At 39.7% G+C, this 72089-nt stretch overlaps 4 protein-coding genes and 2 long non-coding RNA genes across 7 annotated transcripts in view; 2 read left to right on the plus strand and 4 right to left on the minus strand.

The window, feature by feature from the left end:
- Positions 1–5191: 5191 nt before the first annotated feature.
- On the minus strand, positions 5192–11197 carry LOC124260246. The gene is made up of 7 exons (XM_046694504.1): positions 11021–11197; positions 10227–10337; positions 9353–9437; positions 8069–8224; positions 7039–7133; positions 6125–6417; positions 5192–6043 (listed from the first exon to the last, which is right to left on the minus strand). Exons 1-6 carry the CDS (start codon positions 11171–11173, stop codon positions 6367–6369), a joined length of 651 nt encoding a protein of 216 aa, XP_046550460.1. The 5' UTR covers positions 11174–11197; the 3' UTR covers positions 5192–6043; positions 6125–6366.
- Positions 11198–15609: 4412 nt separating this feature from the next.
- On the minus strand, positions 15610–16315 carry LOC124260251. Its single transcript, XR_006894036.1, has 2 exons — positions 16151–16315; positions 15610–16096 (listed from the first exon to the last, which is right to left on the minus strand). It is a non-coding gene; the product is annotated as an uncharacterized LOC124260251 (long non-coding RNA).
- Positions 16316–16761: 446 nt separating this feature from the next.
- LOC124260250 lies at positions 16762–22438 on the minus strand. Its single transcript, XM_046694509.1, has 5 exons — positions 22290–22438; positions 21005–21115; positions 19591–19675; positions 18366–18541; positions 16762–16839 (listed from the first exon to the last, which is right to left on the minus strand). Exons 1-5 carry the CDS (start codon positions 22428–22430, stop codon positions 16762–16764), a joined length of 591 nt encoding a protein of 196 aa, XP_046550465.1. The 5' UTR covers positions 22431–22438.
- Positions 22439–24883: 2445 nt separating this feature from the next.
- LOC124260248 lies at positions 24884–28125 on the plus strand. 2 transcript variants are annotated; one of them, XM_046694505.1, is made up of 5 exons: positions 24884–25267; positions 25817–25907; positions 26087–26227; positions 26672–26740; positions 26860–28125. In XM_046694505.1, the coding sequence occupies exons 1-5, from the start codon at positions 25040–25042 to the stop codon at positions 27000–27002; spliced, it is 672 nt and encodes a 223-aa protein (XP_046550461.1). In that variant the 5' UTR covers positions 24884–25039; the 3' UTR covers positions 27003–28125. The 2 variants fall into 2 exon arrangements, with proteins under 2 accessions (XP_046550461.1, XP_046550462.1); XM_046694506.1 differs by lacking the exon at positions 26087–26227 and having other exon boundaries at positions 24886–25267.
- A 5097-nt stretch (positions 28126–33222) lies between these two features.
- LOC124260249 lies at positions 33223–42211 on the minus strand. Its single transcript, XM_046694507.1, has 2 exons — positions 41981–42211; positions 33223–33305 (listed from the first exon to the last, which is right to left on the minus strand). The coding sequence occupies exons 1-2, from the start codon at positions 42209–42211 to the stop codon at positions 33234–33236; spliced, it is 303 nt and encodes a 100-aa protein (XP_046550463.1). The 3' UTR covers positions 33223–33233.
- A 22798-nt stretch (positions 42212–65009) lies between these two features.
- Positions 65010–72089, plus strand: part of LOC124260252 — a 19434-nt gene continuing 12354 nt past the window's right edge. The window contains exons 1-2 of the long non-coding RNA XR_006894037.1: positions 65010–65117; positions 68006–68009. This is a non-coding gene — a long non-coding RNA (uncharacterized LOC124260252). The remainder of the gene's footprint in view (positions 65118–68005; positions 68010–72089) is intronic.

Genomic DNA, 72089 nt, shown 5'->3' on the forward strand with positions numbered 1-72089 from the left:
TACACTTCGTCTTAAGTTCGAGCTATTTCCCCAGTCGACGCATATCCACGCAATGACACTAGCAACACATTTTGGTATGTTTGGGACATGTGAAGTTTCTGTTTTGTCCAGTGTATATAGTATATACCCAGTAGTGGAATGTAAAATGTATGATAATACTTCAATCGATTCAGAAACCGGAGTCATATACATGCACGCTGTTTATAACTTATGCATTGTGTCAACGTTCAAGTACCAATCCTTCAGACTTGTAGGACATCTTTCATCACAAACGATAAACATGAAACGAAGTGTGTGACGTTGTGCAGAATACCTCAAGTTTGTCTTTGCTTCAGCTTCGAAGATATCGTACAGGGTTATACGTACCAAATCCACTTAGATGTTACGAATGCCTAAGATTTGGACATGGCGCTAGTCTCGTCATGGAAAGAATGCTCTTTGCTACCACTGAGATGGCACTCATGAGAGTTCTGAGTGTACAAATGAATCTCTCATATGTCAGCTGTCGCCGGGTGCATACAGCCTCTACCAAATCATGTCCTTTCATCTTTGAACGAGAATATGCCATGCTGAAAATTAAATATACTAACAATCTTTCATATCATGAAGCAAAAATGTTAGTTTCTGTTTTAATTTCTTACACAGCTGCAGTTTCCTCTCCTCCTATACGGGACGGTGGGGTAGCCTAATGGATAAAGCGTTGGCTTCTCACGCTGAAGACCCGGGTTCGAATCCCCACATGGGTACAATGTGTGAAGCCCATTTCTGGTGTCCCCCTCCGTGATGTTGCTGGAATATTGCTAAAAGCGGCGTAAAGCCAAACTCAGTCAGTCAGTCTCCTCCTATACTTGCTGTTCAACCTAACAGTTTCTATGCATTGCCAAACGTCAATCAGTTGGGTGAATGATGATCAGGTAATTCTAGAACAGGCTTTTTCTGTACCGGATACATCAGTATCCGAAGCGCAAACAAATGTCCAACTTACACAAGATTCAGAACAAGAAAATCAGTGCACTTGACGTAAAGAGAAAAGAAACAAATGAGCAGGGACAGGGCCCTCCGACACTTTAGTTTACTAAAATATCTGTATATTTGGAAGATCAACATCAACATTCGAGGAGATGTCTGGACTGACTGACTGAGTTTAGTTTTACGCCGCTTTTAGCAATATTCCAGCAATATCATGGCGGGGGACACCAGAACTGGGCTTCACACATTGTGCGCATGTTGGGAATCGGATCCGGGTCGTCGGCATGACGAGCCAACGCTTTAACAACTAGGCTACCCCACCGCCCCTGGGAAATGTCTGGAAATAGTGGACATTTCACTGTGCACTGTCCTTGTACGAAAAAAGATGAAATAAAACAAAATATAAGAAAAAGTGAGAAGGGCCAGTTCCCTCCGACACTTTGATGTGCCTTCATCTCCCTCCCTCCCTTCAAGAATGCCATTCGTTCATCACGTTCATTATCACCAGTTGAACCACCATGAACGATATGTAATTATTATCACAAGACTGGAAGCTATCAGCATTTTGCTTAGAGGAAACATACTTGAAGAAAACAGATCAACTGAGAATCAGACAATATGATTCTTATCATTTCTTTTTACATCTAGGGGCTAAGGGCTGAAATCTTCAATATCGGTGAAACAGGGCCTTATTCACAGTCTTGTCTCTCTTGAAGCTAATGTTCCCATACCAAGCCAGTTCGGGATCATACTAACCCTTCAAAGCATAGATCTATATCCTTAACAAACTGCGTTTGCAGAACCATGGAACAAATAGTCAATAATAGACTAACATGCTACTTGGAATCTAATAATTTAACAACTAATATTCAGTGTGTTTTTTCAAAGAAAAGATCGGAGTACCATTGACCATTTAGTTCGTATATAGTCATTTGTTAAAAAAGCAGTGTTTGACGTAGAAAAGGCATACGACACTCCATGGAAACGTGGCATTTTAAAAGATTCACATGATCTTTGATTACAAGTCCGTTTGCCTCAATTTATATCCAGCCATAACTGAATTTAATAATTTGAAAAATAATTATAATACATACAAATGCTTATTTACAGATGGATCCAACACTGGCGGCCATGTTGCTTGTGCTACTGGCATTGAATCCAGAACAATATCTTCTAGATTACTGGATAACACCTCTATTTTAACAGCAGTAGCAAACACAATACCAACAGCTCTTAAATATATTAATAGGCACCCAAAATTTAAACAATATATCATCTTTTCAGACTCTCGTTCGTTCCTCGGGGCTATAAACATGTATCTTGTAAACATCCACTCTTAAGTGAAATTATTGATTTATATAATGATCTCATATAATGAATTATATAATGACACATTGGCATTTCTGGCAACACAATGACCGATTATGCAGCTAATGCAACATTCAACAAGTCTGTGACACCACTTCTCATTCCATACTCTGATTACAAAGATATGATTAGATTTCTAGTGTCAGTTATGAGAGTACAGATGTTGCCGTTTCAACACAATGTGAGAAGGAAGGATAACAATATATGGATGAACAACTTCTTTATTGCTGTGAGAGCGACGTTTCGGTGAACCTACACTGAAACGTGGCTCCCACAGCAATGAAGAGGAACCTAAACTGAAACGTCGCTCTCACAGCAATGAAGAGGAACCTACACCAAAACGTAGCTCCCACAGCAATGAAGCGAAACCTACACAGAAACGTCGCTCCCACAGCAATGAAGAGGAACCTACACCGAAACGTCGCTCTCACAGCAATGAAGAGAAACCTACACTGAAACGTCGCTCTCACAGCAATGAAGAGGAACCTACACCGAAACGTAGCTCCCACAGCAATGAAGAGGAACCTACAGTGAAACGTCGCTCTCACAGCAATGAAGAGGAACCTACACCGAAACGTCGCTCTCACAGCAATGAAGAGGAACTTACACTGAAACGTCGCTTCCACAGCAATGAAGAGGAACCTACACCGAAACGTCACTCTCACAGCAATGAAGAGGAACTTACAGTGAAACGTCGCTTCCACAGCAATGAAGAGGAACCTACACCGAAACGTCGCTCTCACAGCAATGAAGAGGAACTTACACTGAAACGTCGCTTCCACAGCAATCAAGAGGAACCTAAACTGAAACGTCGCTCTCACAGCAATGAAGAGGAACTTACACTGAAACGTCGCTCTCACAGCAATGAAGAGGAACCTAAACTGAAACGTCGCTCTCACAGCAATGAAGAGGAACCTACACTGAAACGTCGCTCCCACAGCAATGAAGAGGAACCTACACCGAAACGTTGCTCTCACAGCAATGAAGAGGAACCTACACTGAAACGTCGCTCTCACAGCAATGAAGAGGAACCTACACTGAAAACGTCGCCTCACAGCAATGAAGAGGAACCTACACTGAAACGTCGCTCTCACAGCAATGAAGAGGAACCTACACTGAAACGTCGCTCCCACAGCAATGAAGAGGAACCTACACTGAAACGTCGCTCTCACAGCAATGAAGAGGAACCTACACCGAAACGTCGCTCCCACAGCAATGAAGAGGAACCTACACCGAAACGTCGCTCTCACAGCAATGAAGAGGAACCTACACCGAAACGTCGCTCTCACAGCAATGAAGAGGAACCTACACCGAAACGTCGCTCTCACAGCCATGAAGAGAAACCTACACTGAAACGTCGCTCCCACAGCAATGAAGAGGAACCTACACTGAAACGTCGCTCTCACAGCAATGAAGAGGAACCTACACTGAAACGTGTTATCCTTCCTTACTGCTCCAACTTCTAAATGCCTCTCGATGAAGAAGAATGTGAGAAAACTTATGTTATATTGACTCTGTATTGAGAGTAATTAAATACCTAATTTACCTAATAAAATATACCCTCATATCATCCTGTGTGTACTGACAGAGCTGGTAGGAAGACATGGGTGGATTATGTTAAACATATTTTATGTAATTATGAATTTGTTTGTGTAACAACACACCAACCAACCTACACTACCCCTATGTATAGCAAATGGGTCTGTGTCTTGTTAACAGGTATGGTACTTCTTATTGAAATTGTTTAGATTAAAATAAGACAAAATGAATGGCCTACTATTTTAATATTCTCAAGAGCATCTTTAAAATAAGTCATTTGAGCCGCAAATTAAGTCTCTGAGTTCCGCTTATAAGTTGTTTTGTATACTGTATCAGTGCCATTTTGAGTCGGTTTAGATATATATATATTTGGTCTTCAGTAACCCATGCTTGTCGTAAAAGGCGACTAACGGGATCGGTTGGTCAGGCTCGATGACTTGGTTGACACCATGTTATCGTTACCCAGTTGCGTAGATCGATGCTCATGCTGTTGATCAATGGATTGTCTGGTCCTGACTCGATGATTTACAAACCGCCGCCATATGAATAAGTGGGAATGTCCCTGAGTGTGCCGTTTAACAACAACCCAAATCTAAAGCACACACCTTGCCTTTTAGTCGTTACCTTGTTTCCTGACTTGAGTACAATTGCCACAAGGTATTGAACCCGTGTTACATGGAACGTCGAAGCTGAGCAGTATCTTCACCTCTACTTTCACAGTTTAACCTAATGCTAGACGGCAAGGATTTCTGGAAGGTAATAGATGTTTTATATGTATCGAGCATGTTCTATTGTTTTGTTTTAATAATAAACCTCTGCCTTGTCACATGTAACGTCGAAGCCTTTATTTTTGTTTCATAGGCCTTTTGGCTGGATATCTGTATGGTATAATATCAAACTATATCTTTCCATTACCTGTATACACAGTACCCGTGACATCTAATGAAGTTAATCGTGTTCATTTTCTTCGTTATTCTATAAAATAAATAAGACTGATTTTGTTGGAATCGGGTACTGGTAAGCTGAGAATGGATTGTGTTTGTACAACGCCGCACCCAGCAATATCATAACTGTATGGTCGAGTCTTGGCCAGACAATCCAGTCATCAACAGCATGAACATCCATCTAAGTGATGAGGATACGATGACATGCTGTCAATCAAGTCAGCAAACCTGACCAGCTAGTCCTGTCATTGACATCTTACGACAAGCATGTGTTGTTGAAGGCTAATTCTAAGACAGACCTTCACTGGTGACCTAGGAGTGGATTAATATCACACTGGAGGATGCGGAATAACAACTCAAATACACACGTGTCCATGCTGAAAACAAAATATTTATTTCGGCTTTGACATGCATCACATACTACAGCGAGGGGCGTATACAAGGATCATAATATACGATATATGATTATACGACCGTATCCACAGTCTCGAATGTTCAGCGTTTCTTCGAGTAATTATACCACAGAAAGTCTGCTGGTTTAGGATGTATTTTTATTTATTGTTTACATTTTAGAATTTGATGCAGTATCGATGTTTGTCTTAGATACGAAACTTTCACACTGAAAGGAGGCGTATGTGCTGTTTGATCTGACCCATATATTATCACGCACTAGTTTTACAACCTGTGACAATCAGTAATGTTACTGTCCTTGATGGGAACATTGTTTTATAAATGGTGTTTTTTTTATTACCTTAAACTCACTCACTCACTCGAGACAGCCATGTTACCACTGTGTCACGCTTCCTGGTCACTGTTTAGTTGCACAAGAGTGAGTGACTGAGTTTGCCTTTACGTCGCTTTTAGCAACATTGCAGCAACATCACGGCGAGGGACACTAAGAATTGGCTTCACACTGTACCCATATTGGGAATCGAACCAGGGTCTTCGGCGTGACAAGCGGGCGCTTTAACCGCTAGGCCACCCCACCAACCCTCTCTGCACAAGCACTAATGCATTTGTGGTAACCGATTAGGGATAATATACGAGATCGGAATAATACCTGTTGATCTGCGTTGCACCTCGACCATTATAACAAGACCAAACAACCCAGGTCCTGCGTCACTTCCAGTAGGGTCTGTATGGTGGCCTAGTGGTTAAAGCGTTCGCTCGTCACGCCGAAGATGTTCGATTCAATACATGGGTACAATGTGTGATGCCTATTTCTGGTGTCCCTAGCCGTGATATTGCTGGAATATTGCTAAAAGCATCGTAAAACTAATATCACTCTTTGTGAAGTGATCAACGTAAGGATATAGATATTTCTTTCAACCTAAGATTTACAGCGATTCATACGTTTAAAGGATTCCCTGTACGCAATCAGGAAGAAAGTATTACAGCAGATATTGTGAGCTGACACGCTTTTTTTGGTCTTCCTTGAATTCTCATTTCATGAGGTAACGCTGAGCATTCACTTCTGTGGTGGCACCCGGGGATAGGGTGGGTGGGGTTTGGGTGTGTGTTCGGGTTACAGTCGGACAAGTCCTCTCTACGGCAGAGGAATCTCTTGAAAAGAGAGAGTCTCATGTTTTTCCGTGGCCTGAAAAGAACAAACAGTAGCATTATAGACCCATCAGGGCTGGAATGGTTGGTTGGTTGTTGTTTAACCCTTATTCAGCAGTATTTCAGCTATATGTCGGCGGTTTGAAAATAATCTAGTCTGGACCAGACAAACCAGTGACAGCAGTGGCATCGATCTGGGCAATTTGCAGACGATGGCATGTGTCAACCAAGTCAGCGGGCCTGACCACCCGATCACGTTAGTCGCCTCTTACGACAAGCAAGGGTTGCTGAAAACCAATTCTAACCCGGATCACCAAGGGTCATCTGAGCAGGATTGGGTTAGTGAGTTGAAAGTTGAATACATTGCTGCTGTTAGTTTGTTTTCCAAGAACATTTCTGTAGTGAGTGAGTTAAAGATTAACGTCATATCTGCTTTATTTCAGTCGTAAAGCGACCGGGTGGGATGTAATGATTTGACATTATATACAGCTGAAATAGTGCTGACATGACAAACACACTGTAAAAGTATAACCAGCTCTCCCTTACTAAACCATCAAATATGCTGAGCAGAAAAATATTGGCAAATATAGAACTTACAAATTGGAATATAAGCATTTGGTTTGCACTAAGATACAGCTTTTAAAATAACATCACCTACCTCTGAAGACTTCGGGCAGTAATCGGGGACATCAAAGACAGAGTCCTCGAAGTCTACACCGAAGGTTGAAAACCCAACTGTCTCAAGGAAGTAGTCTGAATAATGATACACAGTATGTTAGTTTTAAACAAACATGCTCTGGTCGCATAACTATTCTTTCATAATGCGTTATTGCAAGGTGGCATGGGTTTAAACACAACCGAGTGACTGATTTAGTTTTATGCTGCACTCAGCAAAATCCCAGCTATAGAACTGCAATCTGTAAATAATCGATTATTGACCAGACAATCCAGTGATCAACAGCTGGAACATCGATCTACGCTATTGGGATACGATGACATGTGTCAACCAAGTCAGATCTTAACGGTTGTTACGTTGTTCTTTTGATTCCTCTGCATGACAGTGTCGTGCAGCCTTACAGACATGCTTCATATTTCTCAAGTGTTGACACGGTAGCATTCCTCTACTTCAAGTACGTGTGGCTCATCTCGTTCAATCCAAAATAGTGCATTTGTCATGAATCTTACTGAATAGACATTCTCAGTATATACGGAGCGATTCTTTATTTGGAAGGGCGGTGGGTTAGGCTAATGAGTGAGTGAGTGAGTGAGTTTGGTTTTACGCCGCTTTTAGCAATATTCCAGCAATATCACGGCGGGGGACACCACAAATCGGCTTCACACATTGCACCCATGTGGGGAATCGGCGTGACGCGGCAACGGTTTAACCAATAGGCTAGGTAGGCTCATGGTTCAAACGTCAAGTCGTTATGCTGAAGACCACGGTTTGATTCCCATATGGGCTCAATGACTACAATTTCTGGTGTGTCCCCACCGTGACATAGCAGGACAATCGATAAAAGTGGTGTAAAACCATATTCCCTCACACATTGTCTGGAGAAAGTAATTATAAATAATTCTGGAATTATCGTAGAACCTGACAAAGAAATAAATCAACTAAGAATTCACGAAATACAAGTACTAGTCAGGCAAGTGTAGGAACGTACCCACTTTCGACTGCTGCTACTCACTTTTATCTTTACCAACTCTGTATGTTTGTATAGGAATGCACTCTTTCGAGACTTGAATGACCGTTACAACATGGCCTTCATCTTCACTGTAAGCTGTTGATGACAGGGTGTTACTTCCGAGTCCAAGAACAAAATCATACTCTTTTTTGAAATTATCTGAAAAAAAATGACTCAATAACTCTCATGTTCCTTGATATGGCAGAAATGTATTTGTTAGTTTGTTTTTTCAACTCAGCAAATATTCCAGCTATGGTTTGTAAATAATCAGCGTTGGGCCAGACACTCCTGTGATTGAGCATAGATCTATACAATTGGGATATGATGATCTGTTTCGTTGCTTCGATCTTGAGAGGGTACGTAAGTCCCGAAACATTCAAAGTAAATTAAACTTTCCAGATTTTCTTCAAGCATAGAATTTTTGTTGTTTTAATTTATGGCTAAATTCGACTACAGTTGCCAGCGGTTGAAGGAAGGGTGTAAATCCAACTAGGGTCCATGCAGGTAGCAAAAGTTCTGTAAGTCCCCGTGGTCCCTAGCATGGTGATCTTCTTTTAGTTGTTGGCGATCAAAAGGCCATGTTTACATTGTATTGTTAAGAAATAGTTGTCTGCTTGTGAAGATATATGATAGCTAGTTTTAACTCATTTTGTGATAAACTAGTAATTTTACTGTCCTTCGTTGACAGGGTTTTATATATTATATGTATGCATTATGAATTTAGGACTAGTTTTAGTCACGATATCGGTGACATATTGCCGATGTGACTTTAAGCCTTTACTCACTCACTCACTCAATCACTCGTTGCTTCCAGGATTTTCCACAAAACGTTGGTAAGTTGTGCAAGTTTATGTGGCGAATGCTCACGCCTACCGAGCTCATCCAGCCGATGCTGTTATGGGATCTAAACCAGAGATCTGGGTTGGTTGATTGTTGTTTAACCCCACAATCAGCAATATCCCAGTCATACGATGGTGGTCTGGAAATAGTCGAGTCTTGACCAGACAACAGCTTGAGCATCGATCTACGCAACTGGCATACCATGACATGTGTCAACCAAGTCAGCGAGTCTGAACAGCCGATTCCGTTAGTCGCCTCTTACGACAAACATGGGTTGCTGAAGACCAGTTCCAACCCGGAATCGATCAACAGTTTTGATCAATGTTCACTGGATTGTCTGGTCCAGATTCGATTGTTTACACACCGCCGCCATATAGCAGGAATATTGCTGAGTGCGGCGTAAAACAATCACCAACCAGCATTAACAAGACAATGGAGGCTACTAACCTGTGACACAGAAGTTGTCAAATGGTTGGTGTTCCGTTTCGATCGTGCATATTTTCCTCTTGAGGTCGATCTCATAACGCAGATGCTGAAACACGAGATCTTCAGGTATTACATTAGCTGGAGGTTTCAGATGGAATATTCCCGTGCTTCAAATATTCAATAACACCCGGGAACTGGCCAATGCATGATGTTTATCGACATTGTAAACACAAAGGTAAACCAAAAGGTCTACACACGTTTTTCTGTCTGCACTCATTGACATCGAGTACGGGTACAGCATTGAAGTGTCATCAGCTGGCTGTTTCAGTTGGTTCTCATGGTAACATCTGGAACTGCTCATTTGGAACGTCATTCCGACTTTATGTCACAATATGATTTGAATGACGTCACCACTGCTGACGACGCAACAATACAATTGTGTGCGATATTTTTACGTATTCATACCCAGCTAACATTCTTGTGATTTCAGAGAATCGAATACCATTCGATTTTGTTTTTCAACAAATAAGATCACAGAACACAGTGACTTTTGGTTTATAATAAGTCATAAAATTGTGATAAACAATAAAGCGAAAAGTGACATTAAAATTGTGTTCCAGCTGGGACAGTTTCGGCTTATAAAGTTCCAACCAAGTCAGCGAGCCAGACCACCCGATCCCGTTAGTCGCCTCGTACGACAATCAGGGGTTGCTTAAGACTAATTCTAACCAAGTCGACGGTAAAACTACCATACCATGATGTGTCAACCAAGTCAGCCTGCCAGACCGCCTGATTCCGTGAGTCGCCTCTTACGACAAGCATCGGTTGCTATAAAGCAATGATTAATCGGATCTTAAAAAGAGCGAAACACAATGAAAGGCAAGGTGAACGTTACCGCCTTGTGGTCGGATATGGTTTTAGATTCCTCTTGGAAGTCGTCAAGGCTGTAGTTGCCCGTAGTAACCGACCTTTCACTGACGGCATCAAAGTATTCTTCAGAATACCCCTGAAACAGTAAATAACAGGTATTTACACATACAAGTACTCGTAATTTAGCAGATCCTCCAGAACCCACACATGTCATAAAAGAGAAATTGATAGAGTAGTTGGTCAGTGGTTGGTACCGTCTAATCTTTACCCACATGTATGGATGACGGTCTTGTCAAACATTGCTACCCACATGTATGGATGACGGTCTTGTCAAACATCGCTACCCACATGTATGGATGACGGTCTTGTCAAACATTGCTACCCACATGTATGGATGACGGTCTTGTCAAACATCGCTACCCACATGTATGGATGACGGTCTTGCCAAACATCGCTACCCACATGTATGGATGGTGGTCTTGTCAAACATCGCTACCCACATGTATGGATGCAGGTCTTGTCAAACATCGCTACCCACATGTATGGATGACAGTCTTGCCAAACATCGTTACCCACACGTATGGATGATGTTCTCGTCAAACATCGTTACCCACACGTATGGGTGATGATGGTCTTGTCAAACACGGTGTGGCCAATAAACTGGGTATTGACACTTTGTTTGTGTAAATGTCCACTCAGCAATATTCAAGCTGTGTGGTGGCAGTGGAAGCGTGAATACGGACCAGGCTATCCACTGATTGCAATGAACATCGGTACTGTCAGTGTATGTGCAATTGATGGGAGAAAGAGAATTCTTACGTCATTGGAGAAGGGAACATTCACCCCATCCATTGTTCTCATGAGAAGGCCAGCGGTGAATCTGTGGGCGAACCACTTATCAGGAGCACAGCAGACTATTGCCCCACCCACACACGTGGACAACACGGAGAGCAGGACTATGTACCCCAACATGGTTCCAGGTGATCGTGAAATGTGTGGTGTGAGGCGAGGTTCTCTACCTTATAAGCAATACCACGGGGCTCAAGAGTTGCTTATTATGCTAGATTGCTGTTATATTCAGACTAATAAAACATTCTTTATATCTATTGCAACGTATTTCTAAGCCTTGTGTTTTCTTTTTGCAAAATACATTTTATTTTCGTTTTAATAAACGTTATTCAACAAAATCCCTGAATTTTTTCTCAAATATTCCCCTGGGTTTATCAGGTTAAAAGGAAACTGTTACGTTGTCCCGTTTTGATTAAAAATTTAATGTAACGGTTATAATTGATTCACCTTTTACAGTAAAAACCATTTATGACAAAGTGTATTTTTACGGTTGGATTGTGAATAACTGACATCTTACAGTTTGCCAAGTACATTTAATATAACCTCTGTACATCTGTGATCAATAGTAATATGCACCGATTTTAATAAATATATATCGCTGAATGCTTCCAATAATTTTCAGATTAATTATATATATTTTTTTTAAAGAACCATACACGTAACATGAACCCCTTGTACGTAAAGGCTTGCTTGTGGTAACCATGTGATCCGGAAAACAGAAGAGTTTAGGGCAGATTGACCGATATCTTAGTGGAAACTAAAAGCGACTGAAAGAGATCTTAGACGTTTTCAACTTTAATTAAATCTGTCAATGTTGTTCTTAAGCATCTGAATAACAACAACGCAGGAGAGCCAGCATACTTCTTGTTCCCGGGAACCCATGTCACGTCTGTCGTCAGGTTCGATGACTTGGTTCGCACGTCATCGTATCCCAGTTACATAGATCGATGCTCATAATGTTGATCACTGGATTATCTGGTCCAGACACGATTACTTACAGACTGCCGGCTTGCAGCTGGATTATTGCTCATTGGGACGTTAAACAGCAAAGAAAACATCCTTGCACCTCCATCCGTCTTATTGAGAGTATTTTCGTCTCAGACAAACAAACAAATTATTAAAAAATGATGCAATGTATGCATAAATCACTTCTTATTAGTGTAACAGAAGTACCCTCTGCCGGGAACACCGGAAGCTCTTTTGTTCAACCCCCTTGATAAGACATACAAAAAGACGCTAACGGGTGATACTTGCTATTGCCTTGCATTGTGCTCGGCAAGATTGTTGTGAACATTGTCTGTAAGGTACATGAGATACTTTGTGAACGGTATGTCGTTGTTAGTGAATCGATATCTGAGAGACTCTGTGCTATGCATGTGACTGTTGATAGATTGTTGTTAACCATTGTCTGTAAGGTATCTGAGATAATGTGTAAATGGTATGTCATATATCACTTTGCTATGGATCAAACCATGGATTCAACAGCAAACTATGATGTGGGTCTAATTTGGTTTAAATATCTAAGCTTATTGTAAGTATGGATCCTAGGTTTCAGTATGTCATTTCATCTTGTGGATCCCATACCTGATATTGCCAGATGCTGTGTACATGTAAATGACTCGTTCCATGATTTGCAAAATGGTTGATTGGTGCCATGAAAACCATTTCTATGATTTATCATGTATCAAGTGCATACGGTTAGATTAAAGTGGTTGTTCGCCTAAACAAGGGTTACTATATTATTATTTATCTAGTTTTGAATGGATACAATTTCAAATAATAAATCTATGTTTAAACAAAATTGGGAAATTTGTGATTCTTAGCAAAGTGTGAGTAGCATATACTCTATATAATTTATAAGAATGTTACGTGATGGTGAAATATGAGGCTTAAGATTTGTCCTGCTCTTCTCCCTCCGCAGTAGGACCATAAAAATATACTGAGTCAAAAAAGAAACTCCACAATCTTTCTTCAGGGCACTATAAAAGAACAAGAGATGGTGAGATGGTTAAATTGTTATTATTTCATTGCTGAGATATGTGTGAGGTACTCGATACACTGACAATGCCATAATCAGTTCCATTAGGCTACACCGCCGTTCCAAAACATGGGTATACAGAATGTCAAATCACAAGAATAAAAATGCGACATTTCTCAGTTCAATATCGTGTATGGTCGCCCCGCGCATTCACCACTGCCAAACATCGTCTCCTCATCGACTGCCTGGTGCTTGTGAACACGTGGTTGGGGATTATGCGCCATTGCTCTTGCAAGGCAGCGCCAAGTTCCTGCAAATTCTGAGGTTGGTTCCGAAGACCACGAAGCCTCTCCCAAGTGCATCCTAAACGTGCTCTATTGGATTAAGGTCAGAGGGCCTCGATGGCCAGTCTATGACGTTGATTCAAGCGTTTTTGAAGGAGATTTTGTTAACATCGCGGTATGCGGCTGAGCATTTTCATGCTGGAACTGGAGACCTGGGCCATGAGACGCATGAAAGGAACGAGTTCAGGAGTGAGCACCTGGTCGCAGTAAGCAGCAGCTATGAGGTTTCAACGGATGACGAGAAGTCGAGAACGGTTGTTCCCACAGAAAGCACCCCACACCATGCAACTTCCGCCCCCGAATCTGTCGACTTCCTGTACACAACATTGGGCATACCATTCACGACGTCGTCGTCCGCGAATCTGAGGGTAAACCTTGATTCATCGCTAAAGACGACTCGAATTCCGTCTCTCTGGGTCCATCGGAGGTGACGTTGGGCCCATAGCACGATGACGTTGATGAGACGGCGTCAATATTGGCCCACGACATGGACGTCGAGAATGGAGATTGGCAGCCCGATTTCGAATGGTCTGTGAGGACAGTCGACCTCTAAACATCTCAGCCCTGGTTCATGTAGCCGGCAGAAATCTGTCACGTAGGTGACGTAGGACGATTTGACGGTCTTCTGCTCGTGACGTCGCGTGACGTGGACGACCCGACCTTGGGCGTTCAGAAGTGGTGCCAGTTTGTTGTAGACGACCTCGCAAGTCATACACAGAACGACGGCTGCATCCCATTGCTCTTGCGACGTCAATAACTGATCTTCCTGCTTGCAACATGCCAACGGCATGTTCACGTTGCACATTTGACAATCGTGGCATTTCAAGTACCGTTAGAACTGTAGTTTAGAAGTATTTTTTCAATTCTTGAGGCCAATGCAAACACGTGCATATGAAGAAAACTTCGATGCGAAGATCACGTGATCGACTGCATGTGCAAAACCTGATTTGGCACTAACGTCTTTTACACGACGAATGGGTGGGTTTGAGTGGGTTTTGCTAACGTTTTTCTAGAGTCGAAAGATAGGGATCCCATTTCGGATACATAGGTGGATCATCAGAGTAAACTCATTCATTATTTTGCAAATTACATTTTGTGAGGTTTCTTTTTTGACTCAGTATATAAACAAGGGTCCCTGTCCACAAGGCATTCGTAACGTTACGGCCTGTCGTAACTCTATACTTTGTCATAGGCTTACGAGTGTCGTAGGGCTACGGACGTTTTGTGGCTTGGGAGCCAGGAATTTTGAAGGGTTCGTATTTACACAAAAAATGAATTCAGTTTGCCTGGGTTTTCGAAATCTTGAACCTGTTCAAGTGGAGCTTTGGCCCAATGTGTGAAGCCCATTTCTGGTGTCCCCCGCCGTGATGTTGCTGGAATATTGCTAAAAGCGGCGTAAAACCAAACCCAGTCAGTCAGTGGAGCTTTTAATTTTTCTTGTCCATTTATCCTAGGAGGACTCCATGACTTTTAATGAAATGGGTGGTTTTTTTCTGAGACCACACTGGATGTCAATGAGAACGTTATTGACCCCCCAGGTACAAGCCGATTGTTGTCACCATGCGGCTCAAAATGGTTGGACATATTTGATACGTGTCAGGTCACAGCAGCAGCAGCAGTAGTAGTAGTAGTAGTAGTAGTAGTAGTAGTAGTAGTAGTAGTAGTAGTAGTAGTAGTAGTAGTAGTAGTAGTAGTAGTAGCAGCAGCAGCAGCAGCAGCAGCAGTAGTAGTAGTAGAAGTAGAAGTAGTAGTAATAGTTTTCACACTTCACGTCCTTCCTGCAACCAGCACTTACTTATCAGCACGGAATGACGTGGATCCGTACCATATATTTGGTTGGTGTACCACCGGAATGGATTGGGGACATACGCCTCCATTTAAAGGATGCAATAGCCAGCATTGGCAGATTGAGGGATAGTCGTTCGGGCAAATTTGAAGAGATAGGTGTTAGCGGATTGAACCACCATGTCCCTCTTGACAGCTGCGACTAATTGCTGTTCAAGTTCTCCTATTGTCTTGCAATGACTCTGTTACTGAGAGTAACCTTCTACCCTTCCTTCTAGACGGAGTGGTAAAAGAGTTCGTTCGTCACGCCGAAGACCCGGGTTCAATTCCCCACTTTGATACAATGTGTTAAGCCCATTTCTGGTGTCTCGCTGTGATATTGCTGGAATATTGCTAAAAGCGGAGGAAACTAAACACACGTTTGCGGGGTCAAATAAGAACAAAAAGCGTCCTAAATATCAGGAATGGTTCTAGTTTATACAGCTTTGACGAGCTTCATGTACTACACCAAGGAACAAACGGACAGATGATCAACTATACTCTTTAAAAAAGTAGGGGAACATCATTTTTAATTTACGATTGAAACAATTCGGAAATATATTGAAGTCAATCAATGTTGATATGAAAATAATGAATGTCTTGAGAGTACACCAACACTTGCTCTTCCTCATGCAAGATGACAAGATGACTGTCACAATGAATGGCCTACAGTGATTTATCGACCTTCTAGATGACAAGATGACTGTCACAATGAATGGCCTACATTGATTAATCGACCTTCTAGATGACAAGATGACTGTCACAATGAATGGTCTACGGTGATTTATCGACCTTCTAGATGACAAGATGATTGTCACAATGAATGGTCTACAGTGATTTATCGACCTTCTAGATGACAAGATGACTGTCACAATGAATGGTCTACAGTGATTTATCGACCTTCTAGATGACAAGATGACTGTCACAATGAATGGTCTACAGTGATTTATCGACCTTCTAGAGTACCTCAAAATATCAAATCACACCCTATGTACGTGTATTTGGCTACTGCGTTCTGCACGTGCACTAGTAGGGTGGATAACAGACCAAAATAGGCCGAATCGTACACTTTGTGACACAAGCACCAATATTGGCATGATCGTTCACCATGGGCTTCCTGTTCAGAAAATAGCGTTGGCCAATCACAAATCCAAGATGGACGCCATAATCTTTTAACTATCATTTCTGGCCGATGTTTTTCATCCAGCTGTCTAATTCCACTTTAGTTTAGCTTGCAGAACCACGTTTTGATGAAAACAAAGACAAATAATAAATTATAGGGATGGTTTATCTGAATATCGTGAGATCAATTTACGATTTTGTCATTTTTTTCTTACCTCGTGTCCATATTAAATGTTCGTGGTCCCTAAAGTTTTACACCCCATGCATTGCGTTTAGGGGTGGTGATGTAGACAAATGGTGGTGCGTTCACAAGACGTCTTTCAAAAGTTTCTTAAGACTTATACTTCCTATCTAAATTTAAAGTTCAGATTCCCCTACATTTTTAAGAGTATATATGGGGAATTACCAGCAGAGTACACATTTATCCATATCGGTTATGTGGCTCACAAACGTGACTGGCTCAACTTCTCAATGGAGGCCTTGTAACGGATGACTTCAAAGAAGTTCATTGCCTTCTGTTTCTGAAATAGAATAAGTGTGAGGCAAAACCACATAATTCTTTTTTAAAAACACATAATTCAAATACTACCTCTCTGGAAAGCCAATATTGTTTGCTGATATTATCGTAAAAGCAGATTTGTAGCAAAGTTTGAACTCTGTCTTTTAATTTGTTTGTTCTTAACAAAAACAAGTAGTTCACAAGATAGAGTTTCCATGTTTAAAGCTTTCAACTTCTCTGTAAAGTCATTGGATCAGTGGGGCGGTGGTGTAGCCAAGTGGTTATAGCGTTCGCTCGTCACGTCGAAGACCCGGGTTCGATTCCATGCAAATTTACAATGCGTGAAGCCCATTTCTGGTGTCCACCGCCGTGATATTGCTGGAAAATTGCTTCAAGCGGCGTTAATCTAAACTCACTCGCTCACTCACCCACTCACTCATAGGATCAGCCCCCATCAGAATGTCGAAGATTCGTCGCCGTTATTTCGAGTTGTTGCCCGAACGTTAAAACTGGGTACTTGATACGGACAAGCCTTATGATGGGTAGCATATTGGGATATTTCGTGGGTGAGCTGTTAATTATCAATCAGTAATGTAATACGAGGTAGAAGTGATGTAGATATACCGACTGTAATAAAGAAAACATATTTTTTTATGGATAGACAACTTCTCATAGCAAATACACGCAACGTTTTCGTGTAGAAGCTAACACCGTTATCAAGCATCCTATGATCGAGGGAAAAACAAAACAAAAAGCGCATGTGAGCATCCTAGCTGGAAATCGGCGCTATATACATATATAGATTATAATAAACTTTATTAGACAAACTTTCGATGATACGCGTCAGAATTGACTTGGTAGACACAAGTCACTGTATCCAATTTGATTTGACCGTTTTAGTCATTACTGAGTTGAGTTGAGTTGAGTTGGGCTTTACGTCAGATCGGCATAATTCCAGCCATATAGTGACGGGAACAAGTCTGCATTAATATACATTGTAAGTACAAAGTGGTTTCATTTCAAAGACACACATTCATTACATTGTCATTTTGGAAAAGAGAATGTCATAGCACTAAATTGAAAAGCAAGTAAATTCGTTAGTGTCATTACACAGTTACAATTTATGATATAGATCAACTTCCCTCATGTAGTTCAGTATCAGATGAGCGCTCACGCTGGAGAACAGATCTTTCAGATTGGTTGCGTGATAATGCGAGTCCCTTGCAGATGTAAAGTCCACACAGTCAAGCAGAATATGTTTGACGGTGAAAGCCTCATCGCAGGAGAGACATATGGGGGGTCCATCCCCATCCGTTTTTAGCAGATAGTCATGTGTAAATCGACTCTGGCCAATACGACATCATCGTAAAACGTTACTATGTATCGGACATTGTGCTACTTTTTTGTTCGTGTTCAAGTTTGCGAATGATCTGCTGATAATGACATCGCCTACTGAAATATTGCTAAAGGCGGTGTAAAGCCACTATCTCACTCACTCACTTACTCACTCACCCACCAACCCACTCACTCACGTCATCAAATACCCACCCCCTCGTCAAGACCAGTCCTGTCACGTTGCAGAGGAATACATGCCTCGTTGACGAGGTACCATATGCCTCTTTGGTACTTGTCATCCTTGAGTGTATCTTCATCATAATAAGCAGTGGCTTCAAGGGAGTTATCACCAAACCCCAGTTTCACCTGGAAACCGGGAGTAGCACTGTCTGAAATACAAATTATAGCATGGGGATGGACAAGAAAAATACGTGACACCAACGCTAGATAAGAAAGATCTACTTGATACAATTTAAACAATTTTAGAAAATATATTTAACACTCTATACGATAAAGGAAAGTTAACTCTATCTGGGCCCAGGGCTATACTTAATTATCTCTTCATATGAAAGGAGGCTAAAACGGTATGGATAATAAGTGGTTTTTTTAAATGTTGACACAAATATTCTCAATAATAGATTGGTATTCTGGGCAAACTGTTTTCATAAGGTAGAAGTAGAATAGGCTGGGTTTAGAGTAGGTTATTCAATAATTGAGAATATATTTATATTTTGGAGTGTACTACATATCAAAGAAGGGTGGAACATTTTAGGGATATGATTCATTACATAACCTTGTGGTGTTCGTACAAAGGTGGTGTTCGTACAAAGGTGGATCTTGTGTTCAAGTCGGAAAGTGTGAAACCGTGTTTACGAACATCCAGTAATTTTAATACAGAGGATGGTGGTTGGCAATACCGTAATGAATTGGGCTTCACCTAGCAATTCTACAATTCGTAAAGATCACCATGCACAAATCCAATAATAGCTGTAAACATGAGCGTCTTCTTTAGTAAACTGAAGTAGAAAAAAAGTGCACCACATGTGCGTACTTATACTTATACGTACTGATAAACTTAGTCTCCAGTAACCCATGCTTGTCGTAAGAGGCGACTAACGGGATCGGTGGCCAGGCTCGCTGACGTGGTTGACGTCATCGTAACCCATTTAGATCGATGCTCATGTTGTTGATCACTGGATTGTCTGGTGCTGACTCGATTATTTAGCGACCACCGCCATATATATTAGTTGGAATTTGCCGTTAAACAACAAACTAGATCTAAACCTAGTTGCGTAGATCGATGCTCATGCTGTTGATCGCTGGATTGTGTGGTCCAGACTCGATTATTTTTTATTTACTATTTATATGGTTAGTATATTGGTGAGTGTTGCGTTAAACAAACAAAAAAGCCAACTAATAGAGTTCGGCACGAACATACCGGGAATACAAAATGTGTGAACTGGGTCGTGGTTATGTTCTACAGGACATCTGTTTCTGTCTCTGTCGATGGTGTACTTTACCATCTGAATGAAAAATGCATTAACGCATGAGTGCATACATACTTCATGCTCCGGTGAAGGTCCACATTAAACCTGAACCCATGCCACGTTTGTCGTCAGACTTGCTGACTTATTTGACACGTCGTTGTATCCCAATTACATAGATCGATACTCATGATATTGATCACTGGATTATCTGATCCAGTCTCGATTATTTACAGACAGCCGCCATATAGCTGGAATATTGCTGAGTGCGGCGTTAAACAACAAGCCAACAAATCTTTAAACGCATTACGACTTCATCATCCTACACGTTGTGGGAAACTGATATGACAGTTCGTTATATCCGTCAGTTCGATACAATAGTCTTCGTTATCAACGTAGTTCGCTGAAATAATGCTTTAAAGAAAAGAAATTTCTGAAGATATCTGGGAATTGAGGGGTAGGGAGAACGAAGATCAGAATTGAATGTTCAACCAAGACCTGTTAAGGGCCGGGCTAGAATTCACCTTCAGTAACACATGCTTGTCGTTAGAGGCAACTAACGGGATCGGATGGTCTCGCTGACCAGACTCGCTGACTTGGTTGACACATGTCATCGTATCCCAATTGCGTATATCGCTGCTCATGATATTGATCACTGGATTGTTTGGTCTAGACTCGATTACTTACAGACCGCCGCCATGGTACAATGTGTGAAGCCCACTTATGGTGTCCCCCGCCGTGAAATCGCTGGAATATTGCTGAAAGCGGCGTAAAACTAAACTCACACTCACGTGAGCACATAAGTATTGACCAAGAGTTTGAAGAATGACCCATCTCTTATTTATCTATTTATCTCGCCATATCTGGAGTCATGTGCCCGTAAAAATCCGGATTAGAACCAGTCTTCAGCAACCCATGCCTGTCGTAAGACGCGACTAACGGGATCGGGTGGTCAGGGTCACTGACATGGTTGACACATGCCATCTTATCTCAGTTGCACAGATCAATTTTCATTGAGCTGATTTATGGATTGTCTGATGCTCATGATATTTGTCACTGGAGTGTCTGGTCCAGACGCGATAATTTACAGACCGTGTTGTTTTGTTTCATAAGAAAGTCTCCGTTCAACTCCATATTGTCTGTTTTTCCAATTTTGTTTTATGTTTCAGACTGATTCTGAACAGTTTCGTTACAACATGTTAAATTCACAAAGTGAAAAGGATCGGGAAACAAATTCTTACAACTCTTAAAACCCACCAAGAGCAAGTATTATAAACAGACACAGAGGAAGATTGATACATGCAATCGTTGCTGAGTGCGGCGTTGAACAACAAACACACAAATGCATGAGTGTCTAATATTACTTACAGTTTTGTGATCTGAGATTATTTTCAGATGTAGAATATTCCTATAATAGCGCCTTTCCACTACTGAAGCAAATCTGCTATTGTCAAGGTCTTGAAAGAATTCTTCGAGTTCCTGAAAAAGTGAAATAGAAACTTTGCCTTTTGTGTGCGCCTTTTGTCGTTGTTGATTAGATTGTGTGCGTGTGCATGTGCGTGCGTGTGTGGCAATAGTGTGCATGTACACGTAGGTACGTATTCGCTATTTTTCTTAAACCTATCGTTTAAATAATTTCATAATCATTCACGGTAATGCAAGTTGCTTAGAGGGATGTCTTACGCCGATGGCGAGCGGCAATTCCTTGGTAACTTCAGAAGTGTCCCTTCCAAACCTTCGGTACAATGTCCGGAGCCCATCCCTTGTGTCCCTTGCCATGATACTGCTGGAATATTGCTAAAAGAGGCGTTCATTCATTAGACACCACCGAGATATTCAGACAATTGGCATTATACCAAAGCCAAACAACCCGCGTCCTGCTTCACTTTATGCAGGGGCGGTGAAGTAGCCCAGTGGCTAAAGCCTTCGCTCGTCACGCCGAAGAGCCGGGTTCGATTCCCCACATGGGTATAATGTGTGAAGACCATTTCTGGTGTCCCCCGCCGTGAAATTGCTGGAGTATTGCTAAAAGCGGCTTAAAACAATACTTACTCACACACTCTTCCAGGATTGCCCACATTGTATTTGAGCAAGACATCGCAACTCACCTTCACACATTCTTTAAATCTTGGGTTTCAATCATCACCTGACAACACTTTAAGCACCCGAAACTAAGTCCTCAGAGCACAGTTACAAGTTACGTCATCAACTTATTAATTCACATATAAAACAGGATTAATTTCTATCTTCTGTAATTAATAAATCAATTATTTCACAAAGAGGAACACTTTTTATGGATAGACACTTTCACATTTCACATTTATCCTCTTACACAAAGTATCCCAACTGAGGAGATAGATGCTCTTTCTGTTGATCACCGGTAAATCTCGATTGTTCACAGACCATCGGTATATAGCTGGAACATTTCTGAGTGCGGCGTTTACCAACCCACCAACCAAGGAACCTTTTGAAACCATGGGTACAATGTGTGAAGCCCGTTTCTGGCGTCCCCTCGCCGTGTGAAGCCCAAGTAGCTGGAACTTTGCTGTACAGCGTTAAAAACAAACAAACATACAAACAAACAAACAAACAAACAAACAAACAAACAAACAAACAAACAAACAAACAAACAAACAAACAAACACAAACTTACCGAATGGTAACTGGCCACGTTGGTCTGCAGCTCCAAACGTGTGTAGAAAGATTCTGTTTTCCACCTAGCGGGAGGGCAGCATTGGTAAGCATCAGATGTACCGAGAACTAGAGCCAAGAGACATATACTCTTAAGCTGCATCGTCGTTGGTTACCTCAAGGCAACGCGGACTAGCAAACATATGCTTTTAAACATGGTCACTGGCTGGGAGTTGTCTCAAAGCTTCTGTCGGTATTTCGAATATTTTTCGTATATAATTTGATAAAGACTGGTTTAGTTTTTAAGAGTAGGGTGAAATTGAAACTTCAAGTTCATGATTACAGTACACATGGGGCATTGCGCGTGTTTCTGTGTTTGTGTTTATCTTCGTATTTCCATGTGTGTGGGAGTGCATTTGCTTCTACTTTTTTTACGAAGAAAAGACTCAGTTTCAAGTTTCCATCAAATGTTTACTTCTAAATTGCCACGTGTCCACCCTGCTCAGGTGGATTGTCAATGAATTCTTAGAGGAACAGAATTTTTATAACCATCGAAATTTCCTCACGGCTTATACTGTTTTATTAATTATTGAGGAGGACGACACTAGATTCATTTATAATAGAGACAAAAGAACATTAACCATCAAGAGAAAAACGTTTTCTACTGAACCTGTCCTTACGTTGGAGGAGATTAAGGAATTGGGGGCCTTCATCATCGGTGCCGAAACAGACTTGGAAAAACAGCATTTCCAGAAGAACTTTAAACATTTATGCTAAAATGTAAGTATTACAACTTAACATGTAAATTTTGACAGCAAGTGCTAATTTTCCTGTTATGGTGCATCTAGCGCGGAGAATGAGAATGTATGTGGTAAACAATCATTTTGGCTGTATAGGGTTAATGCATGTTGCTGTGTATGTTATGATAACATATATATCACTTGGTACTTGATCATATTGTCTATCTATCATTTGAGGTTAACATTCTTTGCTCGTCTTGCAAGCATGTTCTTAATGAAACTAGGTATGAAGGTCATATACATATTAAATTACGTGACAAACCTGATGTTAGACAGGACTGAATTTTACAGAAAAAGATTACAATGTAAACATATATTCCTAACCCTCATATAATGTGTGTTATAAAGTTATCTCTCTGCATTAGAAAATTGAATGGCGGTAACAGTAAAAGGTTGGCAAAGTTCAAAGTGAGTTTTAGATCAAAGGGTCGCCGTCACTAGCTCTTACACGTGCGCCATGAAAATATACTGAAAAGCCATTAGAAACGCATCACCCATTCTGATGATATAAGTTTTCTTGACGTGAATGGTTCGAAACCAAACTGTTGTGTGAATCAACTAACCATGTCCCCTGAAAAGCATGCAAAGTGAGAGCAGCATGCATGCAGGTGCGGTCACGTGACACATGATGATCACATAACCACGAATTGTCATGTAGAGCATGGACAGATGACCCAACTGATCCGAAATTCAAGCAGGATTAAAGTTCGACAATTTTCATGTAAGAATCACATGATTTTTGGTCTTTAATTCCATTGCTGAATTTGTAATGATGCCTCGATTATCGGCTGTTCAGAGAGAGAGCGAGCAGTTGGTTTGCTTAATGCTGGATTATCCACCCGTGCAGTGGCCGCACAGTTCAACTGTCACATGTCGAAAATTGATAGACTCTCCCACTGACCTCAACACACGGGCAGCACACGTCACCGCCAACGTCCGGGACTACCACGCGTCACAACCCCGTATCAAGACCACTACATCGAGAGGCGTGTTCAGAACCGCGAGCGCCCCCCCCCCCCCGTGCACGTCGACCGCATATTGGTCCAATTCTGACATGTAGCCATCGTCAGGCACGTCTAACTTCGTGTAGACATCATTGCAGATGGACACACAGACGAATCCAGATTCCACCTCAGTCACGCTGATGGACGTTTGCGTGTGTGGCGTAGACGCAGTGAGCGTTGCGCCAATTGCTGTGTTTTGGAGGCTAATCGCTGGGGTGGAGGAAGTTTGATGATTTGGGGCGGGATCAGTGTGCTTGACAGGATCCCTTGCATGTCTTTCAAGGCCGTGTTACCGCCCAAACGTACACGCAGGACGTCTTAAGGACTATCGTTGTCCCTCACATGATGACCCATCGACGTCTGCACACTCTGCAACAAGATAACGCCAGACCCCATACCGCGAGGCATACCATGGACTTCTTGCGACAGAACAACATCAATGCCATGCAATGGCCATCGCTGTCTCCTGATTTGGCACCCATCGAGCATGTCTGGAATAAGATGGGGAGGAGACTTGCCAATATGGCACCACCTCTCAACTTGCAGCAGCTGGAAGCGTCTCTCCGCAGGATATGGCAACAGATCCCTGAGGATTTCTTCAGGAGGGTCACCTTTTCTCTCAGGAAGAGGTGTGTGGCTGTTATTGATGCTGATGGTGGACACACGCGATACTGACGTTGTCTTCCTTCTTGTTGTTTACCTGTGTGAACCTTTGATTTGACCCCGTGTCTGTTCAACCCACGTTGCCTTGGTCAATAAATGCAGTGCAACTTCATAACGCAATTCATTCTCTTCTTCAATGGTCACTTATCCCATCGATCTCTACAAAATTCTTGGATGTCAAAACGCACCTAACACATATGCTCATCCATCAGTGATGCGTTTCTAACGGCTTTCAGTATATGTAGTTACTTCATTCAAACTACTCCCTCAATCACTGTGTAGCTCATTTTAGTTCCATCTCCAACATGACGTGGATTACACTAACACTGTTCCTAGCAATAGCCTATCTAAAGTTTGGACTATCATCACCAATCACTCGCTGTGTCGTTACGGGTAAGGTGATGAGATGTCCCAAGGGTGGGGGCACCACCTACACTCACCTAAAGGGTGGAATATACCACGTCAATATGATACACCTTAAAGGACCCAGGGATCGGCTAGAGATAAATAGGACATTGTTTCCGGAGCTGAAAGTAAGTATTGAACACATTTTTTTTGTAGAATCATCTTGATACGATGTGCAACCATTCATTTCATCTACAACGTCAGTTGAGTTCACGATATTAAGTAGTTCATTATCATGTAGCAACTTTCTTTAAGTAATGAAAACAATACAGCATAAATTACGTATGAATTATCTAAAGTAAATTGCAATGTGGGAATCATAAGGTTGAATTATAGAATAATTTGTATTATATGGACACTACACTTTACTCCCGACAGAAGCTAGCTGATTAATGATCATTTGCACGTCCTCTAATCCAACAGACCTCTATTCCACGCTTTGTCACACATTTCCCTTTTACCCAACGGATGCTGAATTATTTCATCTCATTAGTTAAGAGAGATGATCAGAGATTGTAACGCACTACTTCATTATATTTTTATATATTGTTTTTAAATTTTATTTTGGAGCATGGATGAAGAGAGTATATCTTTTAAAAAATTGTGTAACTGTCTTTTATTATATACAGTTGTGACTTGATATGCACCCAAGGCTATACATAATTTACGAATTTCAGGAAATTCGAGGAAAAGGAGTCAACTGCACCGACATAAAAGGATCTGGTGCGCCCGGAGTGGTGCTGTTGGTAAATGCAACACCTTGTATGAGTAAGTATATATATCTATTTATGGATATGGTAAAATGTAGTATTACGTGTACAATTTACTCAACTGTAATCTGACTCCAGAGAGTTGATTTAGTTATTTAGTTAGTTCCCTGATGTAACTAATATGACATATATGTATTAAATTCACATTGGTATTGTTGGAATTCTACTGTTTTGCAGAAAATTGGTCATCTATTACAACACCTACTACAAGTACTATAACTGCAAATACAACTACTACTAGTACTACTACCAATACAACCCTCATACTACCCTCAACTCATACTACAGTGCCCGCAATGACTATTACGACTCCAACCAGTATGACATCAGTTACAAGTACTTTTTCCCCATCTTCTTTCTCATCTACAATAACTAAATCAAACTTTCCTTCCTCCCCTAGTCTTACTACTGCGACTGCTACTGCTACTGCTAGTGCTTGTGCTACGGCTACGGCTACTGCTACTGTTACAGCTATTGCTTGTGCTACTGCTACTACTACTTCTACAACTACTGCTACTACTAGTGCTACTGCTGCTACTACTACTACAGCAATTGCTACTGCAACCACATCCAACCCTCGTCCTACAACTACATCTTTTACTGTTGTTAGTGCTGCTGCTACTGCTGTTAATAGCACTACTGCCTTAAGTGTAACCACTGCTGTGGGTAGAGCAACTATTCTCAATACTAATTGTACCATTTCAACTTTTAATTCTACTACTTCCACTAGAGCTATTAGTGCTTCTTCATATTATCCTTCAGGTGATGATGATGATGATGATGATGATGATAGTCATGATGATGAAGATGCTTATCACGGTCTTATGACAGGTATGTCAATATCAATATTTAACTATTATCGAATGCTTATAGAAACAGTTGAAAGTAGCAGCATGTGAGTGTAATTGATACTCGGTATTGCTCTTATACTAATCTTTTTTTCTTTCCAGATGTAGGGTCTTGGCAAGTCATCTTGGTTTCACTGGCGGTGTCGATAGTGCTCATCATGATCGCGTTGGGTTTTGCTATTTGTTTCAGGAGGGCAATACTACGACGCTGTCATCGAATGTGCGATAGACATCGCCAGGATTAAACCTCGTCTCAGTTTTCCGCCACCCCCCCCGCCCCCCTCTCTTCAAATTCCTTCAAATCATGTAATGTCCATCATGAATCCCATGGCTTATAAACTTGCGACCTGAATACCCCCTCCTCTCAGTATCTCTGTCCCTTCACCTGGTACAACCCCGACCTCCCCTGTTCGTCTCGCATCACATCCCCCTCCCCACTCCTAGGAAACCACCAGTTCCTACCCCCAGGTCTGATGCACATGCTGCTGTAGATCCCCGCCTCTCTCCACCCTGCCATACCCTCGACACTTGCTAGTCATCCCCCGCCCCCTATCACTGACTCCTCACTCTCTTTCACCGATTCTTCGACACTGTCCTCGTTATCTCAACTCCGCATTCCATCCTTCCCATCGATGCTTGATGCAACCCTCCCCACAACCACTTGTACCTCCCCGACAGGGCCCACCACTTCCACTGTCACCATCACCTCGACATCTGCATCTCACCCTTAACCCGCTCCTGTCGACTGCTGGAAAAAACACGATCCATCTACATTAAGGCTTTTGCTAAACACTCCTCCTGATGATGATGATGTTGATGTACCCCCTACACTTATGACCTCCCTTGGACCTCGACTGCTACGAAAGTCTCATCGGGAAAGGAGGCCACCAAAAAGAAATGAATTCTCAAACCTTTCCCATAAAACTGATGATATTACAGAAACCTTGGCTACTGGATTTGTTTTATATGAAGCGTATGTAGTGTGAGATGGGCCGTACTGTTGTTCTCGACTGTGTGACAGAGGGACTGTGAAACTGGGAAACTAGTTCTTGTTACATTTCCGGTTGACCAACGAACACGCTAGTGGGGCGTATTTCCTGAGAGGTCACCCAAGGACAGTTACATAGATTGTTTGGGTTTTTTTTCTCTTGTGTTTTTTATCTCTTGTTTCTATGCTTTGAGATGTTTGCATATTGGTGACCAACACATGATTGGTCTCAATGTACAGAAAAGGTTTCTTAACATTAGACAATTAACATGATTATATTTGGGATATCTGATTACACCGGAATTTGTTGATTACATTACAGTGTCTGATTTCATTGGTGATTACACCGGAACACCGTCTGAATAAAATATTGCATTACATCATCGTCTGATTATGTCCAAATGACATCGATGTAACTTCGATCAGCAAGATGTCTTCTTTCCCTGAGGTGAAAGAACAAATCTGTATAAAACTAATGCATACCGTGAACAAAGGTTCACCTGAAGACATCATAATACTGTCAGTCAACAACAAATATCAGATCAACAGGCCAGTGTTACAGAGCAATCTTTCTTTTCCATAGTAAAGGATGAATGTAATTACACTTCAATAAGCTACACAACAAATATGATCCACGTCAATCACAAAATTTTACCTGCGTGTTTTTACAGATGTCGTTTTACTTAGGTTTAATATCATATATTGTTATATAAGAGACATTTGTGACATTAATTGCTATATAACACCCAAGCACATTATCCGTAAACGTTTGAAAAATTGTATAAATATTGTGTCATTACTCACCTAAGAAGACAAGGATTGTGTCAGGGCTTCCGGCAATTCTTTTCCGTCCGCTTTCTCATCCTCATCCTCATTAATTCCGTCTTCCATGCAGCAAAAAATTTCAATTTTGTTGAAGGTCCGATTATTCGTGTGATATCCTCTTTGATTAGAATGCCATTTCCATCAACTTTTTTCATAAGTTCATCAAACCGTAGAGTTGTCGCCGTTTGTTTGAAAACTTTGTTGGTACCTGTGGAATCTTCAGAAGCTGCACGTTTCGACATTCTTCTAGTGTAGTGGAATAAATTTGAGGCAAATGATGGCTGGGGAGCAAGTGTTTGACAAAAAATTAGAAAGTCATTAGGTACGTCGACGAAGTTATCGGGTGCACGAGGTGTTGGCGACGATGAATCCCCAAAATAGAAAGTCATTACTACATCGATGATGTTATTCGGTGCGTTATAGGATGTTTGATGGGAGTGGAGACAGCGCATTGGCGACAATGAACTAAAATTAGATGAATGTTGTTGACAAAGGTGTGTGAGGTATTCATTTCCAAAAGGTCAAAGGACATCAGAGACTCACATCTGGTGTAGATCAGGGTCAGGAAGTGCACTATGACGTCAGAGAGCCTATTACGGATGACGTTTTGAGGTAAGAGCCTCAAATGAGGCTCCGAATGATATTAATTTATACTACTCATCTGTCACATTTCTTGATCTGTTTATCACTGATTCTGAAACAGGCGGAAAGGTAGCCTAGTGGTTAAAGTGTTCGCTCCTCATGTCGAAGACCCGGATTCGATTCTCGACATAGCTACAATGTGTGAAATCTGTTTCTGTTGTGCCCCGTCGTGATATTTCTGGGCCATTGTTAAAAGCATTGTAAACAGTTACCCACTCACTGATTCTGTATCAAAGCTCGTGAAAATTGTGCTACGTTTTCATGTGTACGTTTGCGAATGTCCTGGTGACAATATAATCGCATGGAGCTTTTTTCTTCTGATATCTTTAATCACACGCATTTAAGCATGTAATTACTTTAGAATATGTTAATTCTAAAATGGTCATTTTCAAACGACAACATGGTCGTGGGACTGGTTTTGTGTTGAAAGTGCTCTCGTCACTCCCAAGACCCGGGTTCGATTCCCCACATGGGTACAATGTGTGAAGCCCAAAACTGTTGTCCCCCCATCGTGTTATTGCCGGATTATTGCTAAAAGGGGTGCAAAACCATATTCATGCGCTCAATTATTCTACAAAGCATCCACACGTTACTTTCATATTGTTTCTAAGCCCGTGAACACTGTGAGACCTTGTTTGCGAATATTCTGCTGATAATGTAAACGCATGCAGCTTGTCCTCCTAACAGGGCACATAAGACCACGTCTTTCAAGGTCTGTTTATTTCTATTACATTTTAGAATATGTGTTCGTATTTTCTGTGATATGTTTGCCAATATCTGATGGGACCACTCACAGTATATTTGTTGCCATCCTGTTGGTTCAATAAGTGGAGTTCCAATCCCCTCATGGGTACAATGCGTTAAGTCCATTTGTGGTGTCCTCCACTATGATATTTCTGGAATATTGCTAAGGAGGCGTAAAACCAAACCTATTCCCTCACTCACTGAGTTAATATAATATGTTAACTCACTCACCCACTCTTCTCGTTACTTTACTCACGTTTTCACTTGCATTTAACCATTTAATCACTTGTAGGTTCACTCTCAGCTGATGGTTTGTTCAGATCATACGTTCAAGCTTGTATACTCACTTACATGACAGCGCCGATTGCCCTGGTGGTCTTCTACAGAAAAACTGCAAATAATCCGCGACTATATTTCAATAATTTGCGAGCAATCCTCAGATTTCAGAGCATAAAAGTTAAAGCTTTTTTCTCATTACGCCGAGGACCCGGATTTGATGCCCTACATCGGTACAATGTGTGAAACCCATTTCTGGTATCCCTCTCATTGTTTTGGTGACATCACAAAAACTTGGAGAAATGTCCAATTTACAAAAATAAATATTCTCTCTGCTTATGCGAATCTTTTACATGAATATCTGATTAACTGCCAACGTCCACTCAAACATGTAGACGAATAATACAGTTCGTCCTCCAAATACTAAATTCAGTAGCTACACAGAAACTACACATAACTCGGCGTAGTTCCCACGTAGCTGCACATAAACTACAAATAACTCGGCGTAGTTCCCACGTAGCTACACAGAAACTACACATAACTCGGAGTAGTTCCCACGTAGCTACACAGAAACTACACATAACTCGGCGTAGTTCCCACGTAGCTACACAGAAACTACACATAACTCGGAGTAGTTCCCACGTAGCTACACAGAGAGTACACATCATTCTGCGTAGTTCCTACGTAGCTACACAGAAACTACACATAACTCGGCGTAGTTCCCACGTAGCTACACAGAAACTAGACATAACTCGGCGCGTTCACTAAGTAGCTACACAGAAACTACACATAACTCGGCGTAGTTCTAAAGTAGCTACACAAAAACTACACACAACTCGGCATAGTTCCCACGTACCTGCACATAAACTAAACATAACTCGGCACAGTCAATACGCAGCTACACAGAAACTACATAGAACTCGGCGTAGTTCCCACGTAGCTACACATGAACTACACATAACTCGGCGTAGTTCCCACGTAGCTGCACATGAACCGCACATAACTCGGCGCATACAGTAAGTTGCTACACAGAAACTACACATACCTCGGCGTAGTTCCCACGTAGCTACACGGAAACTACACATAACTCTGCGCATTCCCTAAGTAGCTACACAGAAGCTACACATAAATCGGCGTAGTGTCCACGTAGCTGCACATAAACTACACATAACTCGGCGTAGTCACTACGTAGATACACAGAAACTACCCATAACTCGGCGTAGTCACCACGTAGCTACGCAAAGATTTGTATCAATCGGCCTGGTCAGTTCGTAGCAACGGAAACATTAAACACAAATCGTATTGCATGTTGAATAAACGCAGAGCGATTCCTCGTAATGTTTGCACTGCACATTTGCACACACTAACTTTTAATAAAATTGTAAGTACACATGATAACAACGCGTGCAATATCATTTAAACCAATCATGCTTCGCACATTTATTGTATGAGAAATATGAAATATTTAATACACAAACAAATGCAGTGATAAACATGAAGTTCTTAATTCATTTACAAATGTCACTAGGTTCAACGTATACATTATAATATATATTATATTACATACATATATCATTGATCTACAAATGTCACGATGCTCAATGTATACATTATAATATACATTATATTACATACATATAACATTTAATAACGTCTGGATAGATGTAATAATTGTTCACGTGTGGGCAATACAGCTATGCAGATGTTACTACCATCCAAGGAAAAAAGAACATATCTATCAGCATCTAATGTTCTTTCGTACTAATCGATAAAAATGCACCATGGACAATCAAACACTCTTTTGACGAACTTTGATATGTTGAAGTTGCGGTTGTCTGCGTAATTGCGTTGTACTTTCTCTTTCATTTTCGTTGAACCTGCTATGTGCTTGTGTCATAGACATGGTTCTCTCAAAGTTTCAAGATCCCAAACATACTGTCAGTTTGTATCATCGACCGTCATTGTTAATTCAACTAACAGTTAATTTTCCATCCATCCATCCCCACACATACACAGATCCATACATACATATATACAGACAAACAGACATATATAACATACACACATATATTGGATATAAAATTGCAGAAAACGAAAAACGCCCTGTCATTTGGTACCTCTTGGATGATGGTATGCTCTTAGACAAAATCGTAAAAAATATGTTCAGTTTAGTATTAGATGATGTCCCGTGATAATTAACATTCAGTCATTTGGATTGCATCATTTATATTGAGACAGTTATGTCGATGTGATTTCGTCATCTGAAATGGGGGTGGGTAGTGTCTCCAAAACACTCTAACTTTAACAAGCGATTGTAGTTTCAAAGTGCTTTTGGATGTTAAAGTGCATAGGAGTCTGATTGTAGCAGACCTCTGCATATCCCAAACACTCAAAATGTATTTTCTTGCAAATTTTCGATCCTGAAGTTTGTGATGATTGCTAGTTTTGCGGGGTTTCTTTCTTTGTTTGCTTTTTGTTTTTGTTGGGGAGGGGGGGGGTGTTTACCAAGATAAAAGTCAAACAAAGTGGGAATCGTGAGGCTGGCACAAAACTAATTTGCTTGAGCTTGACAGGTAATATGTCGAATGATAAAACGTGAGATCAGCTGCATTTGTATCAATTTCTAGGTGAGGCTGACTACTTTGGAACGTATTAACACGTGTTCGAAAAGGCGTCACCAATCATTACCCATGTGACATACACGTGACATCGGGAATACACTCCAAATACCAGAAATTACGAGAATGTGTTTGAAATAAAGAGAACATATTCGAAATCACGAACGTATATTAGAAATAACGACAGAAACCTCGAAATTTCGGAAAGCAAGACACAAACAATAACTTTAAATGAAGAGAAAATCATGGTAAACTAATTTATGCTTTAAAAGTAATAATGGGATACCTTTTCGCCCGTATCGTATATTTGCAACAGTGAACTCGTTATGCTGCCACATTTCCGCTCGTGCATTCCGTGTTTAATATATTGGCTACCACAATTCTCAGACTGGTACATTCTTTAACAGGTAATCCAACACTTGGTCCGGCAGGAACGGTTTCAGAAATATGTACACCTGAAAAAAAGATTACCTGGCAATTGAATACGTATTACAGATAAATGGAAGGAGGTAAGACTGGATAAAAGATCGATAATCGGAATTATCATACTTCTATGAGTGACATTTAAATTGGGTGACGAGTGAATAGTGACATAGCGACAATGTCACAAATGGCCGAAATGTCGCGTTGTCGCATTGTCGCGCTTTGGTTAATTTTGCCTCTTTTTGCTTGTTTTTGAGAGGGCGACAACGCGACAGTGTCCCTTCTAGGATTCAATAATAAATAGCTAAACTATATATATCCACCCAGAGCGGTAACGCATCCAGAACTCTCTGAAACAAATCCCTTGGTGTTCCAACAGGAATACAACCAGTTACGTTCTAAGTATAACACTCACAGATCCATCTTCACAGACGGATCCAAGGACAATGGCCAAGTTGCCAGCGCCACAGTCATTGGGGCCAAGACTGTCTACTCTAGGATCCCCGACAACAGTTCCATTTTCACCGCTGAAGCCAAAGCTATCTTCTCAGCTTTGACCTACTTTCAACAGCAAAAACATTCCAAAAACTTCTTCGTATTTACAGATTCATTATCCTGCCTTCAAGCACTTCTAAACGTGACTTCAAGTCACCCAATCATCCTGGACATATTAGAACTGTACAACGACCTTTCTACTGGCCAATATGACATCATCCTCTGCTGGTTGCCGGGTCACGTCGGCATAGCAGGTAACACTAAGGCCGATGTTGCAGCAAAAGCAGCTCTCGAAAAGCCCCTATCTCCACTGCTTATCCCGTACAGTGACTTCAAACCCACTATCAAAAGCTATACTCGGGACCTGATGCAAAAAAGGTAGGACACTCAAGTAGGAAGAAACAAACTCCATGAATTGAAGCCAACAATCGGTTATACCTACTTGGGTTGTCAGTCAAGACGCGATGAGGTAATTTTATGATGATGTCGTATTGGCCACAGTCGATTTAAACATGACTATCTGCTGAAAACGGATGGGGATGGGCCCCCCATGTGTGTCTCTTGCAATGAGGTGTTCACCGTCAAGCATATTCTGCTTGAATGCATGGACTTATCGCCTGCAAGGGACTCACATTATGATGCAAGAAACCTAAAAGATCTGTTCTCACGCGTGAGCGCCCATCTGATACTGAACTACCTGAGGGAAGTTGATCTGTATCATAAATTGTAACTGTGAAATGTAATAACCATAAATTGTAACAATGAAATGTGACAAACCGCCTGCCTTTAAATTTGATGCTATGACTTTTTCTGCTTTTGAATGACAATGTAATCAATAAATGTCTTTGAAATAAAACTCATTCCGAGTATGTACTTACAATATTTTCTTATGCAAACTTGTTCTCGTCACTATATGGCTGGAAAAATGCCGATGTGACGTAAAGCTCAACTCAACTTAACTGTTATTTAGAGTTGATTGTAAATATCACGATTTATTGACAAAAGTATCAAAACCCAAACTGAGGAACATGGACAATATCGCTGACGACAAGAAGGCAATATTCAATTTATTGCATTCACAATTATATTCGCCATTTTTGAATCCATTTAACTAAGATATTCATAGGCCATATGAATTCATCGATTATAGTGTGTCATAGCCATTTGACCTCATCGATTAAAACGAGGAATAGCAATATGATGCTATAGATTATGGTGTGTCACAGCCATTTGACGTCATCGATTATAGTATAGCATAGACATATGACGTCATCGATTATAGCGTGTCAAAGCCATATGCCGTCTTCGATTATAATGGCACACGTGAGTGAACTACACATATGGGGAACATGTTGGGTAGCGTTTGAAAAAGTTCATGAGGAAAGTACGAGGGTAGTCATAATGGTTTCATATGGCGAACATTTAGCTTCGATGGCGAAGAACACGGGAATATCTGAAAACGTTTTTTGTTTCCCAAATCTGGTCATGTGTATGAACAGAGGTGAGAAATATATACCCCTTGGAACTATCAAAAACTAGTGAGTGAGTGAGTGAGTTAAGATTTAAAGTCACATCGGCAATATTTCAGCCATATCGTGACTAAAGCAAGTTATAAATATATCAACAATTTAAGTGAAATTATAAAATTCTGCCAACGAAGGACAGTAAAATAACTAGATAATCACATATATATATGTAAAACTAGTAATTGAATCTAAAACATTTTAACTATAGGGGACAACACAATATAAAAATGGGCTATAGATCGCCACCAACTGAAGGTAGATCACCATGCTAGGAGCCATGGGGACTTACATTACTTTTGCTACCTGCATGGATCCTAGCTGGATTTACACCATCCCTTCAGCCATTGGCGATTGTAGGAAAATTTAGCCAACAGTTAAAATAACAAAAATACTACGTTTAAAATGTGATAATTTATATTTTACTTTGAAAGTTTTGGGACTTACGTACCCTCTCAGGAAGACAATAATTTTACGCTACGTCAACCCCCTTTGAGGGTACAGCCACTAACAATCTCAGTGACTAATTTAAATTACCAATAATAAAATATTTATCTATTTACAAATCAGTTAATAAATCTAATTCTTTTAATAATTCAACTATTAAATGATAATTAGCATTATTAAAAAGATCCTTCAATGTTTTGACATTAAAATACTTATCCCTTGTGATGGAATATTCAACACAGTTAAGCAGGACATGCTTGACTGTGATTCTTTCATCACAAGGGATACAAAACGGAGGATCCTCACCTTTTAATAGGTACTCATGAGTATATCTAGTGTGGCCAATACGACATCGTCGTATGATGACCTCTTCAAATCTGGACTGACAACCCAAGTAGGTGTAACCGATAGTTTGTTTGATTGCATGTAATTTATTGATACCTACTTGGGTGTCCCACTTCTTTTGCATCAGATCGCGGATGTAGGTTCTAATGATAGCTTTGTAATCAGAGTATGGGATAAGAAGTGGTGTCACAGATTTGTTGAGTGCAGCCTTAGCAGCAAGATCAGCCATCGTGTTCCCATAATTGCCAACGTGGCTGGGTAACCAACAAAAGACGATGTCGTATTGGCCAGTAGCAAGCTCATTATACAATTCAATAATTTCTATTAAAAGTGGATGTTTACAAGAAATATTTTTAATCGCCTGAAGGCAAGACAGAGAGTCAGAAAAGATTATGTATTGTTTATATTTAGGGTGTCTATTTATATATTTGAGAGCTGTTAGGATTGCGTTTGCTTCAGCTGTGAAAATTGAACTGTCAGTGGGTAATCTGGAAGATATTGTTTTGGACCCAATGACAGTGGCACAAGCAACCGCGCCACCATCCTTGGACCCATCTGTAAATAAGGATTTATATGTATTATATTTACTTTTTAATTGATTATATTCTTGTTTATATTGTAAGTCATTAGTTTCTGATTTTTAAAATTTAGTGAGTGTTAGGTCGACTTGCGGCCTAACTAATTGCCAAGGAGGAGAAGAAAGAAGACGGGAAGGAGATATATTCTCCAACTCAATGCCAGCAGCAGAAATATATTGTTGGATTCTTATCCCAAGAGGTGGAACAAGTGAAGGTTTTTTTATTATACAAATCCTCATAAAGAGGATTAAAAACGCAAGTGTGAGCAGGATTGGATTCATTAGAATATAACTTTGTGATATATTGTAGGGACAATTTGATACGGCGAAGTTTTAAAGATGGCTCATCGGCCTCAACGTAGAGACTGTCAATGGGAGAGGTTCTGAAAGACCCAAGACAAAGTCTTAGACCCTGGTGATGGATAGAATCAAGTAGTTTGAGGTTGCTTTTACAGGCTCCACCATATACGATAGAGCCGTAATCAAGCTTCGAGCGGACAAGTGATCTGTAAAGGTGTAGGAGCGTAGCTTGATCCCCTCCCCACCTTGAATTAGACACGACTTTCAATAAATCGAGTGCCTTCAGGCATTTAGTTTTTAGGGATTTAATATGCGGAAGAAAGGTTAAATGGGAGTCAAAAATCAGACCCAAAAATTTGGCCTCTTTTACAACCTTGATGGGTGTGCCATTTAAAAACAGTTCTGGGTCTTTATGAGGCTTATATTTTCTACAGAAGTGTAAACAATTAGTTTTGGATTTAGAAAATTTAAAGCCGTTTTCAAGACACCATTTATTTATTTTATTTAAACACAACTGTAGTTGCCGTTCAATAGTATGCATATTCTTACCGCGGCAAGAAATGTTAAAATCATCCACAAAAAAGTGATCCATCAATGGAATCGTTTAAAACTTTGGATAAGCTGTTGATCTTAATGCTAAATAAAGTGACAGACAAAATACTGCCTTGCGGGACACCCTGATCCTGATTGTAATGGTCAGACAGGGTTGAACCCACTCGGACTTGAAATTGCCTGTCTTTTAAAAACTGTGATATAAAAAGAGGTAAACGACCCCTTAAACCAAAATCATGTAAATCCTTTAAAATGCCATGCTTCCAGGTGGTATCATACGCTTTCTCGAGATCAAAGAATAGCGATACTGCATGTTGTTTATTGACTATTGCATTTTGACAAAGGATTCTAAACGTACCAAATGATCAATGGTACTACGATTTTTCCTGAAACCACATTGAATATTTGTTATGAGATTATTGGTTTCAAGATACCATGTTAATCGATTATTTATTATTCGTTCCATGGTTTTACAGACACAACTCGTTAAAGAGATTGGTCTGTAATTAGACGGATCAGTATGATCCCGGCCAGGCTTTTGGTATAGGGACTACAATGGCATTACGCCACGAAGGTGGGAAATTCCCTGAAGTCCATATTTCATCAAAAATTCTAAAAGGATTTCTAAACATGATTCCGGCAAATGTTTCAAGAGCTGATAGTGAACATTATCAGCTCCTGTTGCTGTATCGTGAGCTTGCTCAAGGGCGGTATGGAGCTCATGTAACGAAAATAGTTCGTTATAATCTTCACCGTTGTCCGAGTTAAAATTTATTCTTTTCTTCTCCTGTTGTTTCTGATACGTTTGAAACTCAGGGACATAATTAGATGAAGATGAATGCTTGGCAAGAGTTTCACCAAGTTTATTTGCAATGTCAGATTTCTTAGTCAATAAATTATCACCGTCCTTCAAATGATGAACAGTAGATTTGGAACCTTTGCCCTTTATTCTTTGGATAATGTTCCACACTTTTGACATAGGTGTACGTGAATTTATTTTAGAAACATAATTTCGCCAAGACTGACGCTTATTTTGTTTAAAAGAACGTCTAGCCTTAGCATTAGTAATTTTGACCTTGTCTAGATTATGGACAGTAGGGTGTTTGCGAAAATATTTTTCGGCCTTTTCCTACATTTTCTGGCCTGTTTGCATTCATTATTAAACCATGGTTTACGAATATGCGGAACTGCAGAGGACTTAGGAATTGTTTTGTCAGCAATGTGATTAAGTATATCCGAAAAAGACTGTATAGGATCTTTACTCTTCCTAAAAAGATCATGCTGCAAGTGTTCAACACACAGTTTCTCATATAATGACCAATCCGCCCTGGCGAAATTTCTCCTTGATAAAGGTGGATCATCACCAGGGCTGATTGTTTTGAGAATGGTGGGGAAGTGATCACTCCCACATAGGTCATCATGGACCATCCATTCAAATTCATTATATACGTTGGAATCAATGAGTGACAGATCCAGGGAAGAATATGTTCCCGTAGCTGGATGTAAATAAGTGGCTGAATCATCATTAAATATACATAAATTATTATCGGAAATGAATTCCTCAAGGATTTTACCTTTAGTATTGATCTGAACACTTCCCCAAAGCGGGTTGTGTCCGTTGAGATCACCCATAATGAGGCATGGCTTTGGAAGTTGATCGTATAAATTTTGGAGCTCTGCCTGTTGAATATTAGTAGAAGGAGGTATGTACAAGCTGCACAGAGTTATTGCAATGTGTAGGGTCAAACGAACAGCCACAGTCTGAAGATTAGTATTAAGAACGACAGGACTATGTATTATATCCTGTCGTACTAAAAAATGGAAGCACCCCTGTTGCTCTACCTCCAAGGGGAGAATAAGAGTGGTAATCACTGTACCGTCTCAAATTAAAAGAATCTGTATCTTTTAGGTATGTCTCTTGCAGACATAACGCTGACGGTGTAAAATCTTGTATCAATAAGTGAACCTCATTAAAGTTATTCTGCAATCCTCTGCAATTCCATTGCATTAATGTCGACAATTGAGTCATGGTGGCTCAATTGGCGATCGTTCACGTGAATGTGAGGAGGATAAGCTCCTCTGCCTGTCTTGTGAGGACAGAGTGACCTCCATGTCAAGAGGTCTAAATGAATTTTGGAGAGGAAACTCCGAAGATGAAGTGAGAGTAGGTTGGGTTATTTTCCTTTCCTTTTTTTCCTTTCTTCTTTTTGTACTGATCTGTTGCTGGTTGGGAGATAACTGAATTTGATGTAGAAGCTTGTGATGACACAGGCTGAATTTTTAGTCTGAGATCCTGATGTAGATTGTCTGACTGGGGAAGTAGGGTTTGAGGTTGAAGATACAGGTTTTTCCGAGTTGACCCATGTCAAGTCAGTCTGGCATGCAATGGAGGACACTGCAACAGAGCGGGTGACTGCGGCAGAATAAGAAATGTTTAATGGCGGTGAAGACTGAGTTGTGAAAAGTTTCCTGGCTTCAAGATAAGAAAGATTTTTTTCACATTTAATTTTCATTATTTTGGATTCCCTTAGAAACACAGGGCAGGACCTGGAAGAAGCTGGATGTGGGCCGTCACAATTGGCGCATTTGTATTCATTTGTGCAATCTATGTTTTCATGATGTTCACTACAACGATAACACACTACTGTGTTTCGGCATGAGTGAGACCCATGTCCAAAGTGTTGACATTTATAACACCGGAGTGGATTGGGGACATACACATCCACCCCGATGTTAACATAACCTGCTTTGATTGACTGTGGAATGGTTGATCTAGCAAAGGTCAGGAGATACGTGTTAGTATTTGTGATTTTGCCATCTTTTTTGACCGTGAAACGTTTAACCTCTGTAACAGCCTGGTCTTCAAGCTCTTCAGCTATGTCCTCCTCTGACATGTCAGAGAGAGACAACGAGCCCTGTCTCGTATAATACCACGGCAGGAATTGAGAGTCCTGTGCACGGACACAGCAACCTCAACATTAGCAAATGTTCTGATAGACAAAAGATTAAGAGATTGCTGTTTCTGTGCGCACTCCACCAGAAGTGAACCACTACGGAGCCGGGTAACATTTCTAACTTCCCCACAAATCCCATGGATAGCTTTAGAAATAGCAAATGGATTCAGTTTAATAGGTAGGTAGTCAGAAGCTTCGATCACTAAGAATCGAGCCCAAGAATCAACGTGTAAAGAATTGGTTTCATTTGGACGATCTATTTCGTCCAGACGTCTCTTTTTTTCATTCCGCGACGAACCAGCTTGTTGGGGTAACATGATGAAAGGAAATTTATTCGACACCCCTGCTCCCCACCCACCATGGAGTGTCGACAAGGACGATGTCAAAGAGCACCGGATATCCAAGATGCTGACACCAGGGATACAGGGATGTTATACTCCAGCGAGTATGACGCAAATAGCAATATTTGTATACCAAATTAGATGCCAGGGTGGTTCTGCCCATGACAAGAAATAGGATACATACTGAATTTGGAGGTCAACGTCACCAGATTGGCCCATGAGCCACCGCCTTCTGGCATAGGACTCTAGGCAATTAAATTGATCAATAATTTATAAGTACAATTCAAAATGGCCAAAACCCACAAAGAGTTAAATGTGCAAAAATACATTCACTATGCGCAGGGCATGGCGTTACCAGCCAATTGATAGAATCGGGCCGATTCTACCACCCGTCTAGGTGAAGTAAGGGCCAAAGTGGTGTGTTGGGCAATAGGAACACGGTTCCAGGATCCTACTGCCCTCAACCACCAGGCTACCGTCCTCCACCGACACAGGGGCGCAACCCACGGCAAACGGGTTGGTGGACCATATATCCCCCCGGGTCCACAACGGGGGTGAAGGGCGCTTGGCGTGACCCAGCACCCACCACGAGGAGGTGGCCCTTCATGGGTGCCTATCAAAAACTAAAATGCTACCATTTTGGATTCGTTGTTATTTGAACCCCACACTCACCCTTATTCCAGGTCTATGGCGGCGGTCTGTAAATAATCGACCAGACAACCCAGTGATCAACATTAAGAGCATTGATCTACGTAATCGGGAAACGATGACATGTGTCAGCCAAGTTGGCAAGACTGGCCACCTGGCCGCGATTTCTCGAAACAAATTTAAGTTTCTACTCAAATTTCAAACTGACAATTTTGACATATTGAAACAGCTGAATTTTTAACTCAACTGCATTTTCAAAATAGGTAAAGTCAAAACAGCTGATGTAATCTATCCAACAAACTCAAATTGTCTACTCTGTTTGAGTTCAATATCGATTTCAGTTTATTCTGGGAAATGCATTTTTTTTTGCGTTTCCCACATTTGAGTAAAAACTCTTACTGAAATCAAAACTCAGTCTTAAGTTTGTTTCGAGAAATTGGGACGAGATCCCCATATTCACTGTATCTTGCGACAAACATTGGCTGCTGAAGAGCAATTCTAAGCCGTATTTTCAGGGGTACCTACCACACGAAAGTCCACAAGTGAATTCGTTCCCCCGATGAGATATCTCGGGCTGACCTTGACTTCTACCAACTGACGTTCCATGATGTCAAGGACGGCGTCGCATGATGACGGTGATTTCTTTGCAGCGGTGTACAGGTCATTGACAACCTGTTCTGCCAGTTGTTGTGGGTACACCCTCCTGACGTCATCACTGACCGAGTTGAAACCGTCAAACAGTCTCCTTCTGAACATTTCAATCTGCGTGCAATAACAGAAAATTATCAAGCGTCTCGTAAAAGAACGGGAATGAGACAGTCCGAATGTGTCTTGCAACTGTGCAACCTCGGAAAGGGTAACACGGAGTACTCCGAGCGACAGCTATCGGAACCTTCGCCCATTACTATGATTAGTACAACACGACTCGGTTACGAATGTAAGCAGCCTAACGATTGACTCATTCTAATTCGCCTCTGTCACTCGATTCAAGGAATTTACATTTGTCACGATAAAGACATTTCTTTGTCATTTGAAGTATTGTCATACAACGTCAGACGTTCAAGCCTGGCTAAACTGGTTTGGGGGGGGATAATTATTAACAGGATTTCAAACAATTTTTTTTTGTTATACCTGTGGTAGATTTGTTTCCAATTTAAACACTTCCTCAAATCGAGAAATATAATTGAAATAGATAAAAAAAATAATAATCGAATTTTAAAGTTTTAAAATATACACGAAATGTAACAAAAATAATCGAAAAAAGTCGAAATGTCTTAAAGCAACAAATAATTGAAATAAAGATGTGTTAATTAAACAAATGATTTATGTTTTAAAAGTAATAAAGGGGTTAAGTGTTGCTTGATATTCTTTAGAACAGTGAAAAAGGAACCGTTCGTCTAAGCGAACAAACCGCGTCATCGGTAAAATGACATAAAATCAAAGTAGTCAGGTGCCTGTCACATGATTCATGTGTACTACACCTGTGTGCGAAATAGCCACTGGCCCTCAAGCCCGTGGCTAGGAAAAATGCACAGTCACTGGCCCGAGTTCAAAATTGTAAATATACCACTCTCTCCGACTTGTTATGTTATAATACACTTTCAAATTATGCAAGATTATGGTCTGATAAATGATGGTATTTTACCTCTTTGTAATCTTTGGCTTAGTTCTGCTTCTTGACTCCCTGAACCCGATTCCAACCCCCAACCCCCCCACCCCTGTCTCTGCGAATGCAAAACATTAACTTCAATGTGATCTTTAGTCATTTTCAAGGAGTGGTCATATTATTAGTACATCTGTGTGACATTTGCCGACACGTTTCGCCTGGGATGCTCATGGATCACTTACATTGTGTTCGCGAAGAATGGCTGTTGTTCCCCGGAAATTTCTGTGGCGGTTGGCTAGCCCACTGGTTAAAGCGTTCGCTTGTGACACCGAAGACTCAGGTTCTATTTCCCACATGGGTACAATGAGTGAAGCCCGTATCTGGTGTTCCCCGCCGTGTTATTGCTGGAGTATTGCTAAAACCAAACTCGCTTATTCACTCACTGCATTCTAGTTTGAAATGTAAAACTTTTCAAAAAAACTAGAACTGAAATAATAAATTCTGCTTCACCCATTTTTAATGTCTGGTTTTGTATGTCTTTATCGCAAGATATGATGCAGGGAGATATTATGGTTGTGCTCTTCCAAAAGTAAACATTCGACTAAAATTATGAATGTATTAGCAGACATATTGGAGAATGTTTTGCTTCAGTGATTTTTTTGCGGTTTGGTTACTGCTGGCTAGATTGGCTATAAGTTTGCGAGGCGTAGATTTTCAGATTTCATACCCTGTACCCTCAGTTTTTACCTCAATGGTAGGTTTCCTACAAATTCACACATTGAAATAAGAAGGCACAAGAAATGGGCAGCATTCAAAGAAAACTTGTGAATGTTTCAACACAAATTGTTTGTTTTGGACACCAACAACCTAGGGTGAAGGTCATTTTCCAAAGTTGGTGTCACTTTCACAGTAGCTTCACCCAACCTTCTATTCCCTCATGTATATTAATATACTAATTTCATTCAATCCAGTGTTTAATGGTTCCAATTGGAATAAGAGATTTTAGTTCCGTTTTTGTGGTGTTAAATAAGTAAGTTGATATAAGTAGTTTACTGAAAGGTGCAGATTGTCTTGACAAAGTTTACAATTGCAATGTTTTTAAATGTGCGCATTCATAATCTGATTTCATTTATGTTGTGTACAAATTCTATGTGGCTAATAAGTACTAGTAGTTGAATGGGACGTTAAGCATTATTTAACTCATTTGTATACAAATTCTATTTATGAATGAATTTGAGAAAACTAGAATTCAATTTGTTGCCACAAAGTATGGTTGAAATACTTTGACGGGAAAACACCTCTCAGTGTTGGACATTCACCTCGCAAAGTAGCTATAATACGAATTTCAAGGTGCTACCCACATGGTATACTTTTGCGGAAAACTGAACCCCAATATATTTTTAAAAACATACAACGTTTTCAACCCACAAGGCCTGTTTTGTGCGTACGTCCGTCCGTCTGTCCGTCCGAACGAAATGTATTCTATCCACTTCTCCACGATAACCGCTCTGTGGAATTCAATGAACTTATACATGGGCTTTCTTGGGACTCTAATGGTGTGCATCTCATTATTTGTTTTTTATATTATATAGTTTTTTTGTAAGTTAGAGACATTTGAACTTAGGTCCATTTTTCTGAATTTCTCTATGATGATAGTGTAATAGGGGATGAAGTATATCCACTTCTCCACAAAAACTGCTCAGCAGAATTGATTAAACTTCTACATGTCTTTTGTAGGGACTCTAAAGGTGTGCATTTCATATTTGTTTATGCAATTTCTTAATTTTGTCACTTTTACAGATGTTTGAACTTAGTTGAAGTTTGTTCTATTCAGCATGTTCGTTCCATCCAACAGGGTGTGTGCGTTATCCACTTCTCCTCAAAAACTACTTTATGGAATTCATTTAGATTACACATGTGCTTTATAGGGACTCTAAAGGTGTGCATCTCATATTTTGATTTTGTATTTTACTTATTTTTCCAATTTTAATGCCGTTTGAACTTAGATAAATTTTGTTGAATTTCTCTCTGAATATAGTGTAGTAGGGGATGAAGTCTATCCACTTCTCCACAAAAGCTGCTCAACAGAAATGATTGAGCTTCTACGTGTGTTTCATTGGAACTCGAAAGGTGTGCATCTCATACCTTGTTCATCCAATTTCTTAATTTTGTCACTTCTACAGATGTTTGAACTTAGTTGAATTTGGTTCTATTCATCCTGTTCGTCCCATACAACAGGGGGTGTACTTTATCCACTTCTCCTCAAAAACCACTGCACAAAACTCATTTAGCTTACATATGTCTTTTATAGACACTCTAAAGGTGTGCATCTCATATTTTGTTTTGTATTTTATATTTGAGACATTTGAACTTAGATTAATTTTGTTGAATTTCTCTCTGATGATAGTGACATAGGGGATTAGGTCTATCCACCTCTCCACAAAAAATGCTCAACAGAATTGATTAAGCTTATACGTGTTTCATTGGGACTCGAAAGGTGTGCATCTAATAGTTTATTGAACTTGTTCGTGAAGTTGTTCAATTATTGATCTTTATATGATAATAGGTTGTGGTATCTGACCCCTCAACACATTGATTTTAGTGTTTTGAAGTACTTCAGGGGACCCTGAATGTGTGAACTCTTCCTACAGCAGCGGGGGCATCCGTGTCCCTGGACACAGTTTTTTCTTGTTTAATATATGGTTTTCGCCATCCAGAGATGGTTTTCATCTGACGCAAGTCATTTACGAGATAAATTGAATTTATGTTATTTAAAATCGAAGGGTCACAGAGTAAGCGTTTTGAATGAAATAAAAATGAAATGGATGTTTTAAAATTATGCTACTTACTTCCATTCAAACCACTTTATTCAATCCATACATTCTTTTGGATTAATAACAAGAGAGCCTTTCTGGTGTATGCGTCGTCATTGAAATGAAAAATGATACTAGCACATGGTCAGATGCTGTCGATATACTAGCAAATGATCGTATGCTGTTGATATACTAGCACATGATCGTATGCTGTTGATATACTAGCACATGATCGTATGCTGTTGATATACTATATGCTGTTGGGATACTAGCACATGGTCATATGCTGTTGCTATACTAGCACATGATCGTATGCCGTTGATATACTAGAACATGATGGTAGGCTGTTAGGATACTAGCACATGATCGTCTGCTGTTGATATACTGGTCCAGAAATGTTCAAGCATCATCTTGATAAATTCTTCTGTGGGTTTACAGATCTTCACAATTCTTATTTTCTTTTTCCCTTGAATATCAACACTTTTCCACTCTTCATGTTCTATTTCAATATCATCCTGAACAGAAGAAAGCAATACTTTCATTTGTTCCTCAGAAACATGTCTGCCTACAGCTTCAGGGTTTGGAGATATGCCTATCCCTAGGGTACTTGTTAAACATTTGAGCTTTAGTGCCATATTTTGATGTTTAGTACAAAGGCATCTGTTTCTTGATACAAGGGATGTCACCTCGATGTGTTTTGGGCGCATTTTGCAAAATGCAGAAAATGAAATACTTGTTTCTGGGTTTTCTGCTCGGAATCTTTCATGAATGATACTCAGATAGTCGTTCAGGATTCTGGTTTGTTTTCTTTCGCCATTACATTTCTTGAAATCTCTTTTCCCAGGCATAGCTCTGCTGATTTCGTCTTTCGCTAAGAATTCTGTCACTTTTGTTTCAAGATTCAATTTCAGTTTTGAGAGTCGTTTTCTCTTTGTAACAACATTAAGTGTTTTTCTGTTTCCTGGTGCACTGAATTCATGTCTTGTTATACCAGTCACTTTTGTGAGATATCTAATGCATCTGTACTTCTTCACAATGCGACCACTCACCACAGTGTTTATTGACGATCGATGTCTCTGATTAGTGTTTTCATCATGAGCATTCTTTATTTCGAAAATGAGGGCATTACCAATCTTCAGTTTTCGCACAACAGACCTAGGCACAGATCTTGGACTTATTCCAGACTTCCTGATATCATTTATAGCTTTAGATTTCGGAGTGAGTTCTAGTGTGCTTCTGGAAGCAGCCTCAATTTCCTTGTCTTTTTCAATCGTTCAAATCGTTTTTGAAAGCGCCATGATTTTTGTTGATTCTTTTTCAACAGTGATGTCAATCTCAACACTTTGTGCCTTGACTTTGCCAATAATTTAGATCTGCGTGTAGACGCCTTACGCTTGGTAGGAAAGGGACGTAGGAAAGGGAAGTTGGACCAGCAATCGGTTCATCTGTGATCTTGTCTGTGAACGTGTTGATGGTTGCGGATCGGATGAACTTGAAACTTCATCCAACTGAGTTGCACTTGAATTCAAAGTATCATTCGAGGTCGATGCTTCAACAACTTCAACTTGTACTGGATGTCTTTCATTGCGTTCCTTGCATTGCCTTTTTTCGGTCTGTACCTTGAAGAGTATTCTTTATCAATAAGTCTTCGTCTATTCAACTTTGATCTTGACAACATTGCGACAGGAACTCTATATTTGACTTGCCTTAGTCTCTCTTTTTCTAAAAAGTCAGCATCATTTAGCTTTTTTCTTTCTCTGTAGGCACGCTGAATTTCAGCACGTGTCTTGCCCATTATGGCACTGCAATATAATACTACAAGATATATTAAAATGCCTATGTAGTTCTGGCTGATTGATATCTTTTCATTTGATTCAATCAACCATAATTCCATAAAAAACAGATACGTTACCATTCTTTTCTCATTACTGTGTTACTATAACTATGTCTAAGTATTTTCAGCACATCCAAAACGTAATTATTTTTTATTGATAGTGAAATCATTTCGAATTAATAGAATGTTCACATTAAAGTTTTAATTTTTATTTTACCAGATACGTTACTGTTAAAAAGCAAATACGTTACCTTCAAATTTGTAATAACCATCATATGTACCTATGTCAGTGTGATTAAAATACTTACTGTGTCGTATTGCATTATGGTTTTTATCATTTTGATATGAAACTCTATACTTTTTACGTTATTCTAACTCAACCAAATACGTTACAACATTTACCAGATACGTGACCAATAAAACCAGATACGTTACCGTCAGATTCCCTTCAACCGCCTGCTATACAAACATTGATTGTTTACTAAGAAAATACATCAAATTACTTTCACAAATTAACCCAAAACTTTCAAAAAAGGTGTTTTGTTGACCTTACTTATGATAAAATTCAATGATTCATTGAAAAAAATTGCGATTTAAGTGGATACATACCAAATGATGACAAGACTGCTTCTTCTGCTCTCATGACACCCGGAAGTGGACTAGCAGACGATGTTATCATCCAATTAAAATACTCCTGAATGTAGGCAGGCGCAGTAGTTACTTTTTCAAACATGGTAACGTATCTGGTTGTAACGTATCTGGTTAACTTAATTTTATAATCCATTTAATTGCAACTATTCAGGGCAGTCACGTAAAAATTTGTGCTCTCAATTGAGCGAAGGTCTCCGGGGAGTAGCTCATGTTGTCTTTTCACCTGGAACAGTCAGTTGAGGGGACTTATAATCGATTACTTGGTAACGTATCTGGTCAAAATCTAAAGTGACAAACGATATTTCAAAAGATCTGAGCATGATTGTTACTTTCGTAAAAATGTAAAGTAATTTTGTCTTTGAGGACATGTAGCTGTTGTTTTGACCTACCAATAGCTACAGAATTAATTGTCCTGTTGTTGTTAAGAGGAGTTTGATGAACGCATGAAAGTGCGTAACGTATCTGGTGACATATTTCAAGACAAGTAATTTGGTATAAAAAAACAAAATACAACACAAAATATGATGTTCAGGGCTACACATAAATATTTATTAGAATACTGTGGCAAATTAGAACATTTCAGACAGCTGTAAATAGACAAATTGATCAACAAAAGGTGTACTGACTGAAATACACACTGTCGAAGACAAACGAGTGAGTGAGTTTAGTTTTACGCCGCACTCAGCAATATCCCAGCTATATGGCGGCGGTCTGTAAATAATCGAGTCTGGACCAGACAATCCAGTGATCAACAGCATGAGCATCGATCTGCGCAATTGGGAACCGATGACATGTGTCAACCAAGTCAGCGAAACTGACCACCCGATCCCGTTAGTCGCCTCTTACGACAAGATAGTCGCCTTTTTATGGCAAGCACATGGGTTGCTGAAGACCTATTCTACCGAAAAATCACATAACAGCATTGTGTGGGATTAACAGACGTTTCTTGTACCCTTCCTACGAAGTGATTGTGATATGTTTTTATTTATGTCCACCTTTGTTGTAGTTCCAATGTAACAGAATGTTAAAAGATCGTGTAAATATTTTTATAACTTCACAAAGACGTCAGATGATGTTAATGTGCAAGTTTAGTGGAGAATGAACTTAAATGCGATCTGTATATCCATGCCCAGGGCCATACAAAAATAGTTTAGGTGTCTAAGGCGGTCTGAATATCCATTATCAGGGCCATACGACATAGCCCAGGTAGTAACCTCTGTGGGAAGAGAATGCTGTCAATCGCGCATCTCTCACTGTCAATTTGGTCGAACTGAGCAAGGGTTGAAGTAGTCGGAATGTTCAGCCTAAAATACCCTTGTATTCTTCTTATAAGGCCCTGCTTCCTTCCGGAGACATTTTGTCGCCGGCTGGATAAATATTTCTTTAACTGATTGACGGTATAGATTGACAGATCCTGGCTAATTTCGAGCGAAGATGATATCGCGATGTCTGCCACTTTGGATATCGTAGGCCCCAGAAATGACGTTTGAGTTAACTCCCCTTGGGTAACAAAGGGACGTAACCTAGTTTTCGGAAAGGCCTATAGGGTTTGGTGCCCCATAATGAATGGTGAGAGTTAAGGTCTCCGAGGATGAAGGTGTTGGGCGTTATGAATTTTGCTATGTTGTCCAAATCTTGAAGTATATGTTTAATGGAAGGTATTCTGTAGATATTCATAAAGGTTAATACTTTATTATTAATTGTTGTTTTAATAGCCAGGACTTCTAGGTTAGTGGTTGGAATATCAATTTCTGAATAGTTTAGTTTGTGTGAGATAAATATCCCCAGGCCCCCAGCTGGGGGTCCTGCGAGGTTTATAGGACGATGTAATTGTAGCCTGGGATGTTAAAGGCGAATTTAGGTGATAATTTTGTCTCTTGAAGGAAAATTATTCGGGCCGAATTTTTGTTTTGGGCGATGAGTGCCTTAAGCTCATGCCCGTTTGCTCGAATGCCGTTACAATTCCATTGCATCAGAGCCATGACTGCAGCAATTTTGAAGAAAACTTTATAAAAAGTCATGGGTGGGGCAGAAATTTTGATTGAGCGGTTAGTTGCTATAGTACCTTAGTGGTAACTTATTTAGGAGAGAGATTTGACTGCGATAATGAGGCTGGCTAGACTTTTGTGATACATTTTGTTTTTACGTGCGATGTTATGTAGTTTTTTTGCTGCTGTGATGAATTCAATGATGAGGTTGAGGTTGATTTTTTGTGGGGTGAGTGTAAGGTTTATTTGAGAGGCAGGTGTAGTAGGTTTTGGGGGTTTGAGTGAGCGTGGTTTTGGAGATGCAGTGATTGGGGGATGTAGGAGGGAGTGGTTGCTTGGGGGGGTGGGGGTGCAGTTTTGGAACGAGGTGGATTGGGTGGGGTTTTGGGCTGGTAGTAGTGTTTTTTTAGTGGGTTGGGAGTTTGGGGGTCTTCTCAATCACCCTCACCAACAATCTCCCACCTCTCCCCTCAGGCACGGCCACCCACCCAATCCTCCCTACCAAGCAAACTCGCCTTCTTTGCTCCCTCCCCCCGCTCCTTTAAACCCTATTTGTATATTTTATACCTACATTCCAACAGGTTTCTGTTGAGTTTCAGTTAACTATGAATCCATCAGGTTTCCGCAAGGTGTCAGTTATTAGGGCTCCAACAGTTTTCCGCAGAGTTTCAGTTACCAACAATCCGACATAGTTTCCGCATAGTTTCAGTTTCAGGTTCACAGGCTTGCATATGCGTTTCAAAGAGCCAAAGTTAAACATTCTTCTTTATTCATATTATAAACTTTTGTTAAAAACAATATAAGCAATTTGTTATTACCATGACGTTTACTTAAAGCACAACAGAATATATAATAAGATCCACTGTTTTATTTTCTCAACATGAATATGAATTAGCATTTAAGGCAAATAAAGGTCATACATATAACTAATAATATAGCACTAAGGAACAGAGCAAAACATTTTGGCATAACTCAATCCAGTTTAAAAAATTCATATATCATTTATGACAAAGTAGTAATATCATCAGTTAAACTTTCATTCAGTTATTATTTTGAAATGTCATTTTAGATATGAAATTTGTTTCTAAAATCATGCTAATGGTGAAAAATGTCAATAACATACAACCTAAAAGCACAGTAATAAAACATAGCTGAATCGGACATTTATTCGCATTCAGCCACCACTGTATGTCACAACTATCGCCAAACATCCACTATGATATACATCCTACAATAACAAACGCTTGCAATACAGAAATAAAATAAAATAAAAATTACATTCTGAAATTGAAAATAAACTCAATTTATAAGAGATGGTCACTTAGTGTATGGCCCACTTAGGGGCATCCCTGGGCGGAGATCCCTCTGTTACTTTGGTTGGATGCCTCATCCTCGTCCTCATGTTGGCCTTGGCGAGAGCAGTGGCGGTGTAGATTCTTTCCAAGTCCAGAGTCGTCGTGTATGCCCCAGGCTTGCTGAACTCCCAGACAAAGGGGACAATGCAACACATTGACATCAGCTTCGTCACTCACGACTGGTGATGTCATGTCTATGGCGAGGGTTGTCGCTACTTTTTTCTTTCATCTATCTGACCAATTGATAGATGCAAGTCTGTTTAGGCGCTGTGCAGGTTTCTGAAAATGACAGGTCATAACGAATTGCTAGTGTATTTTAAAAAAATTACACAAACATCAATCAACAAAAAATTGCAAATGCCAAGGATGATTAAAAAAAGTCATCCAAAAGAAGGTTTGAATAAAAAAGTACTAAATTGAACAATCACACTTTCCACTGGTTTTCTAAAACTGAAATTATGCAATTCATCACACTTCATTGACCGAATGAAATATCTAATTTTGTAAGGAGAACACACAATCTATACAAAATTTGCCGTGGAGTTACATGCTTTCCACACCAGAGATAGTATATCTGAACATTTATTGCATTTTCTATGTAGTCATAATGGTACTAGAAATAGGCTGTCATCAAATTGCTATATTCAATCTCTTACAGTTCGTATTGTTGAAGGCAAAAGTATAATCACCCAGTGGAGACTGTATGTTCACACCATTAAGTCTTTGAGGTGCATTTAGATGTGAATAATGCGAGACATGACTGTTTGGTGTGTCAACAGCGAAGTAGCGTAAAATTATTGTCCTCCTGAGAGGGTACGTAAGTCCCAAAACATTTCAAGTCAGTTTAAGTGTACCAGGTTTTTAATCGTAGTATATTTGTGTTTTTTAATTTATGGCTAGATTTCTCTTCTGTCGCCAATGGCTGAAGGGATGGTGTAAATCCAGCTAGGGTCCATGCAGGTAGCAAAAGTAATGTAAGTCCCCATGGTTCCTAGTATGGTGATCTACCTTCAGTTGTTGGCGATCTATTGCCTCTTTTTATATTGTGGTGTCCCCTAAAGGTAAAATGTTTTAGACTTAATTACTAGTTTTACATGTATATCTGTGATATTCTAGTTGTTTTACTGTCCTTCGTCGGCAGGTTTTTCTAATATCTGTATATGTATTCTATTTAAATGTCAACTGTTCTCGTCACGATATGGCTGAAATATTGCCGATGTGACGTTAAATATTAACTCACTCACTCACTTTATTATGTGAAAACACAATGTTTGGGAGTGAATATTTACACCTGACGAAGCGGGGTAAGCATTCACTCTGAAAGGTGTTTTCACATTATAAAGGGAGCTGACATCCATAAACCTTTTCTCTTCACCATTAATTGGAAATTATTTACTATTTATAATGAAAATCACTACAGATAGGTCAAATTTACCTTCACATGTTCCTGCTGACCATCAATGGTCATTATACAGTCTCCAGACTCATCATCATCAGCTTCGCTGAAAAAATAAACAATAGCACGTTACTTTTCTTTGCATTTTCCCCTTTATTCATGCAAGTTAAAAAAAACAACCAAACAATTGCAGTGACATTTATACTAGCACGCAAACTACAGATTTATCACTTCAAGTTATGCAATCAGTAAGTGAACGGCCTGACATAAACATCCCGATGAATGAAGTTTAGTTATCTCATGTGACATAACCTTGGAGTAATATTACGGTATTGTAAAATCAAGGGGTCAGCTTGATCGCAATTTCACACCTGTGTGAAGTTAATCATAATTTCAAATTGGGCCAAATAGAGCTTAAGTTTACAGGTAATTCAAATCCTTTTTCAAATGTAACTTTAGTATGATTCATTTTGTGAAAATGTGTCTAGGGAAGCATAATAATAATATATTCCAAATGAAATTATCTCTCTGTTTCGTAGTACCATGAATAAGCAAGGGTGATCTTTTCCTCCAGGAGTAGTCGTGACAAAACGTTTCTTACAACAGCCTAAATGAATAAAACAAATCCATTAATATTTTATCTACATGTATTTGCTATATTTTTTCAAAATTGTAATATAATTGTAATATAAATTAATTTTTCTACTTCACCAACCTTTGAAAATAGTTCGAGCAAAACTATATATACAGTCATGGGACTTAAGTATTCGTCAGTCGGCAAAATTATCATAGACTTGCATGCTATTTTAGTGTGGCTATGTAGTTTTCATTAATTCAGTTTTCCTTTGGTTGTCAAATGTTGCAGGTTGTTAGGAAATCATCTTGGTCACAGATACATACTGTCGATGTAATGTTCCTTCAAGTATTTTCCGCATTGTAGTTACATGAGCAACATATATACAACATTGTGTATTCTTTACCCATCGACCGCCATGTTAAAAAAGTGTCATAACCATGACACGCATCAATCAAAGTGTGGTCATTCTTTGAGTGAGCGAGTTATTATTTAACGTCACATCGGCAATATTTCAGCCATATCGTGACGAGAACATTTGACATTGAACTAGAATACATATAGATATTACAAAAACCTGCCGACGAAGGACAGTAAAAATACTAGATAATCACAGATATGAATATAAAACTAGCGAACAAAGCTAAAACATTCCAATTAAAGAAGACAATACAATGTAAAAATGGGCTATAGATCGCCAACAACTGAAGGTAGATCACCATGCTAGGGACCATGGGGACTTACATTACTTTTGCTACCTGCATGTAACCTAGCTGGATTTACACCATCCCTTCAGCCGCTGGCGATTGTATGACAATTTAGCCAACAGGTAAAATAACAAGAATACTACGTTTAAAATGTGATAATTTATATTTTACTTTGAAAGTTTTTGGACTTACGTACCCTCTCAGGAGGCAATAATTTTACGGTACTTTAACCCCCTTTGAGGGCACAGCCACTAACAATCTAAGTTAACAATCTAAACTACCAATCATTAAAAAAAATCTATTTACAGAACATATTATTCAAAATTCATTCATTAAATCAATTTCTTTTAAAAAGCCAATAATTAAATCAAAATTAACAGTGTTAAAAAGATCCTTAACTGTTTTCACATTGAAGTATTTATCCCTTATGATGGAGAATTCAACACAGTCAAGCAAGACATGCTTGACCGTGGTTCTCTCATCACAAGGGATACAAAACGGATGATCTTCACCTTTCAACAAGTATTTGTGAGTATACCTTGTATGGCCAATGCGACATCGTCGCATAATGACCTCAAATCTGGACTGACAACCCAAGTGAGTGTAACCAATATAAGGTTTTATTTCATGTAGTTTATTAATACCTACTTGGGTGTCCCACTTCTTCTGCATCAGATCACGGATGTAAGTTCTAATGCCAGCTTTGTAATCAGAATATGGAATAAGAAGTGGTGTCACAGATTTATTTAGTGCTGCCTTGGCAGCAAGATCGGCCATTGTGTTCCCAGAAATGCCAACGTGGCTGGGTAACCAACAAAAGACTATGTAGCACTGGCCAGTGGCAAGCTCATTATACAATTCAATAATTTCTAATAAAAGGGTCATTCTTTGAAATACTGAATTGAAAATAAAACGGAAATTATGTCTTCGTAGCTGAGATGATTCATGACCCATGTGCAAATTATGAACAATATCAAACGGATATCAAACATATTCAAGACATTTGTCTAAGGAAATAATGCACAGTGACGAATACCTATGGCCAATGACTGTATCGAGAAATCAGCATGTTTACCAATCCGGATTTCTCTACGTAAAGTAAATAATTCATTAAACGTTATTTGACTACCACAAATTTGGTCTTACCTGACACGGTCGTGGTACTGCAAGTTTTTCGCAGCCATTTCCTTCTTCTCTTCCAGGTCGCGAATCTCTCTTCTAGTGCTTTGAAGGAAACTGAGGCGACTATGAAAATTGCGCCTCGCAAAGACTCACGGGAAATACATTTTGTTGTTGTTTTTTCATCTAACTCTAATATTACAGTTTGACCATAGCTTTCTGCGTTATACAACAAAATATACATACACTATAGACATAAAATGTCAGCAGTGTGTTTTTATAGTGTTTTAGGTAGTTTCGCGTGGATGTGATCCGGTCGACATTTTTTTATTTGTTTACATTGCCGACATCAAAGAGTGAAAGGTAGAAATGAGCAGATTGAATGTGAGTACCCAAAATGACAACAGTGGGGCTGTTATATGGGCTTAAGGGTCTTTTCATCGCATTATGGGCACTGGTTGCTTCTTCTCAGTGTCAGCATCAACATGTAGGCCTAGAACTTACAGTACTTTTGCTTCCTGCATGGACCATACATCTGATAATTTCTACTTACAGAATCGAGGTAACAGTAAGTAAATATAGTCCCCCAATGGAACAGAACAAAGCTACCTTTGTCATTACATCTAAGCTGAAACAAACAGACTTGTCAGTTTCCGGGTAAAGAAACCTAGCGGAAACCGAGTCATTTTGCTATGAATGTTTCAGAGTGACATAATCATTACGCCCAATAAATTCATATTCAGACATTAATCGCTTGATGATGGAAAGAGGATGGTTTCTCAATTTGGTCACTTCCTCTTCTTTTAGCTTGCTGCTCTGGCATACGAAGTTTTTCGTGCCTACTTAGGCAGCATCCACAAACAGAACGTTCTGGTTAAGATCAAGCAAATGAATAAATTTATCTGTGTCACCTGCCTTACCATCTTCTTCATCACCAAATGCTTGCAACATTAAAATGTTGGCCGACTGTCTAAGTAGATAGAATAGGGAATCTTTTAAGCCATATTTCAGACGTCCTTCAGTTGCTTTGACCTCCTCAATTGCCTGTTCCAAAATAGTGAAATTCCTCCGACGAAACATATCTTCTGCTGTCATTTGATGGTGTGGTGTTTCTTGAAACGCAAGAAGTAACCTTGATAACAGCCTCATATCATTCATCACTGACTTCCTGGTCCCCATTGTCTTTTCAATATTCCTTAAATTCTTCTGAAAAAGGCAACTATTGTAGGTTCAGTCCGGCATGTCTTGCCTATGTCATCGGACTACAAATGCAGCATTACTTCTTTAACGAGAATATCTTGTTCAGCAGCAGCTCTCTCTTCTACTTGCAATGCACCCGTGGATACTGAGTTGGGGACAAACGCACTGTCCTTCATGCATATCGACTTATGTCTGTGGTAGAGTCGCCGACTGTAAAATCAATCGCATGAGGTGCAACAGACCTTTCAAAATTTTTAATGATAGATTGTTAAACAACTTTTTTATTTTTAGGACAAACATTCTGCAAAAACCTCACAGAGTGGGTACGATGTTTTGATTATGATCAGCGTTTCATTGAGTATGTTATGTTTAATATTTTTTGGAGTTAGATTGCAATTCATAGGTCCGCTTTTGAGCCAAACGGACTGTAGGATGTGTTGCCAAAAGGCCTACTGATTAGTGTTGGGAATTGGTTAAAGTCTCCTACAATCGCCAGCAGCTGCAGGTCTAAGGTCCATGCAGGTAGCAACGGTACTGTAAGTCCACATGGTGCATAGTCTGGTGATTAACCTTCAGTTCTTGGCGATATATAGCCCATTTTTTATATTGCATTGTATTTATAAATAAAATATGTTTACAATTACTAAATAGTGTTAGACGTCATCTGGGATACTCTAGATATTTTACAGTTCTTCGATGACTGATTATTTAACATATATTTATTGTGTAGCTAAAACTTTTCTCATCACTATATGGCTGACATATTGCCGAGATGACGTTAAATTTTAACTCACTCTCTGCTATATCAATTACATAAATGATAATTAGTCAAATGAATTGTTTGGATAGTGTATTTTATGTTTACTTCTATTTTTTTATAAACAATTTCAAGGTTGCAGTGTATAACACTACAACATGCTTAACATTTTCATTCAATGACATATATAAAATATTCTTGATATAATTTCATACTTCTCACATTTCTATGATCAATATTACTATGCACAACAATGGCTTGCAAGAGTAGCATTTGCACGTATTCAGCAAACAAGAATCTATTGTACTAAAGAGTGAGTGAGGGAACTTAGTTTTACGCCGCACTCAGCAATATTCCAGCTATATGGCGGCGGTCTGTAAATAATCGAATCTGGACCAGACAATCCAGTGAGTGAGTGTGTTAATATTTAACGTCACATCGGCAATATTTCAGCCATATCGTGACGAGCAACAGCATTAACATTGATCTGCGCAATTGGGAACCGATGACATGTGTCAACCCAGTCATCGAGCCTGACCACCCGATCCCGTTAGTCGCGCCTTTTACGACACGCACAGGTTACCGAACACCAATTCTAACCCGGATATTCACGGGTATCTACTGAAGATCAATTCTAACCCGGATCTTCAACAACAGAGAATATGATTGGGGAGATTTTAGAAGTGCGTTGTTGGCATGGTTACAGGGAAAACATGTGGCTATAGACAAGACAATATCAGACACAGAGAGTTTGTAGACAAAGTGCTGTCACAGACAGATTTCACAAATTTTACATAACAAGCAAATGTTTGATTGTACTAATTGTCTTATATGCAAACATCTTAAATTTGTCTCATAATTATTCAACAGACACATGTTACTCATACACAAATTCACCATCAATATATCTATCTGCTTCACTGCTTCCCAAATACATCTACTAGCGCGCACCGGGAAAGGAAGCAGGATTTAGAAGCATGAAAGTACACCACACAAAAACCTGAAAGCCACTTACCACATATGATTCTGTAACAATAAATAAAAATGAAACATTACAAATGATTATATTTTGGACATCACAGCAGTTAGTTGTTTTTCTTGTGTTTTTTGTTTTTTGGGGGGTGGGGGGGTTAGCCTAGTGGTTAAAGCGTTGGCTCGTCACGCCGAAGACCCGGGATCGAATCCCCACATGGGTACAATGTGCGAAGCCCAATTCTGGTGTCCCCCGCCGTGATGGTGCTGGAAAAAAAGCGGCATAAACATCAAACTCAGTCAGTCAGTTTATTTTTTCAAAAGATCTAATATTGAATTTTTATTTACAAACGTATAGGTCAATCAACGTTCATTTTGGATTATCCGTTTTTATGAAATTTTATGAAATACAGAATCTACCAGAATGAAATAATTTTAGTTTTCTATTTATTGTCTGAACTTGTAATTTCTGCGTAGTGAGTGATCGAAACACGAACAATCGCGTGTTCATTTACAATATGAAATCACCGGGAGGTTTTCATCATCATGTGTACTAAACAATACTTGGGAACTAAGAATCTGCTTTCGTGTTGACATCGTAAATAGGTACACCTCTGTTGCTCTTGCAAGTAGGATGAGATTGTCCCGTTGGAACACTTTTCATCACTCCACATTCACATTGGATATACAGAATGCTGGCAAGGACATAACGTGTCTCCTCTTGAATATCGAACAGTTGTAAAACGTGACCACATTAACGACAGTTGATTTGCCTGCTTAGGACGTCAAGTTCAACAATGCGCCTTCCGTTCTTCCAAGAAATGACAGGTGAATCGAGGCGATTGTCAACAGCCGAAACGTTTTCATGGTTATCTGGCAGTTCAATTTCCGTATTGGATGAAGCACAGGTATGTTTACGAATATCTGCAACCTCCTTCCGCCTTGCGGTTTCTGATTTCTTGACGAAAACGAATCCGCAACCATTTTGGTCTGCGCTGAATGCTTGTCGATGGAGGTCGCCATGTTGAAGGCAGAGACGCGCAAAGGGAGGTAATGTGCGATGACTTATGCTCGTGTATGATGCGCGAAAAAATATGTTCAAGGGCAAATATTAGGAACGTCTTTAAAGGTAACAGATGTCTGTTGAGATGAAATTCTATATTTTATAAAAAATATGTATTTATTTTAAATATGCTAAATTCAAGTGTTCCTAAAATGTTCTAAAAACCTCAGGAAAGGTGTGCAAAATACCACTTCATGAGGACGAGCGCGTCGAGTTAATGGATTCTGTCCAATGTTTGGTTTAATGGAATGAACCTTGGTCACTTGGTCATCCCAACTCTGTTGTGTCTGCGCTGTGTATCATCGATATCAGTAACACCATCGACTGGTATGTATACCATGTATTCAGTGGATTCCGCCATGCCAAGGATGCTACTATTAACAGATATACTAAATATTCTAAACATGAATATGATACACTTTTTTTGCTCAGAAGTTAATATTCTTCTATTTTTTGAGTCACAACTTTGTCAACAATATTACTATCGCCTCACTGTTCACGACTTTGCTTCACTGCGTGACTTGCCTTGAAAAGACATAAAAAAAATTGTACACATCCAACGAAACTATGACATTAAAACTAGTCTTATGATGAAAATAATACATCATAACCTAAGTTTTAACTTTTTCAGCGATACAACTATTGCCAATGAGCTGTAAATGATTTCCCTCTCATTGAGCTAAAATTGTCTCATTTCACGATTTACGCTAAGTGCGAAATAGTAGACACAATACTGATTTTGGGTACACACCAAAAGACACTGTGTTATTATAACTAGCCTAAAGATAAACATAACACACTTATAACTTCACAAGTTATATCATGTCAAGCAATAATTTTATTGCCTGTGCGCTAAAATCTAAAATCTAATAATCATTTGTTCACATGGATCAAGATGCCACCACATAATAACTAGCCTGGAAATGAAAATAATACACATATAACACCATAAGTTATACCCTTTTCAACCATACTTGTGTTGCCAGTGCGCTGGGCCTCACTTGCCTCTAGATCGGGCAAAATACAATAGACACCATTGATCAACTTTGGTACATATTTCAAGATGCCACCACATTATATTATAGCCTGAAGATGAAAATAATACACCTACTACGTCATAAGTTATACCGCAACATTTAAAGGAACTTTAATTTTACCTGGTTTTTTTTAAGGTAGTATTTTCGTCATCTTAATTTTGGCTAAATTTGCATATATATTCATCTAGGGTCCATGCAGGTAGCACAACAAATAAAACAGTCCCCATGGTCTAATATGATGATCAGCCATATAAACAATGAAAGTGGTTGTTGTGACTGAACCCTGTAGAAATGTATGCCTATTAAGGTTAGTCGGGCACAGTTCAGCAAATGCATTATGTAACATTATGTAAGTTACAGCTGTATGTGGTCAATAGAGACAGCTTTAGCCATTAAAGACCTTTTGATAAATAAATGTCCGTTTTCGTTGAAGTATTTATTTTTTAAAGAAATAGAAGTGCTTGGAAAATCGTGATTAATATGTTTTGTAAATAGACATATGTTAATTTATAATTGATAGTCTAAGATTAGCAACAAAGATTATTCTACTCCTTAGAGGGTAAGTAAAACAACAAACGTTCCATGAAAATTGTGATAATTTGTAGCTAAATCTAAGCACAATCGCCAATGTCTGAACGTACCCGAGTCTTGTGAAAACCCAAATCTGATGCAGGCCTGCCTGTTAGACGTCAGACACCCTGCCACACCCTGTATACTCGCGCACTGTTTTTTTGATGCAATATTCCAGCTGTATGACGCAGGTTTTTAAACAATCGAATCTGGACCAGACATCCTGACTGACACTACTGGCCATGGGATTCCACAAGCACCACTCATGTCAAAGAACACAAATTACTGTTTTAAGATTACATGTGTGATTATTTTGCTTACTTCGTTGACAGATGTTTGTATTGTCTAATCATTTAATATACTTCATAGTCACGATACGGCTGAAATACTGTCGATGTGACTTTGAATTTTAACTCACTACCTAGGCAATCAATTTTTGAACAGCTTGTGAACACTTTCGAATCCACATCGGTACCACAGCCTCATCGGCCACCGCACCTGTGTACAGTTTGTCCAAGTTATATAACCTGGCTAAGGCCGCTTCATCCTCAGCGTGTCATCCGTCGTAAGTCGGAGCGACGGTACAGCACGGACTTCACGTGGTGGAAAATGACTCGGCACACAGTTTTCGACACATCAGGGCCAAAGCGATCTTAGCGCTACAACTATCTTAAGTCTATGTTGGAGAATGGGAGTTACAATCATTGTAGCGCTAAGATCGCTTTGTGAAAGTGAGCCATGGGTTGTAACGTCTTTACTCCTGACGTATATTGATGCATGTCCCCACTTTCTTTCTTTTAGGAATACTCTGACTGTGAAATTTGGGTTTTGAAGCTCCTTGGAAATGATGCATGCAGATAAATATATGTTGTTGTTCAATGCCACACTCAGCAATATTCAAACTCTATTGCGGATAAATATATGTATTCAGACTTATCTTGATTTATCGTATCGACAAATCGCTATGATTTTGGAAATTCTGTTTAGTGTGATGATATAAAATTAAATTATCCAAAACTAGGGTCAAATTTATGACAAACCTGCAATATTTATATTTTGAATAGCGGCCAGTACTCCTTACTAGTTAACAGAATTTGCAAATTTACGGACAAAATTCACAGCTATGATACGTGCCCCAAATAGCATGAAACAATATAGGAAGCTCTCATTAACATTCCAAAAGTGCATAAAGAACACAAAAGTCGCTCCGGGACCAGGCAATCCAGTGATTGACAGTACAACGCCCCACGCCTTGAGGGTAAAACAGGTTGTCAAACCCTGAGTTATTCCATTAAGCTGCCACTTCCTACTCATAGGGAAGTGACTCGCTTAGAAACAGCGTTAGAAAGACATATAGGTGTATAGACCCTACCCCTATTACTATATAAAAGGAAAGGGATCTCATGTTTAAGTCATTTATTAATTCCAGCCACGTTGACAGCACCTCTGTAGCGCTAGATTCCATCGGCAGCCATATTCCACGGGTATAAAAACTTATTGCAACATCTACCTATCCTTTTCTCGACAGTAAGCAGGAATTTTCACCAAAACCATCTTCACTCATACTCACGTGTCGGCCATGGATGACCTTGAAATTCATGTGACCTGAAACTACAATCGCTTGCTAAAGTGACTCCCCACTTCATGTTTGCTGAAATATCTTGTTTTGGAGACACAACCCAAACCCCTTCAGATGACGGAATCATAAGAGCATAACTTATTCTGATGTTTTCACTTATTCATACCACAGCAAACATAGCTTAGTTTCCGTTCTTGTGGAACACAATGGATACTGGGTAATGTAGGTTTCCGCTAGGTATCAGTATCCGGAAACAGACAGTGAGAGTTTCCGCTTAGTTTAGAAGATTCATTCTCACTTACCCACACAAAGTTATTACAGAGGATTAAGAAGGATTATTGTTCACGGGTAACGGAAAATCAGGGCAGCGAAACAGTCCTTGTCTGGTAGGTTTCAGAAGAAATTCATTATATTCTTCTTATAATAATAGTCATTTTGCATCGATTTAAACGTTTTCGGTAGCAATGTTTACTCTACAGTAACGGTTCGCTCGCATTTCGATTTCGCTCGCGGTTGTTAATGTGGACATTGCATTTTGGTGTCAAATCTGTGAAAAGAAACATTATTGTTGATAGTGAGTTAAAATTTATGGTCACATCTGCAATATTTCAGCCATATTGTGACTTAAATGTTATAAATTAACAATAAACACAATTACATTATAAAACACCTGTCTACGAAGGACAGTAAAGCAGCTAGATTATCACAGGAATATATTTAAGAATTGTAATTAAATATAATATTTTACCTATAAATGACAATTCAATATAAAAAACGGCTATAGATCACCAACAACTGAAGGTAGATCACCATACTAGGGACCATGGGAACTAACAGTACATTTGCTTCCTGCATAGGCCCTAGCTGGATTTACATCATCCCTTCAGCTGTCAGCAATTTAGAAAATCTAGCCATAAATTAAAATTACACATATTCTACTATTAAAAAAAGGAAAGTTTAAATTATTTTGAATGTTTTGGGAATTACGTACCCATTATTGTTGATAACAGTCGAACATTCCTATATAATAGGAACCAGATGTAACCATAGAAAAAGTATGGTTTTAGTGTTCCTCATGTACATGGAGTCTGAATTCTAACTATGCTAAGTATGTAACACGACTTTTGATTGGTCAATCAGCATGTACGGTCGCAGTTTGAAAACCGATTCACCAAAACCTTTGAATGTATCCCTACGCTGTTTTTCAGGATATTGTCATTTGCAGAAGCCCTAGGTAAATTAACTCCCCTATCCCGCTAAAACGGATGGAATTTGTGTTAAAAAAAGACAAAACAGTACAAGAAATTTAATTGTAAGTTCAAGCAACTTACTCGCAACGAGCTGTTGACCCAAAGACGTATATACGTTAATTATACGTCCTTGGTTGACCCAACACTGTTAGATCATGAAACAAGATTTAAGACGTCATGGATCGTGACATCACATGTTGAGGAATCAGCGGGTCATTATCATTTGCAGCTGCCCGCGCATTTATAATAACTAAAGGGCAGTTTCATGATAATTCCGTCCAAAATTCCGTCCATTTTAGCTATAACACTATGATTATCCACCATTGAGTTGAAATGAGCTTTACGTCACATCGCCATTTTTCAAGCCATATAGTGACAAGTTTGCATTAGTAAATATTGTAAGTACATACTCGGAATGAGTTTTATTTCAAAGACATTTATTTATTACATTGTCATTCAAAAGCAGAAAAAGTCATAGCATCAAATTTAAAGGCAGGCGGTTGGTTACATTTCATAGTTACAATTTATGGTTGTTACATTTCACAGTTACAATTTATGATACAGATCAACTTCCCTCAGGTAGTTCAGTATCAGATGAGCGCTCAGGCGGGAGAACAGATCTTTCAGGTTTGTTGCATCATAATGTGAGTTCCTTGCAGACGAGAAGTCCACGCATTCAAGCAGAAAATGCTTCATGGTGAAAACCTCATCGCAAGAGACGTCGCCTCCACAGGCGACGTTTCGACATAGAGTTGTCCATCCCCATCCGTTTTCAGCAGATAGTCATGAGTAAACCGACTGTGACCAATACGACATCGTCGTAAAATTACCTCATAATGTCTTGACTGACAACCCAAGGAGGTATAACCAATTGTTGGTTTCAATTCATACAGTTTATTTCTTCCTACTTGAGTGTCCCATCTTTTTTGCATCAGGTCCTGAGTATAGCTTTTGATAGTGGGTTTGAAATCACTGTACGGGATCAGCAGTGGAGATATGGGCTTGTCAAGAGCTGCTTTTGCTGCAGCATCGGCTTTTGTGTTTCCTGCTATGCCGACGTGACCCGGCAACCAGCAGAGGACGATGTCACATTGACCAGTAGAGAGGTCGTTGTAAAGTTCTAAAATGTCCAGAATGATTGGGTGACTTGAAGTAACAGTTTGGAGTGCTTGAAGGCAAAATAACGAATCTGTGAAAACGATGAAGTTTTTGGAATGATTCTGCTGTTTAATATAGGTCAAAGCTGAAAAGATAGCTTTGGCCTCGGCAGTGAAAATGGAACTGTTGTCGGGAATCCTAGAGGAGACAGTCTTAGATCCAATGACTGTAGCACTGGCAACTTGGCCCTCATCCTTGGATCCGTCTGTGAAAATGGATCTGTGGGTGTCTTACTTGGAACGTAACTGGATGTATTCCTGCTGGAACACCAAGGGATTTGTTTCAGACTTTTTGAATTTAGTGAGGGTAAGATCCTCAGGCCTTGGTGGATAGAATCTAATTCTTCTAAATTGCTTTTGCAGACTCCACCATAAACAATGGAGCCGTAGCCTAGTTTAAATACCTATGTTTTAAAAACTGGTAGTTTAGATTCGTAAGTTAGATTATTAGTGGCTGTACCCTCAAAGGGGTTTCAAGTATTGTAACATTATTGTCCTCCTGAGTTGGTACATAAGTCCCAAAACTTTCAAAGTAAAATATAAATTTACCACATTTTAATCGTAGTATTTTTGTTATTTTAACTAATGGCTAAATGTTCCTACAATCTCCAGCGGCTGAAGGGATGGTGTAAATCCAGCTAGGGTCCATGCAGGTAGCAAAAGTAATGTCCCTGTGGTTCCTAGTATGGTGATCTACCTTCAGATGTTGGCGATCTGTAGCCCGTGTTGTATACTGTATTGTCTTCTTTAATTGGGATGTTATAAATTTGCTCGCTAGTTTTATATTATATATGTGATTCTCTAGTATTTCTAATCCTCTAAATGTTTTAACTCTCTATGTATAATTGTTTTCGTCACGATATCGCTGAGATATCGCCGATGTGACCTCACTCACTCACCCTCAACTGTACATAATTTTCAGTTACAGGCTAGTTTTAAATCTCTATCTGTGACATACGAGTTGTTTTACTGTACTTAGGCGACAGATTATACAAATTAAAACTATAAAGTATTTACAGTCTTAGTCACAATATCGCTGACATATTGATAACTTCCTCAAAGTCGTCCACAGTATCTGATTCCATGGTTCCTGAAAGTTGCGTCTTCTGGGAAATACCCTTCTCCTGTGTTCCATGTAACAAGGCACCCTCGAAAAGCTTTACTGTCATTCGTTGACAGAGTTTTATAATTAAGCTTTCATTGTTAATACATGTAAAACTTGATTTAGTCACGATATGGCTGAAATATTGCCGATGTGACGTTAAATATTAACTCACTCGTTTACCAAGTCTGCGGGTGGGCTTTGTCCTTGTGTTCGGATAAGGTTTTTTGGCGGATAATGGAGAAGTCCTCAGAGTGAGAGAAGACGTCAGCATAGATGAGTTTGATGCTGGATGTCTGTTGTGGACCTAGGACCTAAAGTCACATTGGCACTATTTCTAATTTCATAATACATACATTTAATATATAAAACCCTGTCAACGAAGAACAGTAAAGTTACTAGAGTATCACAGATTGAGTTAAAACTAGCTAGCATATATCTTTAAAAGTAGAAAAGCATGTTTGGACAATACAATGTAAAAATGGGCTACAGATCGCCAACAACTGAAGGTAGATCACCATACTAGGGACCATGGACTTACAGTGCCTTTGCTACCTGCATCCCTGCTTAGACACAAAGGAAGAAATACCCTGAGGTGTTGGCCAGCACCAAGGACCACCTGGATAGTGCACACAGAGGTCAAGAAAAAATCCCTGAAAAAACAAGTCACACAAAACATCCCTAAATACATTCCAAATTGCCAAATATAATTTCTAACTTAACCCATCAAACTCTGGGGCTTTATTGTCATCCATACCCATGCTAACAATAGTTCCTGCGTTGTCACAGCGCCATTTAATAAATCCCCGGCATAAATTACTCTTCATGAATGTGTCTACTAGTTATGACCGTGTCAAATGTTTCGGCGTGTACAAAGCAAATTGGAAGGAGAGTATTGAAAGGTTTTAAAGTTCTGTCAAAAGTGTTGCCATGGAACCCCCCCAATGTTTTTATTCAGAAATCCCAAACTACCAAAAGGCACCAATACACCACCAGACCAATCTATGTCGTGTCAGTTTCAACCACGTGAATTCCGTGTACTACAGTTCTACCGACACACAGTGGACGAGCAGCCTATGGTGAAGCGGCCTTAGCCAGGTTATGAAACTTGGACAGACTGTACGTAAACATGTGTGGCTGTGGTACAACATAACATGGAAATGTTCACAAAATTGTTCCGCGGTTTCCTCATTCCATAGCAGCAAGGTCGGAACTGTCAGTTTCAGGATATAACATCTTTATCATATCGCTTTCTGACAACATCGGTCATTATTCATAACTATCAAACATTTATTCAAATACAATAGACAAAACCCTTTCCACGTCAGTAAGAAATCTGCGAAGTGCAGAGTCGATTGTACTTTTCTGACTACACCATGAATTTTACGCCGCATTCAGTTGTATTACAGCTGTACGACGTGGTCTGTAAACAATCGAGCCTGAACCAGACAATCCAGTGATTGACAATACGATACGATGACAGACCACGTGTTTATGTATCACCATCAAATAGTGATGACACCAGGTGTTCAAGCAAAGTTGAGCGTACCCTGCAAACTTATGTAAAGGCTTGAAAACTGTTCATCTGCAACAAGAAAGTTTTTTTTTTATTCTAAAAAACTGCAGTCGGTCTCGGAATATAAATGTTCCAGCAATTTGTGCGAAATACCACATAATGCGAGAGTCTCCTTGAAAGCTAATAGAGTGAGGGAGTGAGTGAGTGTCTTTTTTCAGCCCTAAAGTAACCATTGTTACTAATCTACGTCAGTGAGTGAAAATTGAACGTCTGCTCGGCAATAGTTCAGCCATATAATGGCGAGAAAAGTTTGACCTACACAATAAATACAAGTAGTTAGATAATCAGTCATCGAAGGACTGTAAAATAACTAGAGTATCACAGATGGTGTCTAAAACGAGCATGTAAATGTAAAAATATTATATTTATGATAGCAATACAATATATAAACGCGCCAGCCATACTGTGTGACTATATCAAGTTATCTATGTATTATAAGTATAGGTAAGTTATAAAGAAAACTGTAAACGAAGGACATCACAGATATCAATTTAAAAACTAGTAATTACTTTTAAAAACATTTTAACTATACAAGTCGATACAATATGAAAAAACAACAAAAGCAGTCGGGTGACGAGGAAATATATACGACTGCATACTGCTTGACTCGTACTAGATGACCCTGCGCAGTAAACGCGTTTGTGACAAGTAGGCGGGGCAGGGAATCTAGACGAATACACTTGGTTGCTACAGGTAGAGTGGCGATTAAGCACGTGCAATACATGCTGACCATGGCGTGAACTTAATACCGCTTCTATTTACTGGTGTCTCGTAGAGCGATTTAGTTCAGCAAGACACCATCTCGACACAAGTAAATTTTTGAATGTTTGCAGATTTCAATTAATTTAACATGTCCAAGTTAGGTAAGCATGGGCCAATTGTTCATTCTCAGGCAAGGGAGTGAGCCTACAATGTTATTATTATTTATATGGAAAAGACGTGTGCAACCAAATTAGACCCTATTTCAAAAGTAGCCTTGCTACACGTCTTTCCAAGGCAACTTTAAAACATATTAAAGTGGAAGGTGATAGGGGTACTTTTATTAGTCCAACCGAGTTGCGCAAACCCAAAACTTCCAAGCACAAACTTGATGATTTTGACCGGTGTGCGGTCCGTCAGTTCGTACACAGCTTATATCGAGTACAAATGCAACTGCCTACTCTAGATATGATCCATGATATGGTAAAAAGCCAATTGCATTACCGAGGTTCAAAGGAATGTTTTCGAAAAAATCTTAAAGACATGGGGTTTAGGTGGCGAAAGACGTAGTCAAATCGAAAGGTTTTAATGGAACGAAAGACATCGTTGCAAAGCGCATGTAATACTTGTGTACAATAAAAAAAATGTCGAGATGAAAATCGAACAATCATCATGAAACATGGTTGCACGTACACAAAATTGTCCCAAAATGGTGAGGTTGTGATAAATGGGGTTCAGCCTCCGTCCGGTACCGGACCTCGGCTTATTGTTGTTCATGCAGGGTCCGAAAAATGTTTAGTACCAAATGCTTTACTTGTATTTGACTCAAAGGTTAATTCAGCAGATTATCAGGACGAGATGAATTTTGATATTTTTTCCAAATGGCTGCAGGAAAAATGTATCCCACCTATTTCACCCGACTCCGTCTTTGTTATGGATAATGCCGTACCACTACAAGCAAGTGGACAACGTATAACAGAAAAGATGATATCAAAGATTGGTTACAAAAGCACAATATTGTATTTGACGATAAAATGCTCAAAGCCGAACTGCTGTGTCTTGCAAAATCCAACACATCGGGTCCTGTATACACAAGGTTGTAACAACATGGCCATGATGTACTATGTCTTCCTCCTTACCACACAGAATTATGGGTTTGGTCGTTGTCCTGCTGGAAAATCCAAACATTTCCATAGAACACGTGAGTAGATGGAAGTTAATGTCCCTCGAAAATATCTGTGTACCGCTCACTGTTCACATTCCCTTCCAATACACAGAGGGGCGTTGCCCCTAACACAGATATGCCACCCCACACGTTAAATTTCAGACTGTACTTTGGGCGCTGATGCAAAGGTTTTTCAGTTGGTTTCGTCCAGAATTTCAGTGTATTAGGAAACCGCCACACAGAACTTTCATAAGGGAAAATCACATTGCCCTACTTAAAATTTATATGCTGTAAGCACCAGTTCAACCTTCGCTCCTTTTCTTCAGGTTTCATGGTGATGGAATTCCTCGACTTTTCTGTCAACCCATTGCATGCACCTCAGTTCAAATTGTCTCCTTTCAGACAGCCACAGTTCCTCTATCAATCATACCCAGCCTTAAGTTTTCAAAACTCCGTCGTTTGTTTTTAGAAACAAGAATACCAAGCCGCCTCCTGTCACCGACAGTCAATTTTCTGGGCCTACCTACGCCTCACTGGTGTCAAATGCCATATCCATTTGCAATATTTTTCAAAACTCGATAAACAGTGGACAAAGGGATGCCTGTTCTACTTGAAATCACTTTAGCTTATCTAATGTCCTTGTTATAATACTCTAAAATCAACTTCCTCTTCTCTAAATCATCCATACTGAGGATCACTGAAAATGTCGTCTGCTAGCAAGTAAACAAAGGGGGATAACTCTCCACAAACTAATGAAAAGGATTAACGGAGTTGTCTCTCTTTGGGAAACCAAACACTTGATATCTGGTCAAGGTTGTTTATACTAGAAATCCAATTAAACATATTCCTAAAATTCTCAATAATTTCTGGTCATGCTATATAACAATGAAAACACGATTCGCACGAGGAAATTGAACTTTTCAAGGTTTAGACCACAACCTGTTTCCCTCATTTTTCAAATGGAATGTTCTGGAGGGCGTTCCCATATCTGCAAATTGGGTCAATTGTCAGGTCGTGGCTCATCTAATAGTACTACATTAGTCAGGTTCTACAACTGTCATCTTGAAATATAAAAGCAGCTGATGTTATATGAAATTCACGTTTCAGAGAAGATGTCATTATTGTGGGAATATGACACGTCAAAAGATTTGTCCGACATGATTATTCCTTTATTACGAGCCTTAAGCGAGGCAGAATCCAAGTCTCACACAGCCTTGCCACGCAGCCTGTACAACAATCAGGTCTGGCCTGTGGCAAAGTGTGTAAACTAGTGGTGAGTGAGTGAGTTTAGTTTTACGCCGCACTCAGTAATATTCCAGCTATATGGCGGCGGTCTGTAAATAATCGAGTCTGGACCAGACAATCCAGTGATCAACAGCATGAGCATCGATCTGCGCAATTGGGAACCGATGACATGTTGTGTTAACAAAGTCAGCGAGCCTGACCACCCGATCCCGTCAGTCGCCTTTTACGACAAGCATAGTCGCCTTTTATGACAAGAATGGGTTGCTTAAGACCTATTCTACCCCGGAGTAAGTATTACTGTTGCCCACTGTTCAAAGAAACTTTAGAGACAACAGACAACGTCTGTCAGTAAGAAAATCATGAAAAGCCTGAATACATATATGTATCCGCCATATAGTTCGAATATTGCTGAGTGCGGCGTTGGGCACTAACAAAAACATATATTTATCTACAGGTCTCATTTTCAAAGAGCTTAACTCAAATTTCAATGTCAGAGTATTACTGATTGAGGGACATGCATAGGTATACGTTCGGAGCAAAGATGTCAGTCATGATGTATCTCCCAGTGTGCCGTGTCAGTTTCAACCACGTGAAGTCCGTGCACTACCGTCGCTCCAATTTACGGCGGACGACAAGCTGATGGTGAAGCGGCTTTAGCCGTGTTATAAAACTTGGACAGAGTGTACACAGGTGCCGTGGTCTGTGAGGCTGTGATACCGATGTGGCTTGGACAGAGTTGACAAGCTGTACACGAATTGATTGCCGGGGTTGTGAGCGTGCGAGTTAAAATTTAAAGTCACATCGGCAGTATTTCTGCCATATCGTTACGGGGATATCGTATGAGAGACATATGTTTAATATAAAGTCAACTAACGGTAGTAAAAAAATCACGGATATAAACATATAACTAGCATGTTCTCTTAAACCAGTATTAGTATTCAGAGATTAGATCGGTGCTTGTCGTATCCCATGGCCATTTGTGTCAGGATGTCATTCACTGGATTGTCTGGTCCAGATTCGATTATTTGGAATTTTGACAATTTCTCTGTGTCCAGGGATCCATTGTGGTCGGGGCTTACTTTGTGGACGCGGCCTATCTTGCCGAATGAAATTGTAGCCTGGAATTTCAAAGGCGGATTGTGGCGATAATTTTGTTTCTTGAAAAGCTATTATTTAGGGTTGAATTTTGTTTTTGGCGACGAGTGTCTTAAGCTCATAC

The sequence above is a fragment of the Haliotis rubra genome, unplaced genomic scaffold (genome assembly GCF_003918875.1).
Source record: "Haliotis rubra isolate DU_JTF1 unplaced genomic scaffold, ASM391887v1 Scf757, whole genome shotgun sequence".
Lineage (NCBI taxonomy): Eukaryota > Metazoa > Mollusca > Gastropoda > Lepetellida > Haliotidae > Haliotis > Haliotis rubra.

Excerpts from the sequence above, each read along its gene's own strand:
- LOC124260246 (XM_046694504.1), bottom strand. The coding sequence starts at position 11,173 with ATGTTGGGGTACATAGTCCTGCTCTCCGTGTTGTCCACGTGTGTGGGT. Across the intron at positions 10,338-11,020 it reads ATGTTCCCTTCTCCAATGAC|GGGTATTCTGAAGAATACTT; the intron begins GTAAGAATTCTC and ends TTACTGTTTCAG. Across the intron at positions 8,225-9,352 it reads TGACAACTTCTGTGTCACAG|ATAATTTCAAAAAAGAGTAT; the intron begins GTTAGTAGCCTC and ends ATTTTTTTTCAG.
- LOC124260249 (XM_046694507.1), bottom strand. The coding sequence starts at position 42,211 with ATGTTCAGAAGGAGACTGTTTGACGGTTTCAACTCGGTCAGTGATGAC. Across the intron at positions 33,306-41,980 it reads CACTTGTGGACTTTCGTGTG|GTGTACATATTTCTGAAACC; the intron begins GTAGGTACCCCT and ends TCTTTTTTTCAG.
- LOC124260248 (XM_046694505.1), top strand. The coding sequence starts at position 25,040 with ATGACGTGGATTACACTAACACTGTTCCTAGCAATAGCCTATCTAAAG. Across the intron at positions 25,268-25,816 it reads CATTGTTTCCGGAGCTGAAA|GAAATTCGAGGAAAAGGAGT; the intron begins GTAAGTATTGAA and ends TACGAATTTCAG. Across the intron at positions 26,741-26,859 it reads TTATCACGGTCTTATGACAG|ATGTAGGGTCTTGGCAAGTC; the intron begins GTATGTCAATAT and ends TTTTCTTTCCAG.
- LOC124260250 (XM_046694509.1), bottom strand. The coding sequence starts at position 22,430 with ATGCAGCTTAAGAGTATATGTCTCTTGGCTCTAGTTCTCGGTACATCT. Across the intron at positions 19,676-21,004 it reads TAATCTCAGATCACAAAACT|ATGGTAAAGTACACCATCGA; the intron begins GTAAGTAATATT and ends TTTTTCATTCAG. Across the intron at positions 18,542-19,590 it reads TCACACATTTTGTATTCCCG|ACAGTGCTACTCCCGGTTTC; the intron begins GTATGTTCGTGC and ends TTTGTATTTCAG.